This window comes from Monomorium pharaonis, chromosome 7, assembly GCF_013373865.1.
Source record: "Monomorium pharaonis isolate MP-MQ-018 chromosome 7, ASM1337386v2, whole genome shotgun sequence".
Taxonomy (NCBI): Eukaryota; Metazoa; Arthropoda; class Insecta; order Hymenoptera; family Formicidae; genus Monomorium; species Monomorium pharaonis.
Genome location: NC_050473.1, coordinates 23986276 through 24047223, shown reverse-complemented (window position 1 = coordinate 24047223; position 60948 = coordinate 23986276). Strand labels below are relative to the sequence as shown.

The 60948-nt window shown below is 40.3% G+C and overlaps 4 protein-coding genes across 6 annotated transcripts; 1 reads left to right on the top strand and 3 right to left on the bottom strand.

Moving 5' to 3' along the window:
* Positions 1-246: 246 nt before the first annotated feature.
* Positions 247-13023, bottom strand: LOC105835028. The gene is made up of 16 exons (XM_028191206.1): positions 12628-13023; positions 11779-12295; positions 10970-11268; positions 10603-10907; positions 8199-8888; positions 7629-7883; positions 7249-7567; positions 5934-6770; positions 4945-5463; positions 2992-3209; positions 2455-2593; positions 1952-2229; positions 1413-1784; positions 940-1284; positions 691-841; positions 247-587 (listed from the first exon to the last, which is right to left on the bottom strand). Exons 1-16 carry the CDS (start codon positions 12917-12919, stop codon positions 388-390), a joined length of 5736 nt encoding a protein of 1911 aa, XP_028047007.1. The 5' UTR covers positions 12920-13023; the 3' UTR covers positions 247-387.
* Positions 13024-13837: 814 nt separating this feature from the next.
* On the bottom strand, positions 13838-22172 carry LOC105835029. Of its 3 annotated transcripts, XM_012677963.3 has the most exons (4): positions 22053-22172; positions 17777-19931; positions 14995-15159; positions 13838-14928 (listed from the first exon to the last, which is right to left on the bottom strand). In XM_012677963.3, exons 1-4 carry the CDS (start codon positions 22053-22055, stop codon positions 14819-14821), a joined length of 2433 nt encoding a protein of 810 aa, XP_012533417.1. In that variant the 5' UTR covers positions 22056-22172; the 3' UTR covers positions 13838-14818. The 3 variants fall into 3 exon arrangements, with proteins under 3 accessions (XP_012533417.1, XP_012533415.1, XP_012533416.1); XM_012677961.3 differs by having other exon boundaries at positions 13838-15159; XM_012677962.3 differs by having other exon boundaries at positions 13838-15159; positions 22001-22165.
* A 25008-nt stretch (positions 22173-47180) lies between these two features.
* LOC105840007 lies at positions 47181-47732 on the top strand. The gene has a single exon (XM_012686710.1). It carries the CDS (start codon positions 47181-47183, stop codon positions 47730-47732), a length of 552 nt encoding a protein of 183 aa, XP_012542164.1.
* Positions 47733-56226: 8494 nt separating this feature from the next.
* On the bottom strand, positions 56227-60376 carry LOC118646703 (uncharacterized protein K02A2.6-like). The gene is made up of 4 exons (XM_036290154.1): positions 60187-60376; positions 59873-60093; positions 58414-59814; positions 56227-58335 (listed from the first exon to the last, which is right to left on the bottom strand). Exons 1-4 carry the CDS (start codon positions 60374-60376, stop codon positions 56227-56229), a joined length of 3921 nt encoding a protein of 1306 aa, XP_036146047.1.
* Positions 60377-60948: the final 572 nt, after the last annotated feature.

The window sequence follows — 60948 nt, the reverse complement described above, 5'->3', positions numbered from 1 at the left end:
AATATTATTTTAATAACATCAAATTATGAAATAATAAATTTCTAACAAATAATAATTATTTATTGTAGATAGTAGAAATATATGTATAATATGTTTACCAGAATAATATTTTTTTAAATATAATAATATAAATACTTTTGGCACATATATACATGTACTATATATATGTTCAATAACAATAATTATAATTGTCAATAATCGCGTGTGTGCGCGCGCGCATGACATTCGTAACATTAATCAACATTAACATAAATCAATTTATTTTAATATATAGCTACATTATTATGCTACGTGACAATCTTTAGCAACAAAATGTTTTCATATATTATACAATAAAGTATATATATATATATATATATATATTATATATTTATATTTTTGATATATTTAATGCTCATTTGTGTAACAAGAAGTCTCTAAATCTAACTTTTCACCATACATTCTTGCTTCTAAAATTGTTAAACGATTTTTGTGGATTGCAGCTAAACAATGCCTTTTTTCTAAATTATTATATTTTCTTATGTTAAAGTTGTATAATTTATCAACTTTTATTTGTATAATATTTTGATGCACGAAACCTTCGATACCTTAAAAATAAAGTAAAGTATAATAATTATATTATTTTTTGTTTACAATAAATATCCTTCTTTACTCTCTTTTATTTTTATTAATTCTATAATATAAATTTACCTTTATATTCATAAATTTGGATAATGTTATTTTCTACGATAACGAGCAATGTTTCGATAAATCCATCCAAATTTAGAACTAAAATTGATTTTGGTCGATGTGCTTTTATAGTCTGTAAGATCCTTGTTTGTGAAATATCATTTTCGCACAACTAAAGATAACATGTTTCTTTGTTATATTATTCTTTTACAATAAATAACAGTTATTATATGTATGTAATAAGACATAAATGGAAATTTTTTAACTCACATATATGTAATCTGGGCTGACTTCTTCATTATAGTAGATATACTCTTCTCTTTCATTAATACCTACTTTAAAAGTTAATAAGCTACTACAACCAAGACAATTTTTTAAGTTTGTGCCATTTAAGAATTTTTCTTGCAATTTATATGTTAAATGTTGATTAATTAATGTAATAGGATTTCTATTTGAAACTAAATTTAATTTCTCGTTTTTATAGGAGATGAGAGCATTTAATATATCCGATTGCAGATTTTCTGGTGCAATTTCAATACTCTCTTGGATCATTGTTACAAATTCATCTTGATATAAATTCTTTGGATCTGTGATATTACCAAGTTCTAATACATGCTGTGTGAAAGCAAAAGTAACAACAAAATAAAATTAAAATTTGTTTTAAGCAAAAACAATTTTTATGTCCGTTTTTAAAATCTCTTTTCAATTAAAAATAATAAAACTTTGATTTTTTGTAAACTTACCATCAATCTGTTATTTTCCAATTTCCATATATTATTAAGGCTTCTACCGCAGGTGCGTTTTGCGGTGGTAAGTATGTATAAAGCGCTTTGATTTGATTTGAAAAACATCCATTCATCGATTAATCCAAAATCAGATATTTCATCAATTATTTGAAAATCAGTTTGAATATATAATAGAAGTTTTATACGACAAATATTATAGTTTACTAATATATAATCCACATTATTCACTTCGACATTACGAATATCATGAATATCTCCTTCGAATTCCTGAATTTCTAAGTAATCAAACGTATTGAATTTATATATCTGATTTATAGCATTGTATTTAAGCATATTTAAATTCCATGTACACATGTTATTCAAATCCTCCTGTAAAAATACAATTATATTTAAAACATGAACAAGTGAGAAAGCAGCGGTTTTCTGTTCAGAGCAAATTGATTTTTAGCAAAAAAAAATGTTTTACTATAATTATAAAATAAATTAATATTTATTTATAAAGGGAAGAGAGAAGAATAATACGGTAGTTTTCTTACATATATTTTTTCGATGACATAATTTATTTCAGGATGTTCTCTTACTAAAGTCAATGACATGTCTGTGACATTAACCTTATTTAAAAATTCACTTCCATCAACATTCTCTTCAAAGTAAACATTTCCATGTACTCTCCATTTTCCAGATATAATCTGTTCTGTTTCATCTGTTGTCTTTATTGCTACTCTTTGCCAATTAGTCGGACTTATTCTGTTCAGGAAGCCCAAAATCCTAAGACTTTTATCAAGAATAATTGAAGTTTTGAACATAAAGTTTCCTAGGCAAATTGCAAAATTATTTAAATTGTTATTAGAATCTGGATGAAGGCTATAACGCATTTGTTTTGGTTGAACGTAGCATATAGAATAAAAAAGTATATATGCGCATATATAGATGCTTATGTAGCAATTAAAATTTTATTATTTATAATTTATTTTATTCATAATATTATTTATAATTTATTTTGTTTTATTTATACATATCATTTTTGTTAATTTCTTACCTGTTAGAATATTGTTTGCAGTTAAAGAAACAATTTTTGCAGAATTAAAATTATTAATTAAATGAGCGTTAAAGTTATGATATGCATAAACGTTTCCGTGTATTTTTATAGATCCTGTAATATTTTGATTATCTTGTATCTAAAAAGGAATTTAAACATTATTAAACAATTAATAATTTAAACTTAATAGTTTAAATGTAAATACAAAAAATAGATGAAGAAACTTATTACAGTTGAGACTAATTTTTGGTACCTAATATTATTTTATATGTATATCTATAAGTATTATATGTATAACTATGAAATATTAAAACTTTGAAATATTATTATATTATCATATTATAATTTTAATTAAATATTTAAAAAAATAAAATAGAAAATTGTAATATTATTACAATAGAGAACAGAACTGATGTATATTCAAATAAGTCTGTCTTATTTCCTATTAGAACATCTTCAATATCTTATATTTTTTATTGGCTAAATTTATAAACACCTAAACAATAAAAGTTTTATTTTATTTTATGTCTATTATACCATAAAAGTGTCTGCATAAATATCTTTCATATAGTAAGTATTAATAAGTCCTGATATTTGGATGTTCTTAACAATAATATCAGTACAGTTAAGTTTATCAATCATGATAAACTGTTGTTTATTTAATAAAATTAATCCAGTCAGATCCATTTGTAAACTATTGATTTGTATGATTTTTATACTTGACTGGAAAGTTACATTGTCGAATGTAATTCGGGCTAAAATATAAAATAGTCTTTATTATATGGCAAAGTTGTAATTAGTGTTTAATAATAGTGCTGTTATGTAAACATTAAAATATTAGTGAACATTTCATATTATAAACATAAACACATACACACAGTGACATATTGTTAATTATAAATGATATGTACCATAAGTTAAACATCGTTTATAACTAATAATTAGTTGTTAGAAGAAAACAAAGAAATTGTAAAATGTATATAATGAACTTTATGGAAAAAATTCTCGGGAACAAAATAAGCATCAAATGATTTTTCACATAGCATAATTCTACATAGTATATAAATTTCTTACAGAGATTGTAAATAATTTAATTTTATAAAAGTATATGTATACGTATATATTTTATTAAGGGCTATCACACAGATTTTCTGCTAAAAGTAATTGTAAGGTTCCGACTAATTATGTATTCGATTCAGCCAGTTACGGTCGACCAATCCAACGTAAAAATCTTATTGTTACGTTTTACAAAAAGTGTGTGACAGCTCTTATAGATCTTTTATAAATCTGCAATTATCATCGAATAGGTTTCAGTTGCCTACATTCCCAGTTGCCTACAGCTTCGTTTGCACACAAATTTTGTAAACCAAATTTGCCCGATTGCCTACATCTCGATTGCTTACAGCTTCGTTTGCACACACAAATATAATTAAGATACAAAAGTACGACTGCACACATGATATTATTGCGCTCATACACATTGCACACATGACATTATTTCACACATGCATATTGCACACATAATATTATTGCGTTCATATACTCTGGAGGCACGATTCCAATAATTTGGGCGCTTTGATTTGACAATGATTTCTGATATTTTTTATGCTAAACAAAAAATTGTATAGATCTTATAGGGCTAACTGCTTTAGTTTTCAAGATATACTATATTAAAAATAAAAATAAAAGTTAAAATTAAAATAAAATTAAAAATAAAAAGAAAAGTAGGTAGACTCGCTTTGCATGGAAAGTCGCAACCCATGTGGAACAGTACGAACCGTAGACACTTCTTTGCTGTAGCCACACACACACACACACACACACACGCGCGCGCGCGTGCGTGGAAGGGAGGGGGGTTTTGCCCCCCTTTTTGCACTCACCCTATCGGTAGGAGTGTCCTAGAAAGTCGCAAACTCATATGGTACAGTACAAGCGTGGACGTCGTTTCAATTAGATTACTGTTTCAGTTAATGTTAGGATAAATTTATGGAATTTGATTGGTGATGTCCATTTTATACTGCGCATCTGGGATTCACTCCCGGGATCTTGCTTACAGAGTGTATGAGTACAATGATATCATGTGCGCAATGTGTATGAGCGTAATAATATAATGTGTGCAATGTGTTAATATTGTTTCTTTAGCTTATGTATGCAATGTGTTTGTGCGCAATAATGTGTGCAATGTATTTGTGCGCAATAATGTCATGTGTGCAATCGTACTTTTGTATCTTAATTATTTTCGTGTGTGCAAACGGAGTTGTAGGCAATGTAGGCAATCGGGCACCTCCGTAAGACTTGTGTGCAAACGAAGCTGTAGGCAACTGGGAATGTAGGCAAATGAGACCCCTCCTTATCATCTCTCTGGACATAGAATATATGTATATTTTTTCTTTTATATTTTTAAAAATAAAGAAATAAAAATAAATATATATATATATATATATATACACACACACATATATATATATATATATATACATATACACATACCTGGAAAGTACTTAGCTTTATTAAGGATGATAACATTTTCCTGTAAGTTTTTTATTTCAATTTCCTTAATGGTATTTACTTGTAGCTTTGATTTGATTACAAGATCTTTTTGTAAATAAATGTCTTCTTTGAATGTAACTTCGGTGTTAATCGAGAAAGATTCATCGATATAAATAACATTTTTGCGAAATTTATGTAAATCTATATCGTTCAAGTTGCCATCGATATTAAATGTACCATAAAATGTAATTAAACTTTTAAATAATTTTAAGCCGGATATTGTAACATTTACATCATTCTTAAAGATTATTTTATCAAAAAAACTATCCAACACTGATTCCTGAATTAATCCATTTACATTTAGTTTTGTTACGAAGGCTGTTTTATTGAAGTAAAAATTACCGCGAAGAGCATAAGAATTATTTTCAAGTGTTTTAAATCTATCTATGAAATCATTTAAAAACATAGAATTTCCAATCTTGCTAGTTGTATTAAAATTTGTTAAGATCATAATCGTGCCTTAAAGAAAAAAAAAAAATTTATTACTATCAATAAAAAATTAAACAGTAAGAAGAGATTACAGAGAGGGGATGCAAGGAAAAAGGGAGAAAAAGAGGAGGGAGAGAGAGAGAGAGAGAGAGAAAAAGGGGGGCACATTTGTATTATACAGTTATAAAATAGAATATAAATAATTACTTCTAATTAATAAGCTCCAAATAAACATAAATAAATATTAATTTAATTTTGAGTCTAATATTTACTAATTATTAATTAATTATATAGTCAATAGCAATAAATAAAATATTATATATATATATATATATATATGAAACGTGAATTCAATAAATATATTTTTAATAATTAAAAAACAATATAAATATATTTTTAAATATTATTAATAATATAAAAGTAAAAAGTTAGGAAAAATTTTTACATATACATAAAGGAATTTAATAATTTTACGTAACATAGGGTAATAGGTAACATACCATTTATAACAATTGGTCCTTTGAGTATCTGCTTTTCATTTGGATCCAAGATGTCGTTTACAAAATGTCCATTTATAGTTTGCGTTTTTAAAACTTCGCACGTGATATTTTTAAATATTTTGCGATCTATAAATGTAATATTGCCATCGACTTTTTGAACAGCATCAGCAATAAACTTTGATAGATTCAAACTGTTTATAAAGTCAATTACTTTCAAATCTATGATTGATACGTTTTCATTGAAAACGACAGTTGCCATGTTATCTTCTTTGTAAATATCAATAATATCATTGTTATTAATTGAAGATGCCGTTACCATCCCTATCACTTGTAGAGAATTTATCAATGTATTTCTGTTTAAAACGTAATTATACAGTGATTTTGTATGCGTTAATAACAGATTCCATGTATTCAACGATATTCCGTTGATAACCTTAGCATTTAATACGTCTGTTTCCAAGTTGTCAATTATTAAAGCACCTGTCAGATTCTGTTGCGTATAGAGTGTTAATATACGTTTGATCAGATCAGTATAATTGACTCCATTGATTGTGTTTGGCAAAATCTCATCGGCTAATAATCTCGAGATTGTCAAATTCTCGAAATATATTTCTCGAAAAGCTTTATTTAATTTTCCCAAAAAAGTAGTCTGTGAAATAGTCTGTTTTACGGTATCAAAAGACAAATTGTCGATAACAGGTGATTTATTAAACAATAGTATTTTATTTAAGCAACCAGAAGCAATATCTTGTTCATAGTTTATGTAATTCTTTAATTTCTTCAAAGTATCAAAAGTTACATTTCCAAACATAATGTGTGCTAATATCTTTGTTAAATCTGAAATTAATAAAATGATATTGTTGAAATAAAATTGTCATGATCCAGAATAGGTCAGTGTAATTTTATAATTATTTTTAATTATTTGAAATACGTTTAATTATTTGAAATACAAATTGAAATACGTTATAAATTATAATATTAAATAATATATAACAATATTAAATATACTTTTTTATTTTTCAATTAAAAAAAAATATGTATATATTTTCAAAAAGTGTGATCTTGTTCCTTTCGTATTAAATAAAGTTTTATTATAGAAATTTATTGTACAAATTGGATTTTTTAAGCATTTCTTTTGGTAATGTACAATTAAATAAAATTATATATAAATTTTATATTATATATTACATGAATTTAATTATTATAAATTATTATCTAAGTATTATGTAAATTATTATAATTAAATAATGTTGCCTCCAATAACTGTTTTAATTCTAAAATAATTAAATAATATTTATTTAATTATTCTACTTACAAGGAAACTGTTGATTGGTATCTAATGTTACAAATTCCGACAAAATGTGATCATTAATTCGTCTGGATTTAATTGTTACGTCAGACTTAATGTTGACATTATTCCACAATTTTTTATTTCCAATAATAACCGTATTAGTTTCAGTTTTTAATAAAAAATCGTCAAAATTCGACCATATTTTAGTATTAATTGAATCTTTGAGTATAATGTTTCCCATAATTGTCAGATTTTCAAAAATAACATCTGATAAAAGACTGTCGGTTTCGTTAAGCAAATTCTCCATGTTGCTTATGTTAATACCCTTTAGATTTCCATTAATCTGAAATTGTGACAAAAAATGTGTTTATATGTAATTGCAATATACATTTAATAAATCATACCTCGAAGGTTCCACCAACTTCCAGATTTTCAAAAATAATTTTTTGATTAATGATTTCATGTTTATTGAGAATAATAAAATCGTTAATATCTATTTTGTTTATTGCATTGATCCCCAGCAAATGTTTCGTGGATAGATTGGCAAAGTGCTTTTTACTCGTAACGTTGATAGAAAATTTATCAGAACTTGTTAAAACATAATTCTTTGGATATTGCAAATGATTTAACTCCTTGATTTTAGCTTCTTCGGCGACAAGCTGTTATTTCGAAAAAAATATTCTTGTTAAAGAGAAATTTGTAAAGATATAAGTTTGGTATACAGAATGTCAAATAAAAAAGATACAATCTGCTAATTTCCATAAAGATACAAAAGAAAACAAATAAAATCTCTCTTTTATTATTTTATACGTTAAAATGTGTTTTAGTTTTATACACAATTATTTTTTCAAAAGCTGCATAAATTGTTAATATAATGTTATTTATTTTTTTCTAAAAAAAGTTGTTACGTGATGAATTTATTGGGCATTCTGTACTATTGTGATTAACACCACTGCCTTAATACACTGTCTTACCCCTTCCACAATTGTCTCTCCAGAAACAGTTATCGATTCATCTATCCAAACTATACTTTGTATCAGCTCTTTCCAATTAATGTTATTTACTTCGTAAATGTTTAAATGTCCGTTAATTTTTAATCGTCTTAATGTTGAAAAATTTACATTGTTATAACTTTTTATTGAAAAATCAAACATGATTTTTTCCAACGGTATGTCATTTAAAGAGAGAATCGTTAAGTTATTTGTGTCGATGGAAAGAAAAGATTTCTGCCCGTTAATAAGATGATTTATTATACCGTTCGCTTCGATTGAAGTTGATACGTTATTAATAAAACCAGCAATTATAGTTTTTGCGTACAAAGTACCATTCACCAACAAATCTCCAATTAATTCAATATCCGAAGGTAAGGTAATTCTTGTTGAATTAATTATGTTTCTCAAATTCGGTAAGATTTGATCGAGCTCCACTTTTAGTTTTTCTAATTTTTTAAAATGTGATGTCACGTTTATTGATATATCTTCCATTTGTAAATTGATCGATCCAACTTTGACAGCGCCATAATTTACATGTCTTTCAATTGTAGCATTCGATACATTTACTTTTGAAAGAGTCCAAAAACTTGCTAGCATAGGATTCTTGAAATAACTTTGATTAAATTGTACTTCGATTTCACCAAAGATGACCTCCTGTTTTCGATAAACTTCCTGAAAGTTATATTATATATTTTGTAAAACACATTTTATAAAATTAACTCATAATATGTACACTGCCCGACATATTATATTTTATACACTTATATAATAAATGCTCTCCTCTCCTCTTACACACACATGTATGTATGTATATGTACAGAGTGAAATATAATCGGAAGCCATCCCGTAATAGAAAGATAGAAGAGATCGAGATGAACATAAAAGTCCAATATTGTCTTGGGTTAGGTCTTGAGTTAGGTCTTAAGTTAGGTCTTGGGTTATGTCCATAATCGAGGTATTACTTTTTCAAATTATGCGAATGAGAGCGCACCAAGAGAAGAGCTCAATCCGCTCGAGCCATAACACGGAAGAAAAAATTTATCGTGAATGTATGATAAGCTTTCATTAAATTACTGTTCACAATTACGATAAAATTAATTAAATTATTTGCCGATTTTATACGTTAATATCTCGATTATTGGTGAACCTAACCTAAGACAATATTGAATTTTTATGTTCATCTCAATCTCGTCTATCTTTCTATTACGGGATAGATTTCAGTTACATTTCACCCGGTATATAAATATAATGTGTGCATTTTTAAATATTTTAAAATAAAATATATTTTAAAATATTTAATAATTTTAAAAATATATAAAATCAAACATTTTGTATTTTAGTAGACATAACGGATGCGTTGAAACAAATGTTGAATAATGTAATACAAACAGTTTTGTTTTATATATTTAAATATATTTTAAAATTTTATTACATAATGTGTACATATTGTTACGCTCGCGGTAAGGAAAGAAACTCGTACACTCGTATACTTCACTGGGAAAATTAAGAACTTTATTGAACTTTACAAGCGTGTCAAAAATACATCAGAGATATAATAATCAAACAAATTGGGGATTAACTGCAATCCTTTTATAATATTATTTGATTATTACAATATTAAAATTTGAAAAGCTTTATGTTAAAAGAAAAATCTTGAAAATTTCCGAAAAAATCAGTTTTTACAAAAACATATATTAAAAAATTTTTTATTTTAATTTTCTTAATTAAAAAAATTTTTTTATTTTAAATATTTTAAGTTAAAAATTTATATGGTGACTAATTTGACTTCAAAATTGACGCATGGATACACTGTGTCAACCATCGGTTATCACATTGGGTACAGTGTGCATCAATTTTGAAGTCAAATTAGTCACCACATAAATTTTTAACTTAAAATTTATTTAAAATTAAAAAATTAAAAAAATTAAAATAAAAAATTAAAAAATATGTTTTTGTAAAAACTGATTTTTTTGGAAATTACAATTTTTAAGATTTTTCTTTTAACATAAAGCTTTTCAAATTTTAATATTATAATAATCAAATAATACTATAAGTTTGGTTATTATATCTCTGATAGTTTTAAAATAGTGACCGTTTGAAACTTGATATGGGTACGCTATACCCAGTGTGACAACAATGTGACTGGAGATAAGTGTGACAACCATACTATAGTGACAACTGAGAGTTAATGCGAGACCGAGCTTCAAATCGTTGTTAATCTGTGTTTCAAACTCACGACAGCTGAGAGCTGACAACGCTATTCTCAAAAATCAATATATCGATCGGCCAGGACAGCTGACCGATTTAATGGGCACAACACTATTATCTTATTAGACAATGTGTATTATTGTAACATTTCACAAGAAACGAATGAGTGCGTACTTACCTCTAATAAAGCTCGGGTCTTTGAAACGCTTGCCATCTCGTCATAAACAGGATGCATTGATTCATTTAAGGTGATTTCTATATGTACAAGCATATTTGTTTGCACGAATCCGACTTTTGGAATAATAATAATTTTAGATAAATCGAAGTTATTCATAAGTTTATTAGGTAAAGACACAACTTTAAACTCTGATCCTTGCCAAGCCAGAGCAATTACTGTTAAATTTTTTAATTGAACTAGTAACAAAGATTCATCTCGATATGTGTTTAATGGTACAGTGACTATCCACAAAATTTCGGTTGTTTCTGTGAAATAAACATTCTTTTGATTGTTTTATGTTTGAGAGATTGTTATTTGATTGTCTTACCATTAAAATGCAGATTAGTTTTAGCAATTTCTTGAAGTTTATTCTCAAAAAAGTGAAACAAACGCGATTCCTGTCCATTAATTGCTAAATATTCAATATATCCACTTTCGAAGCAGACAAAATTTTTCAGTTTGTTGGATTTAATAACTTCCAATTTCTCAAATTGGCATAATTTATCCTCATTTATCAATTCGTATAAAATAACGCTATCGATTCCTTGGAAAGCCAGCACATTGCGTCCGTAAATTGAACAAATTTGGACATCAAATACTTTTGGAACAAAGTACCGTCTACAAAACCTACACGATATAAATATACTTTTATTATATAACCAAATGTTACATTTACACATTTATATTATTTTTTTGTAGACTGCCATAAAATTTAATCTATGTCTGAGATATCAGCATATCTAAAATTATTATTAAAACTGATTTTTTATAATAAAATTCTTTTAAAGAAAAAAGCTTTGAAATATCTTTTTATAAAAATTTATAAAAACCTTAAGATATTAAGATTGCAAGTACAAAGGTTGGAAAAGTTAAAAAGGCATTAACACATAACAAATGTTCTTCAATATTTTATTTATACAGTTAGCTCTTTGCTTTAGCTGTAAGTTTTCTTTGGATCTTAATATTTTTTTTACGAAAAAGTCTAAAAAACTTGCAAAATAAAGTAAGAAAATTTGCAAAATTTTATTGCATATTATAAGAAGCATCGCATAGTATGTGATAAAATATAAGTATAATAAAAAGTAAAGAAAATAATATGCATAATTGCTGATATCAAAGATATATAAATAAAATTACCATATATCGATACGATGATTATTACAATCAATTTCAAAACCGTAAATATCAATCAGTGATTGTTCTTCGAGATATGCATCATCATTGTCGAATAGCAATAATTTATGTTGATTTTCTTCTCGTACGAATTCCATATTTTGAATTTGCTTTCGTAAGGGCCAAGTTGAATATAACATATATGTATTTTCGAAAATCTTATACCAATACAGAAAATAATCGTTCTGAGATTTAACGAGTAGAATTGCCATTAAATTGTTTGCGTGATTTTCATGAAATCTTTCTTCGATATTGAAATGGAGAACTTTAAACTGTAATATGTGCCCTTCAGCCACTAAACTTATAATACGTTCCATTGATAAATTGTCCAAATTAATTTTGTAGAAAAGCAATGTCGAATTTTCGGCACAAATAAAGTAACTTATTTCAGATTGCAAAAATTGCGAATTGTTTATTGATATGTCAATATTTTTAGTTATATCAGCAAGTGTATGCAACGATATATTTGTTACAATAATTTCTGAAAATAGAGATATTTTCTTATGATTTAATCTTATGAAGTAATCAATTATAATTTTAATTGTATAATGAATCAAAACACATAATATTTTTTTGTACAAAAGTTTGATTATGGAAGCATGCATGTGTGCACACGCACGCACGCACAAACAATAATCTATAATTTTTGCTACAATAAATTTTAGTTGAAGCAAAATAATTATATTTATTACATTTTGATCAATTCTGATTTATCTAAATATTTCTCTTTTATTGTACAAAATTTCTAATAATTGTACAATATTTCTGCATTTTTAAATAATAAATTGATAAAATATTTGTTACAATAGTTACCTTCTCGATTTCCAGCTCCAGTTTCGAATTCATACTCTTGCCAAATTGCCGGTATATCTTTGTGATCTCGAGGTTTCCGAAATGCTCTAGTATTAACGAGCATTTCATCTAATGTCTTAGACAATGCTTTTAAATCTTGGCATTTTGCGTTATTTACGCAAATCCATAATATACAGAAACATACGACAAGATCTTTACTCGCTAACATTCTGAACACAGACTGAGACTTAACTGCGAAATTCTCTCGACCGATGTCTCGTAAATATTTGCTTATTGTATGTACGCTATTCATAATATTTTGATCTTCATCGAGCTGATGCTGACATCTAATTTAAGCTTTTTCAAATTATTAATCTCGTTTACAGATTTTAAAGTTTTGTTTTTAAGTTAATATTATTTGCCGTTTTTCTCTTTTTCTTATGTTGTTATATATTATATTATATTTATATTATTATTAATTTATTAATAATACTAAAATTATATTAACATTTTATATTTTCTAACTTGATATATTATAACATGGGCATAAGTACAAGATTAAATGTTAATATTATTACTTTATTGTTTTAGAATATTGATGGTTAATTATTAAAATAGTTGTAACAAATAATATTGATTATAATCTATATCATACAATATTAAGAAAAGTTCAGATTAGATTGAATAATTCACTAACATTACTAAATTGTAAATCTAATTAAGGGGATCCTAAAGCCAATTGTCAACATTTTTTTTATTAGAAAATATCTTTGATTTGATTTTACAGTAAATACAGTAAATTACAGTTACTCTAAATTTTTTCACACAATTAAAGTACGTACAAGAATGAAAAGGGAAAAGAGCGATTTCATTTTATTAACAAAAAAATTTTTTTATGTTAATTTTTTGTTGTTGTCATAAAATTATTACTTATCTTTCATTTTTATGCAAATTATGTAAAAATTTAATTGTGTAAAAAACTTTTTAACTCTGTGAAACTAATTCAAAGCTGTTTTGTAATAAAAAATTTGCTTTTAAAAGAAAATATTTTTTTAGACTACTAGATCTTATTCCAATTGCACAATATTGTTGGTATACGTTATCCTTAGAGGAGTATGGTCTTATTTTGTATATATATATTGCAGATATTGTAAATTCTGTACAGATATATTGTAGATATTTGTATTAAGCAAATATTATTGTATCATGACAGATCTACGTATTAAAAATATTTTTTTGCTTTTTATATGAACTCGATCATTGTTTCTCACATTTCTGTGTGTACTTCAATTCGATAAAAGACTTTTGTAATTCAATATATAAAGTCAATTATATAATTTATTTAAAAATGTATTAAAACATACGGTAAAACAGCTTTATAATTTTTTTAAGTTATTATGTATTTCCAAAATTATTTCATACGAAACTTCTTTCGCAACTCATATTACCTAAGTAAAACAAGTACAATAATACAATGATCAAATGACTAAAATATGACTAAAAAATAAATCGTGAATGATTGAAACATAACTTGTAATTACCATTCTGGAATTATTTTAAAGCTGTAATAATTTTTTGTTTGCTTAGGTATGTTTTCATATTTATTATGTGATAGGTTTTAGAAACATTTCTATTGTAAATTTTTAATATATAACAAGATTGTACAAATATTTCATCACTTGCAATATTTCATTATATTTTACAAAATCTTTTTAAGGCCATTCTACGTAAACGCAGACGCGAGTTTCAGGTCGTAACTTCATAAATGCACAGGCAATTTTTTCAAATAGAATTATATGATCTTTTTACATAATATGATATCTTTGATTATTCTACATAAGCACAGTACTAATCAAGATATCATCATCTTTAGGTTTTTTGGGGGCATAATTTCCATTTAAGTAAATCAAATAAATTAAACATTCTACAATAAATATTTTGTTAAATTTTATAACACTTCATATACAAAATGTATCTAATACTCAATATTTATTGTATAATGTTGAATCTATTTGACTTAAATAAAGCTTATGCTTAAAAAACCTAAAAGTTGTATACTTTTGGGCGGTACTATATAAAAATGTAGATTAAAATACAGTTATTAAAAAATAGTTTACACAATTTATTTATCAAAATATATTAGAATAAATCATAATAAACTATGTAGGTAGATTAAATTTTTTTAGAAACAATATTGTATTAAAATTGTTAACTACGGCACATTGACTGGTAGAAATCTCGTCCTATCACCAACTTTTGGCTCAAATCTCAAATTTATTTTTTTTTCATCATCTTCACCGACTTCGAGGAAAGTATTCCAATCTAAAAGAAAATACAAGCCATTTCGTCGTTGAGTTGGTAAAACGGGATCGGGTGCACTAGTAGTACCACCAAAGGATTCTTCCAATGCCATGAGATTTATGCTTGCAGATGTCGATGACTCTGGAACTGGTGTCAGCGCATTACGGAAGTTTGAACTGTCCGTTGTGGAATCTAAAGCCATCGTGGCTGTTGTCGTCGTTGTCGTCGTAGTTGAAGAAACATTTACAGATTCTGTCAACAAAATCTTAGGTGAATTGATGTTTAATTTTATTTTGTAAAAAATAGATATTACAAAAAGTTAAATTTGAATACAAATAAAAAAAAGTGAAGCAAAAGATAATAAAGATTTTCGTAAATATAAAACATCGAGAAGGTTAATAAGTTTTATTATTGAATATTAAAATAAAAGCATAAAAATGATAAAAATACTTAAGTTTTAAGAACAAAAGTAAGAAAAAAAATTAGTAATATAATAAAATCTAAAATTATATGTAACACACACACGCACGCACACACACATACACACATACAGTTAAGAAGAATGAAAATAAATATTCTAAAATCATTTTTGTAGTATAGATATCAGAATATTTTTCTTCCTTGACTCTCTCGTTCTCTATTGTGTTTTCTTTATTTAATTTATCTCGCAGCGTATTCATATATTATAGAAAAAGCAATCATCTCCAAAAAGTGAAATAGAGAAAATATTTTCTCTGCCTGTCCATTGCGTGATTGGTAGCAATAATGACATTGTGCTATGAACCGGTTTGCATGCAAGTATATACATCAAGCATTCGCGTGCAATATTACATGCAACATGCACTGCTTTAGAAACAAGTATACAGGATGAAAGTTGTGTATATCTAGTTAATAGTACGCGCGCGTAAGAAAAAGTCGGCCTACCAAAATCTTCTTTGAATAATTTATGGCTTAAATAAATTCCATGTCAAAACATATTGGAATTTATCATATTGTGTTAATTTTTAGTTTTAATTAAATTTACAAGATTTTGCAATTCTATTTCAATTATTGACGGAAGTAAAGCCGTAAATAATTTATTAAAAATCTTCTTTTATGTATAATAATTTACACTTTAATTATCAATTATTTAAATATTTTTAAAATGTAGTTTATGTCTGACAAAATTTTAGATTCTCAAGGTATTTCAACTTGACAACTAAAGCACGGATTTTGAGTTGATTTGAAATGTACATTAATAAAATTAATATCAACCATAGTTAAGTTAATGTAGGTTACATTATACATTTCAAATCAACTCAAATTAAAAAATTACTATTCAATCTCATTTTTTCTACGGCGTTTCCGATTTTATAGAAGAATATATTAAATATTTAATTAGTTAGTTAATATATTTTATTCTGATAATTATTAATTTTTTTTATACTTATTAATACCCAGATAGCACAAGGACATCCAGTGTATGTCCAGTGGATATCCGCTTCTGGACATTTGGACATCCATTAAGAGTCCAAATAAGGTCCGTCGGATATTCGATGGACGTCCATAGAATATACGTTTGGCACAACTTTGTACGTTCATAGAAAGTCCTTTAATGGACATCCATGGGATATAAGTTTGTCACAATTTCGGACATTCATAGAAAGTCCGAAATAAACCAAATTTTGGACCTATTATGGTTTGATTATTTCTTTTGGGCCTTTTTCAATTAAAGAGCTTGCTGCAATAGTGGGTTAATCCAAATTTTGTAAAAATCATCGACATAAAGCATGGACTGCTGCAAAAAGCTCTTGAAAAGTGTCCGGCAGAAAAACAAAGAGGAGACATGGTCCGGGTCAATTTCTTTCTCTGTCTAGCGCCTATTATGCTACTGGTTAGACAGAGCCCTAATTTACACCGAGCACTTGGTACGCGTATCAAGTAATGAATTTAAGCTGATCAGCCAATGATTAAACACATTCACTAGTTATTTACTATTTGATACGCGTACCAAGTGCTCGGTGTAAAGATCAGAGACAGCGCTTGACTCAGACCAATTGCTGTATCTCTCTTTTGGTCGGAAAAAGAAACGAAAAAAAACCGAAAAAAAGAAAAAAAAGAAAAAGAAACAAAAATGAAAAAGAAACAATAATATATTATAACATTTAAAAAAATACCAATAATTAATAATGTTAATAATAAATAAAAAAATAATACATATTATTTCATATTACATATTTCATATTCTATCTAAAAGTAGAACAATTAAAATAAACCTTTTAAAAATTAAAAATAATATAATTTATTATTATTTATAAATTAATGTTAATTAGAAATATTGTAAATAATACATATATATATATAATTTACAATATTTCTTTTAGATTACATAATAAAAATAATAAAGATAAATTATATAAAAGTAAGATCCAAGTGCGGACATAAATCAGATATTGAGCATAGGACGTTCTGAATAGAACATCCGTTTTAATTCCAATAATGGATATCCTATGAATGTCCATTTTATGTCCATGGACATGTGGACCTGAATTGGACTTAACATGGACGTCCTTGGAACATTCAGTGCTATTTGGGTAAAGTTGTCTTGTAATTTAGATTTTAATTTGCGGACACTTAAGGAATATAAAGCAAGTATTGTAAAAGAAGCAAAAGAAAACGTGGACCAGAGAATAATATGCTGAGAACATATACATATAGTAGAATAAGTATTTAGTAATGACATCTTTTAATAAATTAATTTAATCAAGAGATCGCATAATCTTATCTCCCATGTTAGTTAACATGCGTTTGATCCTCGCCAGACCCTGAATAATCCGTCCAACCCAAAATTCTGAGGTGTCCAAAACGGATATTATAAATCTCTTTATACCGGTAGACGTCGTCGTCGTTATGAAAGCTCGATCACCAGTCGTAATGATTTCGACGGTTTCTTTCGGATTTTGTTGTCTTTTTACTTCATTTTTTAGATCTTTATTGTAAATTTTGATTATTTCTTCTAGACTCAGCGGATCCGGCCCATCTTTTAAAGTTTTCGTAGTTTCAAGCAAATCATCGGCTGTTTTTCGCACGTCTTTTGTATTTGCTTTTCCTTCCTGAACTAATCTGATTTTGTCTAAAAGTTCGTTGATTTTCATTCTCTGATCTTCATCCTTTACATTAACTTCATGCGGCTTAAACACATGGAACTTGGTCGCCTTTGTTGGTTCTGTATTTTCCATTTTTGATGTTATTCTCGTTGTTTTGTGAGATATGAGGCCTATATTCTCTAGAATCTGTTTCATATTATCTGGAACGGCCTCGATCAATGACGGCCGTTCCGTTGACATCGGTATTGCCTTTTTTTTTCTATTGTCGTTAACACCAAGTCCGAATTTTGCTAAAAATTCCTTCATATCCTCGTTTTTTATCTTAGATATTGGCAAAGGCTTGAAATTGGTATACGAGTTCGTATTAATAGTTGACTTTGGCGTGGACATTGTGGTCGTTAATAGATTGGATGTTTGCAAACCAAATCGTTGGAAAAGTAATTGTACATCAGGTGTTAGATTGTTCATGCCTTTTCCGATTTCTGAAACAGGATTTTCGAAAGTGTTTTCAGCGATTATCGATGGTGAATCAAGCGCAATGGCTGTCAAACCGGAAGTTGTATAACTTAAACCGTTACTGTTAGGAATTTGGGATTTTATTTCCATATCTTTTTTATTCTGTTTAAATATGTCCTCTACATTAGTAACATTTTCCGGTCGAAGTCCAATCGAGGCAAGCAGTTCCATTACTTCCGGGCGCATTGTTGTCGTTGTCGTCGTTGTGATTCTGTGAAAACCTCCAGAGTGTAAATTATAAGTAGAATTATATTTTAATTTCTCGGAAGAAGAGAGGAAAGAGGGAGAAAAAGAAGAAGAAAAAGAAGAGGAGGGCATTGGTGTCACGTAGATAGGAGCTGATTCGGTGATCACGACTGGCACCTTTTTGGATGTTGTGATTGTCTTTGAAATCTCTGAATTGTATTCAATTTTGCTATTCGACGCAGTCGGCGTAATATTTTTCAGTGATATAGTAGTTGGACGAAAAAGAGAGAACGGTTCTTTATCTAAAATTTTTTTAAAGAGCATATCTGGAAGTTTCGTTGTCGGTGCATTATATCGCCATTGGTCAACGGACAAAACATGTTCGTTATATTTTAAAGGCCGAGATGTCGTTTCTGAACCCAAATTGAACATTGAAATATTCTTCTTCGTCTCTACTGTTCTGGGTGAGATGGTTGTTGCACTCGTACTATATACTACATAGACATCTTCATTTTTGGTTAATGAAGATTCTTCGAACACTGGTCGTCTAGTAGTAGTTACTGGTTTTTCAGCTAGAGTTGATTGTTTTTGCATATTTTCTAGATTAAAGCTAAATTTTATTGGCGCTGAATCAAATTTTACGGTTTTATTTAAAGGCATCTTTGAATATGCTTCTGAATACGTTTCTCTATGGTTCTTATATCGGATTTGCACTGGTGAGTTTTCCTTTGATAAGTTTTTTTCTGGAGCATATGTATGTGTCATTATAAAATTTTTAAGAGATTGTTTATATATATCGTTTTGTGTTTTCTGCATAAATGTGTGTGCGTTTGTCTGTAGATTTTTGTTTTTCGATGCTTCGAAATCTTCCGGATTGGCAGCAGGATCCGTAATTAATTGAACTATCGGTGGTTTAGTATACAAATCCTTCATGCTTTCCCTCTCTATCGTGTCTTCTGCATTGTAAGGCAGTACTACCATCAAAGCTTTTTGGTAGATATTCCTTGCTTCTTCAATTTCTTTTTTGTTTTGATATGTTTCGATATCTTTGGACGTGATATTGAAAAGAATGTCAATAATCTCACGTCTAGTAAGATGTGGTAAAGTGGAATTTTGACGAATTAATCTTTCGACTTCGTCGATTGTTCGGTTAATCGAGCTCTCTACTTCAGTACTTGATGGAAGATCATTGCAATGACATAAGCCAATGACGATCAACATACAGAATAGCACAATCTGTGAGAAAAACAATAATTATACGAATTAGACAAAAAATATCAGAGAAGAAGAGAAAGCGAGAGAGAGAGAGAGAGAGAGAGAGAGAGAGAGAGAGAGAGAGAAATATAATTTTAATAAATTGTATAGAGAGAGATTTAATTTATATAGATAGAATATTTAAATACAATACTTTTTTGCAGATATATTTAATATGCTTATTGATCTAAATTAGAGTATGTGTAATAAAAAAAATTATTTTATACATGTTATTAATTTATATACATACAATGTTTTCTTCAACAGTATATAAGTGACGCTTGCTTAATATGTTAAAAAAGAATGAGTTCAAGATAGTTATTTTTCATATTCATGAGCAATGTTGCAAAAGAATCCTTGACTAGATTACTGATGTCAAAGAGTATACTATCAGTTAATTCTCACAATCTGATCTTTTCACAACATGCACATTATACTCGTGATTTATTTCACTCTTTCATATATATGAAGCAATAAAATTTGTGCCAGTTTGATGAGAATACAAAAAGAAGAACAGAGAGACTTATAAATGTAATAAGATTTTCTTATAAAAAGAGTAATAATAACGTTAATGATGCTGATCGTAATTTATAATAAAATACGTTTTTTTCCAAAGATTCTTTTAGAAGACTAGATTGTTTATAATTTATATAAGAAATTGAGTGGAATTCTGTTTGTACACAGTTGCATGTATATATAATAAAAATTTGTAGAATCAGAATGTACACATGCATATACATGTTTAATGCCACTCCTTTCCACACATTAACAGAAAATAAATACAATGTGTATTGTATGGATTTAAATATAGGCAATAAATAAACAAATCAGATAAACATTTGAAGGAAAGTTATCTTTATGTTTTTAACTTATGGTAAAAATTTGAGAAATAAATTGTTTTATTCGATATTTTCGTAATTATAAATCATGTATAACAATTAATTTTTGCTATTTTAAATTTTAGGTTTTTTCAAATTTAAAGTATAAAATATTTATCATTCTAAAACAGTCAAAGATTTTATGATAAAAAATGAAATCTTTGTGAATTTCGACAAGAACGCTTGAGAAATGTACAAAACAATAATTATTTAGAAACAAAAAATATGTTTAATGAGTACATCAAGAACGTAGCGGGAAAGAAGCAACTTTCACAATCTGATGTTGCGCAGTATTAAAGAATGTTTACTATTCTGCCGTAAAAGATACGTAATATTTATAAACTTAATTTATTTAAAAAAAATTATAAAAATAATATGAGTATGTAATTAATGAATGATACTTTAATTTTATATATGTAAACACACACACACACACACACACACACACACACATACACACACACACGTGCATAAAAATAAAACGCGCGCACGCACGTGTGTGTAATCTTTTATTGTGGAATTATAAAACGCCTAAGTCATTTAATGATGTATTCATAATATATAGAAATAGAAATAGTTTCTAAGCATAAATATTGTATAGTAAAAGATTTGTATTATTGTAGATAACTGTTGCATTGATGGCATTGATGCAATGTTAATATTACTCAATTATTAATATTACTTTATGTAAATAAGGTTTAAAATAATTGAATAAAGTAAAACACCAGCAATATCACAATATAACTACTTCTTCATAAGAAGATAAAATTTTAATGTTAGAGTAATATTGTTTAGTGATATTATATTGTATTAATGCAATCATTATCTGTAGAAATACGTCTTTAATTGAAATTACAAGCTTTTTATTAAAAATTATAAAATATTCATCCTTGCATGTCAAAGTGTTCAAATGTGTGGCTTGAATTATATTATCATATTTAAGAAACCAACTATAGTCACAATGCAAGGTATAAAATTATTCAAAATTTAAATTTTATTAAAAAGTATTCACTTTAGTGTGTGAAAAATAGCATTTTAACTAGAAATAACTTTATAGTACAAGTTATTTTAAACTTTCCTTTTATATAACGTATTGATGCACGTAGAGAACATAATTCAAAAACACATGCAGCACTACATAAAATTTTTGTAGAAATTAGTAATATTTCATACCTTTGGAGCGACAGAAAATGCATCATTCGGTTAACAGTATTCGAAAACTCACCATTATGCCAACCAATCGTTTGGACACGTAGTCAACAACTGACTGAGCGGCTAAGGCCTACTTTCAAACTCTCTCTTTATCTTACTCGCTTGATTCTCCTTAGCTGTACTGACGCACAAATACACATTTATCTGTTCACTTTGCCAATCAAGTTGAGTATTAAAGATCTACTGGATATGAAAAAAAAAAAAGTTCATGTAAAAGTTAAAAATATAAGGTTTGATATCGGTGTATTTTAATAAAGTCAACGATATTGTAAATATTTATAATATAAAATATTTAGTGTTGCTTATGCCACTTTTATTTTAATATTGTACTGCTAATTATACATAAAAATCATTTTTGATATAATTATTTCTTAACAATAATAAAATATGAATTTATTAAATTGGCTTAAAAATATAAAAAACGGAAATATACACTGGCGCAAAAAAAAAACGAAACAAAATTTTTGACCAATTTTTAGACAATTTTCAAAGTGATGCAATTTTGCGAAAAATCATCCAAATTACATGTACTTTTATTTAAATTAAAGGGCAAAGACTCTACTTTGAGAATCCCTAGGCGAAAGTTTGATTTGTTAAGTGCGAATCTTTTGTATCGCATAAAAACTAAACATGTTTTTTTTAATTGAAAAAAGTATAGTTTGTTATCGTTTTTCACAAGTTTCTCGTTAAAATCTTGCCAATATTAATTCAGATTCTTATAGTTCATTCTTTTCTAAGCAATTTTGAAAAAAAATACATGTCAATACGATGTTTTTTGATTGCACGCGAGTTTGAAATTTGTACTGCATTTTAAGGTATTTTAGCGAATAAATACGGTATTTTTTTAATATCATGAATTTTGAGTATCAATATGATATTGCACATTGATTTTATTCGTGTTGAACTCAATCATACCACTGTCATCAAAGTGACCTGATCTGCATCACGTGAGAAATGACGATCGGATTTTGTACATCATGTGGCTCTGAAATTCATCGATGGAAATTTGTACTTACTGATCTGAATATAACGGATAGCTGACGCACCAATTTCACTGAAGTCAACAGAAGATCACATTCATCTATACTCATAAACGCACACATACACATAAACATACATATACACATACTCATACATAAAAAATAAAAGTTTAAATTTTATTTTAAAAAATCAGCCTTTTCAGGGCCACATGATGTACAAAATCTGATCGTCATTCTCCACGTAGTGCAGATCTGGTCACTTTGATGACAGCGGTATGATTGAATTTAACACGAATAAAATCAATGTGCAATATCATATTGATACTCAAAATTCATGATATTAAAAAAATACCGTATTTATTCGCTAAAATACCTTAAAATGCAGTGCAAATTTCAAACTCGCGTGCAATCAACAATAAACATCGTATCGACATGTTTTTTTTTTAAATTGCTTAGAAAAGAATGAACTTTAAGGATCTAAATTAATATTAGCAAGATTTTAACGAGAAACTTGTGCAAAATGATAACAAACTTTAACTTTTTTCAATTAAAAAACACATGTTTGGTTTTCATGCAATACAAAAGGTTCACACTTAACAAATCAAACTTTCGCGTAGGGATTCTTAAAGTAGAGTCTTTGCCCTTTAATTTAAAAAAAAGTACATGTAATTTGGATGATTTTTCGCAAAGTTGCATCACTTTGAAAACTGCCTAAAAATCGGTCAAAAATTTTGTTTCGTTTTTTTTTTGCGCCAGTGTATAACAAATTGCGTACATATATTTGTAACATTATATAATTTCAATAGTAGTTTAATATTAATATTGTTTAATATTAATAAAGTTGAGAAGGCCTAAACAGTCACAGCTAGGTGCTGATTATAATATTTTTTTTAATATATTAATTTAATAATCTCAGCTGATATAACTTCATTGATATATGTGTATCATAATATTAATAATAAATTTTTATAAATGTATAATTGTTTAAACATATGAATAAGGTTATATAAACTGAGATTATTAAATTAATATATTAAAAAAAGATTATAATCATCATGTGACTGTTTAGGCCTTCTCAACTTTATTGATATGTTTAAACAATATTAATATTAAACCACTATTAATAATATTACGAATACATGTACGCAATTTGTTATATATTTTCATTTATCATATTTTTAAGCTAATTTAATAAATTCAAACTTTGCTATTGTCAAGAAATAATTACATCAAAATAATCTTTATGTATAATTAGCAGTACAATATCAAAATGTAAGTAAAACACATTACACACACACACACACACACACACACACACACACACACACACACACACACTTTTTTTTTGTTATAATAACACATCATACAGTCTTCGACATTATTAAATTTATTATTCGTTGTACAATATATAATATAATATAAATGATTATATGAGTAAGTTAACAATATCAAGAACTAAATAATGTATTATTATAAAGAAAATAAGAAAATGCACTCATAATTAGACAACCACCCAGCAAACACGTTTACGTCACAAAGATATAAAAATTACATATCTCCGGTTCCATGTGATGTAACAATTATGTCGGATGTTATGCGAATGAAGCGGAGAATGTTCTCAAATTTGTCGTCACAGTTTGCTGTAATAGTGATGTTAATTACATGAAAAAAAATCTCATAATCGTTATGTAACAACTACATAACAGTGACAAAATATTTGCTGTAACGGTGATATATTAATTACATAAAAAAAATCTCATGATTGTTATGTAACAACTACATAACAATGACAAAATATTTATAAAACCATTGTAATATGGAACTTGGCACTGTAACTTTACAAATATGTAATTGTATATACCCAGTAAACACAGTAATATAGTAACAGTGTAACAGCAATGTAACCGAATATAACAGGTTACGTTACTCTGAAATTACACGTAACTTACATGTAAGTTACAATTTCTGACTCAGCAATATAACATGTTATAATTACATGTTATCTAACCGTCACACAACAGTTACAAAGAAAAATAAAATAAAATAAAAATTTCATTTTTTAAAAATTATTTTTATCAACAGCACATACTAAATTTAGGACAAATTTTTATTAATTAATTAAATTTAAATTATGTTATTTTTTATTTTATTTTTACTTGCCGCTGCTAGGTTTGAAATCGGGATTTTAGGATGACGAACCTTGTACTCTACCTGCTACGCCAATTTGATTCATCGATATGGGTACTTGTTATTGTCTACATATACCTATATGTTATAAACTGACGCAATTATATTATTTTTTATAAAAGCAATCAAATTTTACAAAACATATTAAAAATAAATAGCATTAATTTATTTACTTATTAATTTCATTGTTAAATTTATCTTTTTTCATAACCTTAATAATTTGATGGAAATTGCGATCTATTTAGCACTAATCTTTGAAGCGTTCAAATGATTAATTAGATGGTTAACTATATAGATCATAATTCTAAGAAAAATTGAATAGTATACATTTATTATTCTGTTTTGTTCAGTACATGATAAATTTAGATTTTGTACATTTTTTGTGCGCAGTAATTGTAGACAAACCATTATTTTTGAAAACATTATCTTTAATAATTTTTTTATAATAATTTTTTTTTATTATCAAATAGATCTGTCATTCAGGATGTTATAGTGTTGTCTGATTTCTGAGTCAACTACGACGCATCGTTCCGTAATAACATTGATACGAACGTGTTATGTTACGATTATACAATTTTTGTTGAATAACTGTAACGCCAAAACGATGTATAACAGCTATATCACTTGCGTATAACAAATATTACGTAACAGGTTATTTTCATGTCATATAGCACCTACATATCACAAGAATAACAATGTTAAATTACATGTAACTTCCATGTTATATTGCTGCTATAAAATGTGTTCACTGGGTATCGTCGGCTAAATTAGAAAACCTCATATCGTTATAATATATCATATGTACATCAATATGCACATAATCTCAATTTTGTCCAAAAATGGAGTTATGAGATTTTCTAATTTAGTCGATGATACATGATATACTTGTCCGAGAAAAAAAAACTAGTTAAAATTGCTAAAACACTATTTGCACCAATCTTAAAGAAATATATTACTGATTAATTATAATAATTTACTGAATTGTAAACAATATTTTAATAGTTTAATTTTTTTGTAAGCGTTGCAAAATATAATATTTATATTCTCGTAACTGTGGAAAATGTCTCTCAGTTAAATAAAAATAATTTTATTATATATATATTTTATATAGACCTAGAAGAATAATTTAAAACTTTACTGCATTTTTATAGTACAATATTTTGAGGTTATGTTTTTTATTATTAAATTATAGACGTTAACGAATATAATATATTCTAAAAACAAATACCTGCAGTGATGAAAGAAAGAAAAGAAAGTAAGGGTAAAGAGACAAATTATACGCGTATTGCAGTACATTATACTTATCTTATTATAACTTATTGTTTACATGTGTCCTCGATCAAGGAGACACGCGGAGTGGATCGCGTCAAGTGAGAATCTAATTGTCACGACAATTATTGTATATATGCACTAATTATTAAACATTTAATATAGTTGAAAATACTATTCATTGGCACAAAAATAATTATCCGTGAACTATATCCAGGTATTAGGTATCGAAATTTTTGTGACAAACTTTCATAACGGCTGGCGTGGAACTAAAAAGTTTGATGCGTTATTTATGTGAATTGTATTACATTTCAGTGATGTCATTTTCAAAGAACAAACAATTTTAGAGTTTTGTGATATAATCGTTACAGAAGGGAGCGTCCCAGATGCGCACAGTAATAAACGGACACAGCAAGCTGAGTAAAACGGACACAGTAACAAACGGACACAGACCAAACGGACACAGTAATAAACGGACACAGTAACAAACGGACACAGTAACAAACGGACACAGACCAAATGCGCACAGAGCGAAACGGACACAGTGCGAAACGGACACAGACCAAATGCGCACGGACCAAATGCACACGGACTAAATGCGCACACTGCACATGCGCACGCTGCACGTGCGCACGGACCAAATGCAATCCATGTACATTGCAAGCAAAGTAAAGTCCACATAGGTTAGCGCTTGGACGGGGTGGGTGCGGGAGGGGGGCCGAAGGCTTCTCTTGCACCCCCCCCCGTGTGTGTGTGTGTGTGTGTGTGCGTGCAAAGCATTCACTGCATCACATGGGTTTGCGACTTTCCGTGTATGCATTTGGTCTGTGCGCATGTGCAGTGTGCGCATTTGGTCTGTGTCCGTTTCGCTCTGTGCGCATTTGGTCTGTGTCCGTTTGTTACTGTGTCCGTTTCGCACTGTGTCCGTTTGTTACTGTGTCCGTTTCGCACTGTGTCCGTTTATTACTGTGTCCGTTTGGTCTGTGTCCGTTTCACTCAGCTGCTGTGTCCGTTTATTACTGTGCGCATTTGGGACTCACTCTTATAGAAACACGGTACACATTATATAGACGTAACAAATTCATGTAAAATTTACAGCTTTTAATAAATGGCTCTGTGATGTAACTTACATTTTGTATTTGTTACGTCTTAATCATGAAACAAAACATGGATGTGATTTAGTTACATATAATTTATAGATCTGGGTTACGTAACAAATATATAATAATAAGTTGTAACAAAAATGTCATTACTATATTAAGTTGTCACGGTTGCATCACAAAGCCATCTCGCTGTTATATAATAAAGATATTTACATAGTGACCAGAAAATGATATAACTGTGCCAAAACGTGTTTGCTGGGCATAAGATGCTGGATATAAGAAAAAAGAAATTTTATTTAAATAGCAAGTAAACCAAATTTTTGTTTTACACACACGCACACACACACACACACACACACACACACACACGCGCGCGCGCGCGCGCGCACACAAACGTTATTTTATTTAAGGAGATGCTAGAATCGTCTGTTTTACCGATTGAACACTACCCAGACAGCACCAAGTCGTCTAAAAGGATCACTAAAACTGGTCATATTTTAGTCCAAGACATCTTTTAGTCAGAGTGTATAGTCAACTAAAAGACGACTAAAAGTCGGCTTAAGACCCGTTTTAAGTCGACTTGTAAGCCTTGCCCAAAAGATAACTTTAAGGTGACTAATTTTAGACATCTTTTAGTCATTTTTAAGACAAATGAAAGATGTCTAAAATTAGTCACCTTAAGTCATCTTTTAGTAAGTATTTTTAGACAGGTTTATAATTGTAGATTAGGTTAAGTAGATTAGGTTAGATTAGGTTAGGTTAGGTTAGATTAGGTTGCGGGCTTTTCTTGGGCCGTTCGGGCCGCCGTCGCCGGCGGAGAGCGTGGCGAGCAGCCTCGACTCGCGCCGCGTTCGCTGCCGGGACGGAGAAGATGTTGGGGCGTCCACGGATGCCGGGAGGTTGTCCGACAGCAGACCCGGCCCGCGCAAAAAGCCGCGGCAGCATCGTGTGGGGCTGTCGCAAACGCAACGTCTCGCGGAGTTTAAGTACCGCGAGGACGCGGTCAGAAGGGCGGAGGAAGAGCTGGCCTCCGAGTGGTCTGAGGTAAGGATCACTCGGGCGGCCAGGGCCCTCCTTGGGAAGGATGGCCCGCCGGATGCTGTGGCCAGGGTTGGAGACCTGTCCATGGCGGATCTCGCGGGGCAGATAGAAGCGGGAATAGCTGCGGTTCGCCGAATCTCGGCATTTAAAAAAAGGGTATAAGGGCACCTCAGTGAAAACGTTGAGAGAGGTAGCGACGATCACCGAGAGTGCCCTTGCGGAGATCCGGAGGCGCTCCAGGGACGAGGAGCTCGTCAAGCTGGAGCGCATTGTGGAGAAGCAAAAGGCGGAGAACGCCTCACTGAGGGACGAGGTGCGGGCCCTCCGGGAGCAGGTGGTAATTCTGACCCGGAGGTGTCCCGCGGCCGGTTCCGAAGATGGGGCTGATCCGCCCTCCGACCGGGAGCCCCCCCCTTCGGCGAGTGCGGCTCACAGAAAGCGGTCTAGGTACACCTCCGGCCCGAGAAGAAGGCAGTTTCGGGTTGGAGGTGGTGCAGCGGGGGCTCCCACCAAAATGGGGGACCGCCGAGGCCAGGCCGGGGGCCCGTGCGACGCTGGAGCCGCATGGCCGCCGGCGATGGAGACCTTCGCCGCGAGTTTGATGGTCCGGGTGGGCGAGTTGGTGTCTGCCCGCCTGACCACCATAGAGGAGCGCCTCCCGGCTGAGGTCTTTTAGGCCTCAGTTGGGAGTGCGCTCCTGGGACGGAGGGTCGACCATCCGGGAGGGACCGGATCGTCGGCTCGGGAAGGGGGGTCCCGCGCGCCCGACGGGGTCGGCCACTGCCCCTCCGCGGTCCAGCAGGAAGGGGCGGGTGCCGCCCGGGTGCCCGAGGGTCGGCCGCCCTCGACCGCTGCGCGGGAGGAGTGATCGAGAGTGGTGGGTAGAAAGGCTGCCAAGAAGGCCAAGACGGCGGCGGCTAGGGCGCCGGCGGTCGCTCCCCCGTCCCCTTGACGGGGCGGCCCCCGTCCGGGGGGCGGTGGTGGCGCCCGAAAGGAGGGAAAAAAGAAAAAGAGGAAGAAAAAGAAAACGGAGGGTGCGGCTCCAGATGCGAGGGGAGGTGCCACTCGGCGGGGGGGGGGAGCCGCCCCTGGTCTGCCGCTGCGGCACCTCGCAGGAAAAGGGGAGGAAGGGCGGCGGTCGCTGTCCCCGGGTCTGCCGCTGTGGTTATCACTCCGGTGGACGGGGGGGGGGGGGGTAGCGACCGTGGCACGGACGCTAACCGTCGTCCAGGACCAAGTAGACCTGGCCGCCCTTGGGATCGACGCGCTTTGTCCGAGGCGTGCGATCACTGGGGCGGTGGTCTATGAGGTTACCGGGGAGGACAGCGCCAAGAAGGCGGATTCCTTGGCGTCCCTTCTGAGGGGCCTTATCCCGGAGGGTGAGGTCAGGGTCTCCAGGCCGGTTAAAACCGCGGAGTTGCGGGTGACTGGCTTGGACAATCTGACAACATGGGAGGAGGTGGCCTCTGCGATTGCGAGGGCCAGGAGGTGCGAGGTTACACAGGTAAAAGTGAGCGACCTGAGGCGCACCTCGTCCGGCCTCGGAGCGGTATGGCTCTGATGCCCGGCGTCGGCGGCCAGAAAGATCGTGGACGCCGGCGCAAGAGTGGGGGTCGGATGGGTGAGGGCCCGTGTGGAGCCGCTGGACCCAAGGCCGGTCCAGTGCTACCGCTGCCTTGGCGGGGGCGATGAGCGCTCCGCCCCGTAGAGAACCCTTAGGATCCCGATAGTGGAGGTAGTCTGCCTGAAGGAGGCAATAGACACTGCGACATAATGCCCGGATACGTCCGCCGCCTCCTCAAGGCGAATTTGAATCACTCCCCCAGGGCCCAGGACCTACTGGTCCAGGCCATGGTGGAACGTGAGGTGGAGCTGGCTATCGTCTCCGAGCCCTACCGTGTCCCCCTGGCCAGGCCGGACTGGCTGGGAGACTCGGTGAGGTCGGTGGCGGTCGTCGGCTGCCGGACTGGGGCGTTCCCCCTTCCCCTCTCGCTAGTGGAGAGGGGTAGGGGGTATGTCGCCGCCCGATGGGAAGGGGACCGTGGTCGTGGGCGTGTACGTCCCGCATAGCGTCGCCGCATCTCGTAAGCTTCGGCGACGTGCTGACCCGTGTCGGTGGTTGCCGCGGCTCTACCTGGACGGGTGGTGGTCGCCGGGGACTTCAACGCCGAAATCAAGTCGGCGAAATGGGGATCCCCGGTGACCGATGCGAGTGGCGAGGTCCTCGGCGAGTGGGCCGCCGGTCTCGATCTCCGCGTGTTGAACGTGGGGTCGAGGCCGACGTGCGTGCGGTGGAACGGGCTCTCCATAGTGGATGTCACTCTGGGGTCCCCGTCCATCGCCCGAGCCATCCGGGACTAGGAGGTCCTTGAGGGGCTGGAGACTGGCTCGGATCACAACTATATCCAAATGTCGGTCTCCGGCGCCTCGGTGGATGCCCGGTCTGGGGCCTGTCGGCGGCGGGTAGGCGCCGTGACCACCGTTGGGCGCTGAAGCGCCTCAGTGAGGACGCGGCGATGGCAGCGGCCGTCGCCAAATCCTGGGAGGCGGAGGAGCCTCCCGAGACTTTGGATGTGGAGGAGGAGGCGGCCTGGTTCCGTGGGGCGTTGACGCAGATATGCGACGCGTCGATGCCCCGGGTCCGCGTTTCTCCTCCGCGCAGGGGGGTTTACTGGTCGCCGGGGATTGCGGAGCTCCGTGCTCAGTGCGGTCTTCGGCGGCGCCGGTACCTCCGCTGCCGCTGTAGAAGGCGCCACACGGAGGCGGAGGCGGCGGCCCTGTACGGCCCCTATCGCGAGGCGAGGGGGACCCTGCAGGCTGCCATTGCTCGAGCCAAGGCCCGGGTTTGGGACAAGCTTCTAGGGACTCTCGACAGTGACCCATGGGGGCGCCCCTACAAGCTAGTCGGTAATAGGCTGAGGCTGGGGGCCCCCCCGGTCACCGAGAGCCTCTCCCCCCAACTGCTGGAGGAAGTAGTTATCGCGTCTTCCCCCCCCATTCCGGGGATGGGGTGGGCGCTTCCACGCCTCCGGCGGACTCCGAGGACCGGGAGGCGGCCTGGTCCGAGGAGTGGGGGGTAATGGAAGAGAAGCGATGTCGCCCGGCTCCGGGTCAAAAAGACGGCTCCGGGGCTGGACGGCATTCACGGCAGGGTCTGGGCTGTGGCCCTCCGCGTTCTGGGGGACCGCCTCAGGCGGCTGTTTGACGGCAGGACGGTTTTCCTTCATCTGGAAGGTCGGCCGGCTGGTGCTCCTCCCTAAGGAAGGGCGCCCCGCGGACTCCCCCTCGGCGTATCGCCCGATATGCCTGCTGGATGAGGCGGGCAAGCTTTTTGAGCGTGTCCTGGCTGCCCGCCTCCGGCGGCATCTGGCTGAGGTGGGTCCCGACTTGGATGATGCCCATTCGGGTTCCGCGGGGGCCGGTCCACGGTGGACGCGGTCCTCCATGTGCGGGCCCTTGTGGAGGAAGCTGTGTCCCGGGGCGTGGTGGCGATTGCGGTGTCCTTGGACATCAGCAATGCGTTCAAGACTCTGCCTTGGGGCCGGATCCGGGAGGCCCTCGAGTGGTTTAGGGTGCCTCCCTACCTGAGGAGAGTGGTCGGGGACTACCTCAGTCGCCGATCCATCCGGTATGTCGGGCGGGACGGTAGTACGATCTCGAGGGGGACCGGTTGCGGGGTTCCGCAGGGATCGCTGCTGGGGTCGTTGCTGTGGAGCCTGGCGTACAACTGGGTTCTGCAGGGCTACATCTCTGATGGCGCCAAGCTGATGTGTTACGCGGATGACACGCTGGTGGTCGCCACCGAGGATGATTTGGAGGGTGTCGGCCGGCTGGCGTCCAAATCGGTGGCGCTGGTGGTCGACTGGATTATGGAGTTAAGGCTAAGGATGGCCCTTCACAAGACCGAGGCGATCTGGTTCGCCGGACCTCGGGTGAGGGGCCTCCTCGGCCCCACATGACGGTAAGGGGTACCCGGATAAAATATCTGGGTCTCGTTTTCGACAGCCGCTGAGGCTTCCAAGAGCACTTCGGCAGCTTGGCCCCCTGACTGAGGGCCGTCACCTCCTCGTTGGAGAAGTTGATGCCCAATCTCGGGGAACCGGGGAATGGAACGCGCCGCCTCTACGCGGGGGTGGTGACGAGCGTGGCGTTCTACGGTGCGCCCGTGTGGTGGATGGAGCTGCGGGCCAATCGGCGCAATGCCCAGATGTAACGTCTGGGTTTAGGGATATTTTCTTTTTAAGTGTGCGTCGCGACGCCTCGGTCGTCTGACCGGGGGCTCTCCTTTTGAGTTTAGGGCAGCCCGTTTACACGGGCTCTATCCGGGTATGGCGAGAGCTTGTTGCCAATGAAAAACCTTGTTTGGTTAATGTAATTTTGATATATTTATGATTACGTACAAGAGGTCTGGTTGTATATATATATATTTTATGAATGTATATTACGGAATTAATGATTATTGTGGGTTCGGATAAGTATATGAATCATCTTGTATGTTTCTATAAAAAGAATATCATGATTTTATTATAAAAATATGTTATGATTTCTTACAACCTTAATATGTAACAAAGCAATTTGTAATACTACAAAATTTTAACAGTGAATTACGTTGTTATTAGGGTACAGATACTTCATATATTTCGTTGTTACAAGAATATATGCTTATGTAAAATTTATATAAACGCAGATAAACATGTAAATGTTCTATAATAATAAACAATACATAAACAAATACCACATGCGCGTACGTATCTATTAATAAAATCATGTATGGTATTAATAAGTGTCAACGAGGTCCCCTTAAATCTCAGGCGGAGGAAATATGATAATTTGTGAAACTGTAGCGCTATCGTAATCTACTGTAGGGTCTAATGGTTCTAATTGTGGAGAATCGTCCTCGGAATGACTGAGCGTAATGATCTCAGGGGCGTCGGTTGTTTATTGCTTATAGGTATCCAGAGGGACGGTGTCCTCTTGGAAAAGATCGACAAAGGAGATTGCTCTTCCTGGCGGAGCGTCTATGGTAGTGACAGGAGGAGGAAGGGGGGTATGTTGCAGCGGGTACCCCACGAAACTCTCGATGTCTTTGAAAACCCGCTGTAGAGCTTTTTGTTGGGCTTTAAATATCCTTTCTCTCTTCCTCTTTCCGGCGCGGTGACGTTTCTTCTTTACCATCTATAGTAAAAGAAAATGCTTCATCTAGCGGCTAAACGCTGGATTAAACATTCGGGTAAATTGGGGGTGTCAGATATTTGTGCTCGTGACTTATATCACTGGCAAGCAATTGAACGCTTGCTGGCGGAATCTATGGTAATTGACTTATTTCGCTGGCAGGCGATTGAACGCTTGCTGGCGGAATTTATGGTAATTGACTTATTTTGCTGGCAGGCGATTGAACGCTTGCTGGCGGAATTTATAGTAATTGAACACAAATATTCTGGTTATCCCAATTTTGCCGATAGCGTTTAAAAATTTTGGTTGTTGGACTTTATTCTTTAGCACGGGACGCCGGATTGACAGTGATACGGTTGGAACAAGGGGATAATTCGTAAGAATTGTTCAGTGGCTGTTTTGGATCGAGAGGCGGAATTGTCAGTAGGATTATGATGGTTCTTAGTTCTTCGGACTATTTACTATTGCTATTGCAACAAAATTAAATCGCGGAAAGGTGAAAAGTATTGAGCGGTACTCACTTTGGTTGAGTTCCGGTTCCGGCTTGATTAACAAAAAAGTCGTCGGATGTAGTCGCTGGCACAGCTTGCGGTTGACAGAAGCGGCGAATTAACAGAGGCGATCACGATACTTGAGGCCAAGAGTATAAGTAAGTGACTGCACGACCGAAAACTGACTTAAAGATTTTAAAGAGTGACGCTTGAGACTTTAAGAATGAATAATGAAAAAAAGACGTGACTGTGAACTGGTGACTGAACAAATTACTGAATAAGTATGCTGAATAAGTGCGAGTTCGGCCTCTGTGCGCGGATTTAAATAAGGCGCGGACCAAGGAATCGAGCAAAATCGGCGCTGCGCCGCTAGCGCTCCGGAATAGGGAACACGCGCAAAGTGCAAGAATCGGTAAGAGTGAGAGTAATTCGGCGGCTTGGCGGGAATCGAATTTTGGGAGCCGCTGACAAGGCGCGTGAGACCTGCACGTGTGCGGATGTTTATTAGAGATATCTCGTCTAAGATTTTGTCGATCATTTGATCCGGAATATTTTTTGGCTAGCATCGCTTTCACAACCAAATATCCCGCCGTTTTATCAATCTTATTTTCTGGGCGCGACATCTCATTGCCACGTGAAATGAATATCTTACGGACTGTTTATGTAAAATACCTAGCTATGGTTCACCTGATCTTCCGACACGCAGTCCGGATATTACTCGGATTAATTTTATATTGTATTTCTTTAGGCGCGACATCCTGTCGCCGTCGTGTTGATAGCAAATTTGTTTTAGAACCGTTCGGTTCGAGTCTTTGGGGATTCAGTTGATGAGATATCGTTTCTTTAATCATCCGACGGTGCACATGCAGGGGGCCTTTACAAATATCCGGTTCTTATTTATCTTAAAGTTAATTCTCGACGAACCCATAAGCAATACAAGAGTAAGAACTTAGAATTTTAAATGATCCGATTGCCTATGCGTTGCCTATTTGTACCAATAAGAAAGTTAAAATAATGTTAGATATAACCTAAAGTATACGTATATGTAATATCGATATATGGTTTTGATATATATATATATATATATATATATATATATATATATGTGTGTGTACATAATTTTAAAGTACAATTAAGTTGGTGCTTAATATTTTAATCATTATTATATAGTGATGACTTAAACGAAAGTAAGAAAGAGCCATAGAAACGCATTAATGAGTAAGGTAACTCAGTGCGTGTGCATCTGGACAAGTTTCGCGAGAAAAATTCTGGACAAAATTTTCCGGACGCTGGAACGTTACACCAGATAATGGGGTCTGAGCAGCGCCAATTGGCTATCCGGCTCGCACGGGCGTACCGCATTGCTCTCTGGGAGGCGGTGTGCGCGGCGTCGGGGATGTTGCCATGGGCCATCTTAGCGGAAGTGTACGCGAACCGCTACGAGTGGCGAGCGGCCCTTCGCCGGGGTGGCGTAACCCCGGCGCCGAGGGCTGTCGAGGCTTGGGACCTCCAGGTCCGGCTGCGATCCCTGGACCTCTGGTCCGAGCAACTCGCTCGGGCGAAGGGGAGTCTGGGGTTCGTCGGGGCGGTCCGCCCGGGCGATCCTCTCGGACTGGGTTGGTCGGGCTTACGGGCCCCTTACGTTTAGGATGGTGCAGATGCTCCTCGGGCACGGGTGCTTCGGGGAGTACCTGCATCGAATTGGGAGGGAGGTCGACCCCCGGTGTCACCATTGTCGAGCGGCTCGGGACACGGCGCAGTACACCCTTGAGGAATGCCCCGCGTGGGCGGGTCAGCGCCGTGTCCTGACCGGTTTAATCGAGAGTGACCTTTCGTTGCCCGCCATGGTCGCGGCCATGGTGGGCGACAAAAGGTCATGGAGGGCGGTGGCCTTTTTCTGCGAGAATGTCATGTCGCGGAAAGAGGCGGCGGAGCGGGATCAGGAAGCCGATAGGACTGCCGATCCCGCCCGTTGGGCAAGGGGGGGGCGGAGAAGAGGCGTACGGGAGAGTCCCCTAGCTGGCTCTTTCGTCCTCCCCTGGTGGGGCAGCCAAAGTGGGTCATGGGGGAACATGACCTATCCTACCTTTTGGCTGCCCCGGGACGGCGGACGGGAGACGAGTGGTTGTGTCTCTCGCCCTTGCACACATACGACGGGGAAGGGGGCGGCCGGTTTAAAACCCGGCCGTCCCACAGGGATGGGCTTCCCCCGCGATCATACTCCCACACATTTAGGGTGGCTAGAGTCCGGGGGGGGAGGCATTCGGGGCGTACGGTGAATCGCGGTTGCGTACCTCGGTGATCCCGTGGTCCGCCGGTTGCTCCAAACGGGCACAGTGAAACAGACACAGTAACAAACGGACACATGTGCAGTGTGCGCATTTGGTCTGTGTCCGTTTGTTACTGTGTCCGTTTATTACTATGTCCGTTTATTACTGTGTCCGTTTGTTACTGTGTCTGTTTTTTACTGTGTCCGTTTGGTCTGTGTCCGTTTGTTACTGTGTCCGTTTCACTCAGTCTGCTGTGTCCGTTTATTACTGTGCGCATCTGGGACTCACTCAATCAGAATGGGATAAACTAGCACAAGTATTGAGCTGCTAAAAAGACGACCTCTGCAATGTTTCCGTTGTTTTACATTGCCACACAAAACAATTGTGCCCTTCTTGAGAGGATCGCACAGGTAGATGCTTCAGATGTGGCAGCAAAGAGCATAAAATTCAAGAATGTAGAAGTAATCCGCACTGTCCACCATGTGAGGAGCGCGGTTATAGATATGACCATAAAGCGGGATCGGAGGGATGTACACTCTGGGCACCCAGGAAAGCGCCGGCCAGTAAAAAGAAACTTAGGTCTCCAAGTGGAGACGGAGATTCCTCGATAAGCCCGAAGGGTACCCCAGAAAAAGAATTAGGAAATAAAGCGGAAGAACAAAGAGAAAAAAGTAATGATATGGAGATAAAAGCAGAACCGGATACACAAATAGGAGGAGAAAACATGCAAAACACTGAAGGAAGGAACTCTAAGACAGAAGAAAATACACAGATAGGGACACCGGCGAAAGATTTCTTAAATAAAACATTAAGAGATTTAGATAACATGGAAGGAAATATAGAGGCATCTCAACTCTTAGTTAAATCAGCAATGTCAGAAAGAAATAAAAAGGTTATTGACTTAATCGAAAAAAGCAGTGAGTTAGTAGATAAAGAGATAGGACAAGCAGGAAAAGTCCCGTACCCGCGACAAAAGGAGAGATCTATAAAGAAAAGAGCGATTGAAAAAATATCTGGCATTATTATAACGGAAACAAATACAATAGGTATAACCCAACAGGGTGATAGAGTAGCTAAAGAGACGGAGGATGGGTCTAGTATTGATGGAAATGTCTAAGTTGTTACAAATCAACGTCAACAACTCGAGTTATGCCCAGGACTTGGCTATACATTATGCAAAAAGAAACAATATAGAGTTGGTAATCCTACTGAAACCACACAAGGGAAATGAGGATGGATGTTGGTCTTCAGTGAAGAACATGCCAAAAGTAACCATATATTGAAAAGGTTTGGTCCGACGATTGCCAATTAAGAAGCTAAAGCGGGGCATAGGCTTTGCAGCGATTGGGCTTGGAAATATAGTAGTAATTGGAACCTACTTCTCGCCCAACAGAAACCTAAGAGAGTTCGAGGATCTATTGGACTCACTATATAACGTTGTTAATAAATATGAGGATTCCCCAATCGTTCTAGCTGGAGACTTTAATGCAAGATCAACAGGCAGGGATACGACGACTAATTCTAGAGGTGATAGTTTGCTAAAATAGATGGACAGTTTAAACCTGAACCTGAACATACTTAACGATAACCACAGTTTTACATGCTCACACCCAAGAGGACAGTCAGCGGTCGACGTGACCATTGTAAATACAATGGCAGTCAATATAGGCATATCATGGAAGGTGGATTACAACACTGACACCATGTCGGATCATCTTTATATCAATATAAGTATAAATAACATTAGAAATAAGAACATACCCGAAAAGAAAAATACGAACAAACTTGAGGTTAAATGGAGTTTAACCACCCTGGACAAGGATGCAATGATGTCTGCAGCCCTTGTCGAGAGGTGGCTGAGCCCAACGGATAATATGTCTACTGCTGATTGGGCAAAAAAAATGGTTTATCTCATGGAAAACATCTCCAACCACTCTATGAAGAAGACATGTGGACGGAGCAGAAAACCTCTCTATTAGTGGACCAATGAAATAGTGGACCAGAGAAGAGCATGCAACAGAGTATGGAGAACGGCAACTAGGGTTCGTAAACTGGGACGAGCGGACCTAGATAGGAAACTCCGGACATGAAGAAAGAAATTGCGTAAGCTAATAAGCAAAGCTAAAACGGATGCCTGGAAAGAATTAATGAGCACGCTTGACGTGGATCCATGGGGACTTCCCTATAAATTAGTATGTAATAAGTTAAGAGAAATGGATATGTCAGTTACACAGGTATTAGATATCGATGTAACAAATAAGATTATAAACCATCTATTTCCGGATGGGAGATTGACGAATATAGAAGAGGAAGTCTCAGATTGGAACCCAAGGTGGGCTATCACAGAGGAAGAGATTATGAGAGTGGCGAAAAAAATAAGTAGTAAAAAATGCCCTAAAGTAGACCAAATCCACGGGAAAATTATCAAGGGAACGTTAATTCCTCTGATTCAGTATTGGTTGGCTTGCTTTGATAAATGCTTTGAAGAAGGGTTGTTTCCAGACGAATGGAAAGGCCAAATTGGTTCTAATTAACAAACCAGGGAAAAAAGAAGAATTAACATCCTATAGACCAATTTGCCTAATCAGTGAATTGGGTAAATTCATGGAAAGACTGATAGGTGAGAGACTAACGACATACATAGAATCGATAGAAAATTTTTCCTGCAGGCAATACAAATTTAGGGCTGGAAAATCGACCGTAGATGCTATAGAAGAGGTCAAACAAATCGTCGGCACCTATGTAGAGGATGAGAAAGCTGTCCTAATGATAAGCCTTGACATCAGTAATGTTTTTAACTCGCTTCCGTGGCGGGTTATACTGGAAGCAGCAAGAAAAAAGAACATACTAACCTATCTTTGTAAACTGCTCGGCAATTATTTGAACCACAGGCAAATTGTCTATACAATCGGGAATGGCGAAATGGCCTATAAAGAGGTTACGAGTGGAGTGCCACAGGGGTCCGCGTTAGGACCACTTCTGTGGAACATTGCATACGACGAAGTACTCTAATTGATTTTACCTGATGACGTGGACTGGGACAGATTAAAAGAAGCATGCGGAGATGATCTTAGATTAGGTCCACTATTGGAGAGAACCATAGGGAATCCTGAAAGATGAGCAGCACTATTAAATTTTGCGGAGAAGGTTATGCTACTGAAGGAAGAAGAGGAGCGCAACAGACAAAATCCAGATAAAATAAGACCACCATAATTGGTAACTTAAGTTTTACCAAAGCTTAGGCTTTAATGTATAGTCTTTATATTAGCATAATAGATTAAAATGGGGCGTTCCCAGATAACCTAAATTTAAGTGAGATTAGGATTGTTAAAAACCAATAAGCGCGCTTTTAATTATAAGGATAGGAAGATAGAAGAGGAGGGAGGGGGAAAGGGAAGGGAAGAAAAGGAGGTAGAGCGCATGTGGATGAATGAATGTAAAGGAAATGGAATGGTAGAGGTGTGCAGCGGAAGCGGAGGTCCAAGTATGAATGGGAATGGAGGTATGAATGCTCTTTCTCTCTCTCAAGCGCAATTAATCGCAGGAGAGTTAAGGCCCTTAGTATCATGAAGTCTTCAACCTGAGGCTTGGCGTGCCCCCGAATCCGAGCCAAATAAATAGGCAGAGACAGGAGTTCCTAAACTGATTAGGAATAGCCTACTTGGTAGTATTGTTTATAGAAATGTAGTATTGAGTATGTTTCTTTATTTATTTATTCCAGTAGAAGTTTAAGACCCGTACAGGTAGGGGGAATGTCCCCAAATCACGTAAGGCGACCTCTACTGAAGAAATGGCTTGAGCCAGTACCGGGGGGGTCGTCAAATGATAGCGTAGGATAAGTGCAATAGGGAGTGGGTTTTAGTGGGTAGGCTATGTGCGTAGTATCTGCCGCGATGTACGCACATAGAATCCCATACTACCCGGGTGTCTTGGGCCTCCTGATTTCCCTACCGCGTAGTGGTTGGGTCTTCTAACCATGAGCGGTTCGGTCTTCAGGATGGCCCCTTTGAAGATTTCCCACTTCCTCGCAAACAAAAAAAAGGTTAGGTTAGGTTGTGACCGGATTACCGAATGACGTGACTCACGAGTTCGGACAAGTAAAGACTCACAAACCTTTTGTTGCAGGTTTTCACAGTCGCCAGCCCCTTTATCCTTATCAAGAGGCAAGGTGTGGTGTCCCGGATTCGTCGCTCTGCTCAGGAACGCCGGAACGCACGTCGGTGTTGCTTCCGTCGGATGGACAGCTACCACTAGCTTGATTATATCCCAGAGAAAATTCACAACACACGAACTTCGAACGAACTTATGACTAATTCCTTTTCTCTTTTCTTTCAGGTGCCGCCGTCGTCTCAGGATCGTCCCCAGGATCGCCTTCGTCGTCCCACAGGAACTTCGCCAGGTAAGTATAATTTGATTTTCAGGTTTACCCGCGGTCCCGTTTTTAATAGAATTACTTTCTTTTCAGGTTGCCAGAAATATCCACGAGCTCAGGAACGGACACACAGTCAGGTAAGTGAGAGATAACACTATGTTGTTTTTTCGTAACAAATAACAAACAGTACGCTTTATTGATAAGCTTGGTGTCACATATGTCACATAAGTCCCGAACGCGTCGCTTCTTCACAATCGAGTCGACACTATCACTATTCGGGAATCGAACCTACTCGCATTCGGTCGATTTTTAATGTTCTTAATTACTTGCACACGCACGCTCGAACTCTCTTATCGAAGAGATGGTTATGCCGAAACGCGCGAGAGCTCACTCTCTTTAACGTGCATAGCACGGAACATTCGCACTCGCGATATCTCGTTTATCGTTTTTCGAGATGTTAGCTCACGGATCGTTAAAGCGCGCGAAAACTTCTTTTCGGTTGTCCGCGTTGTTAATGCTGAAAGATCCGGCGCGCGAAAGCTCACGAGAGCTCTTAACGCTCGCTTTTATAGTACCGAGAGGGACGCTACCCCCTCTCGTCGGGATCCGCCAATCGCACGCATGCCGCTGCCGGGAGCGCTCGGGCTTCCCCCTCCCGCCGGGTTCTGCCAACCGCGCGTGGCGTCGGTTTCCCCCACGGATGTCGGAGGTGTTGCCCCCACTCTCTGTTGCGCGGCGTTGCTGCGCTGCGGGCATCTCGCTGGGTTACCCCCTCCAGTCTGGCGTATCCCCTCTTCCTTATTGAAGATTGCACTTGCAAGTGCAAATATTGTGTGTGAATTGCACTTAAAGTGCAATCCACACAGATTATGTAATTTTAAATAAAAAATGCTTATTAAAGCTAAGAAACTAAAAAAATGCATCGAATATGCATATGACACTAAGAATGTCGCGTTGAGTCTAATAAAATAATATTTAACAAAAATAATGGTAGCACACTAGTTGTGCTTCTAACATGACTGTATGTAATAAAATTAAGAGAAAGTAACTTTATGAATGCTGTTACGTGAACGCAGGTAAGCATAGTACTATTATTATGATAACTATCAAGAGTATGATTACAAGGGTAAGTATAATTATAATAGGTAATTCTAACATTATGATATTTATTTAGTAAACTTAAACACAAAATGCTTGCAAATGCAAATAGACTTTTATGATATATTAAATATAAAAAATTACGAACTCGCGCCTTACATGAAAATAAACTTAAAGACAAGGTCATCGAACGGAACGAAAACAAACGCGCTTATTTCACGCGGGGTAAGGCACGATCTCCTGGTCGGGCTGGCTATTTCTCCTGGCCCTTCCTGCCGGTGTGGTCCTGGGCGCGTTCAAGGATGATGCTAACCACGCTTTTACCCTCTATCAACTTCTTCTCTGCTTTAGTTGTCACGAACAGTGGCGTTGGACCTCCCGTGTGCCCCTGGTCTGCCGAGGATGGTCCTGGTTGCTGGGCGACCTGGGCATTCGGTCGCAAGGTTAGGTTAGGTTAGGTTAGGTTAGGTTAGGTTAGATTTTCCCTCTCGTCGTGCGCCACCTTGCCGTGGTGAGAGGGCTCCCCCAAAGACCTTTGCGGCCCTGATCCCGGACGGACTTGTCCGTTCGGGAGATGGGCCGCGGGCCGTCGGGGGTCTAAGAGCGCACAGTGCGGGCTCCCCGGGTCTCTTTTGACCCGGGTAGTTTCCGCACAAGAGGAGGCCAACGACTTCTTCAGGACCTCTCGTGGGTCCATCGTTGGTAGGGGATGAGGACCCTGACTGTAAACCTCCGGTGGCACGGCACCGTTAGGGGAGGATTTCCATCTTCCCTCCGGTGGGGGGGGGTGTCCCGGGCGGGTCTCCGGGTGCCTTGTGTTCCTGAGGGGGTAGGGTGGGGGGGTCCCTTGTTAGAGTTCCTGGGAGTGGGATGCTCGGCTCGTCCGGGATACATGGCGGGCTAAAGCCTGCTCTCGCTGGGGGAGCCCTGAGCTCCCGCCGGAGGTGTTCCCCAAGTTGGGGGCCGATGGCGGGGATGGGTCCCAGCCGGTGGGGGTTGGGGTGATTCCCGCCGGGGATGTTGGTCCGTTTCGTCGATGCATTGCACGCCGGTGCTCCGGTCGCATCGGGGAAACGGCCAACGGGTCTTGTAGGGTGGGATAGGCGCGCGGTGCGGGAGCAGTGTCTCTCCCCGCGTCGTCCCTCTTCCTCTCCGCAGACCACTGGATGGGGGGCCAGAACATCACCTGGTCGGGGGCCTTGGCGCGCGGCCGTGTCTGGTCGCGTGTCGGGCCCCGGTCTGCTTCGTTCCTGAGGGGGGGCTGGTTGCGGGGCCGCTCGGACGTTTTCAGGGGGGTGACCTCCTTTTGGACACGTAACGATTGGACACCGCTCGATTGGACACGCACGATTGGACACGCACGATTGGACACGGCTCGATTGGACACCGCACGATTGGACACCACACGATTGGACACCGCACGATTGGACACCGCACGATTGGACACCGCATTATTGGACACCGCACGATTGGACACCGCATTATTGGACACCGCACGATTGGACACCGCATTATTGGACACCGCATTATTGGACACCGCACGATTGGACACAGCACGATTGGACACCGCATTATTGGACACCGCAGTCTTCTAGTGAATAACATTTATATATCATATGACAGATTATCTAAGCTTAGAAATATCTGGCAGAAAAAAGCTTCGATTTGCCAGAAAAAAAATTGAATTTTAAATATCTATATACGTATTTTTAGGAGCATCTCGTTTTGCGTGGAAAGTTTCAAACCTATGTGGTGCAGAAAATGCTCGCACGCACACACACACACGGGGGGGGGTGCAAGGGGGGCCTTCGGCCCCCCCTCCCGCACCCACTCCGTCCAAGTCGCTAACCCATGCAAACTGTATTAGAAATCTGCATACACACACGTAAATGTGTGTGTGGGTCCAATTGTACGGTGTCCAATAATGCGGTGTCCAATAATGCGGTGTCCAATAATGCGGTGTCCAATAATGCGGTGTCCAATAATGCGGTGTCTAATCGTGCGGTGTCCAATAATGCGGTGTCCAATAATGCGGTGTCCAATCGTGCGGTGTCCAATCGTGCAGTGTCCAATAATGCGGTGTCCAATCGTGCGGTGTCCAATCGTGCGGTGTCCAATCGTGCGGTGTCCAATCGTGCGTGTCCAATCGTGCGTGTCCAATCGAGCGGTGTCCAATCGTTACGTGTCCAAACGGGATACTCCCTTTTCAGGGTCCGCGGCCGGCTTCGTAGCGTAGGGGTCGCCGGGGCCGCTCGGAAGTATTTCGAGGTCGGGGCTCGGCGGCCTCTCGGGTCAAGTCTGGCCTAGTGAAATCCCGCGGGCCGCCCGGATGTATTCCGGGGTCGGGACCACGGGTGTGACCGTCGGGGCCTTCCGGACGTATTCCGGGTCGGAGCCCGACGGTCATCGTGGTATGGATAACCGCGCGTCCCCGGTGACCGCGTCCGTTCCGAAACCGGGACGCGCGGTAGGCGTTGTCCGCGTCCCGGGGGAGATTGTCCTCCCCGGGCGTGGGCGTGCCGGTCGCCGTGGCGGGAAAGGCCACGGAAGGGTCGCGACCTCTTTTTGGCCCCATCCGTCCACGGGGATGCCCGTGTGGCGGCACTTATCGCGGTACCTCAGAGGTCGGAGGCTAGGGACCCCGGAAAACCCGCGGTGCCATGGGCCTTGACGCCCCGGCCCGCGGGTAAGTAAGAGGTTGGAGTCCTGTGCCGGAGAAGTAACATTCCTCCGGCCAGCGACATATGCCGACCCCCCAGGGAAACTCGGGGCCCTGCTTCCGGGTCATGTTTTCGGGGCAGGTGAGGGCACGCCCGGTCGGCGGAGCCGCGATGGGGTAGTGGGATAAAACAAAAATGAGTACAAAATCTAAAAACTTAAGGAGAAGGGAGGATGACCCCCGTAGCGGGGGAGAGGAGACGGGCGGCACACCGGTCGACGGTGGTGCCCGCCCCACGGGGTCCGCAAACCCCGGTAGCGTTTGCGCTGGATCGCTGGCCGGCCTGCCAGCGGTCATGCTCACCAGGGTCGTGATTGGACCCGGCCACGGCGGGAGGGGAGAAAGCAGTCTCCCCACCACCCCCGAAATGTCGAGAAGGCCGGGCCCAAAAAGTTCAAAGGTGCGAATAAGCGGCACGTCGTCGAAGGACCCCGCCCAATTCGATACGGCAAGCGAGGGAGGGGACACCACTCCATCGACGTCCTGCGACCCTAAGATTAGAGCTTGGGTTGGGTCGGTCGCGCCGATCAACCCAGGACCCTCGGGGGGAACGACCCCGGCCCTCTCGGCGGTGGGTGTGCCGGGGGGCCCCGAGATGGCGGACGTCAAGCCTGGGGACTCGGTGTCCCAGGCCGGCGACCGCGGTCCGTCCCTGCCTGGGGGGATTGGACTGGTAGAGGCGGTAGGCGATGCGTCGCTGCTCACCGTCGATATGGGCTCGGACTCGGCCTCGTTAAAGAGGAAGCGTGATCGCTCCGAGACCACTGGCTCGTATCGGCGCAAATGTGCGCAAGAGGCGCAGGAGAAGCTCAGGGTTGAGGAGAGAAGGAACGCGGAAATTACGGACCCCTCCGTACCCCCCCTGAGCTGAGCAGAAACGCCAGGAAGGAGCAAGCGAGGGCCCGCGAGGAATGCCGCTTGACCTCGACGGTTGAGTTTGGGGGACGCGTTCAGGAGCACCTCGATGTCCTGCTCAAGGCTCTGGGGTGCTCCCAGAACATCAAAGGTACTGTCCGCGGGGTCGTCCGTGACAGTATCGAAGGCATAAGGGAAGCGGCCAGGGCCCTTACCACTAGGGCCCAGGAGGTGATAGAGGGTTCCGGGGGAAGAGAGGCGGACGACCTCCGGGGCCAGGTCGTCGAACTAAAGGCGGAGATTGCCGCGCTGAAGGAGCGGCTGAAGAAGGAGCGCGACGCGCGAGGACCCGCCCTTACCGCGCGGGGTTCGGCCGGAAAAAGCTCGCGCGACGGCCCCAGTGAGAAGAAGAAAAGGGGGAGGATAAGGAGCGCATGACGGACTTGGTTCACCTCTTCGTCGTCAGAGTCGGGAGCTCCTCCCGTTACCTCCCCTGCGGTCGGGGACAAAGTTGGGCCGCGGCAGCCGCGTGGTCCCCTCCGACGGGACAACCGACAACGAGCAGAGTGATCAGGGAACCGGGGCGGGTGTCACCCCAGCGTCCCACCGACGAGGTTAGGCGGCCGCCGATCCGTGGAGTATCGGCGGTATTGGACAGCCGACCACGGGACGAACCGAGCAACCCCGAGAAGGGCTTAGCGTATAGACGCATGACGGCCCTGATCGGGGAGCTCATTGATGCAAGGGAGCGTCTCGGTCGAGGCGAGGACCTCGATTTCGAGGGCATCGCCGAAAAAGTGATGTGCCACGCTGATTTGGGCGAGCCAACTCGCGGCCCTTGGCGCGGACACCCGCCCGACCTCCCCCAGTACACGGGCCTGAGGACCCGACCCTGGGAAAGGGGGAGGGGGGTGCCTTCGGCGACCGGGCGGCTGGCCGGACCGCTAAAAGGAGAGAGAGGAGGATGAGGGCGGCGGCCAATGCCGTCGCGGCCGGGTCTTCGAAAGTGGCCGGTGGCGCCGCGCCACCGCGACCTCCTCTACCCGCCTCCGCGACGAGTGGAAAGCGACCAGCTCCGCTGGCTGCCGCGCCGACGGCCCAGCGACGACCGGCATCGAGGTCGAGACCGCGGTGTCCGCCTTCGTTGCCGCCGGAGAGCCTGCCCCTCTGGACGGAGGTGGTTGGGTCGGCGGATGAGGCGCGAGGGGGGAAAAGGGGTGTCGGGGCCGGGAGTATCGTCCCGCCTCCTCCTCTTCCTACCCCCCCGACCGGGGGACCGGGACGACAGCCGCCTCGGCCGGGGGCCGGAGCGGCGTCCGGGGGACCGAAGGTGCCTTCCCCAAAGATAAAGAGGAGGAGGGTCCCCAGGTCAGCGGCGGTGACGATAACCTGCCGCGAGGGCGGCTACACCGACGCCATGGTGAGAGCAAAGAAGGCCGTCAACCTTGCCGACCTGGGGATCCGGGGCCTTGGTCCTAAAGGTCCCGGGAGAGGGCGGCCGGGATAAAGCCAAGGAACTGGCCGCCCGACTGAAAAAGGCGTTGACCGACAGGAGCGACGTGGAGGGTCGCCCTGCCGGTCAAGATGGCGGAGCTCCGGGTCAGAGACCTGGATGACTCCGCCACGAAGGCAGAGAGCGCTGTGGCGATTAGCGACGCGGGGGAATGTGCTGAGGAGCAGGTCAAGGTCGGTGCCGTCAGGGGGTCTTACGACGGGCTGAGCACCTCCTGGGTCCGGTGCCCGGTGGGCGCGGCCAACAAGGTTGCCGCGGCGGCCCGCATTACGATCGGCTGGGCGATCTGCCGCGTACAGCTGCTGGCGGCGCGGCCCCTTCAATGCTTTAAGTGCATGAAGAGGGGGCACGTGGGGTCGCGCTGCCCCAACGGGGGAGTCGGTCGTACCGAACTATGTTACCGGTGCGGTCGGCCCGGACATAGGGCGGCGGCATGCAAGGAGCGCGTGAGGTGCCCGACCGCGGGCAGAAGGCGGACCACCGGGTGGGCGGACCGGCTTGTAGGGCCCCCCCAACCAGGGGCAAAAGTAGAGGAAGAAGAGAACAGAGGGGCGGATCACAAGGGTCCCCGGCCGCAGCACCGGCGGCTGGGACTGCCCTTGATCCGTCCGCAGCGGGCGTGACTGCCCACGTCGTAGAGGGCGACGTGGCGGCGGAAGCGCCCTGTGAGAAGAGGCCCCGTTTGGAAGGGCCTTGATCCGCCTCTCCGGGGAATAAATGCCCCAATGGAAGTGGAGGGAGTGGGGGCTGCCAAAGGTGAGTCCCCCGCGCCGTGATCTTCCCGCGACGCGGACGCGTGATACAGGCCAACCTGAACCACGCTCGCCGTGCGCAGGATCTATTCGAGCACACGATGGCGGAGCGTGGCTTCGGGTTGGGCCTGGCCGCCGAGCCGTATTCGGTGCTGGCCGGCAACCCCAGTTGGGTTGCCGATGCCGGCAACTCGGTGGCCGTGGTGCGCGGAGACGCGACCGAGTCCCCCCCCCCTCTTACGTTTGGGAGGAGGAGGGGGGTTCGTGGTCGCTGCTTGGGGTCCAGTGCTGGTGGTGGCAGTGTACTTGCCGCCCAGCCTGGACCCGGGCGCGTTTGAGGACCGGCTCGCGGAGATTGGAGATCATCTCCTCCGACACTTCCGCGAGTTGGTCCTGGTCGTGGGGGATTTCAATACCAAATCTAGGACTTGGAATCCCTTGCGGCCAAACGTACGGGGCGAGATTCTGGAGAATTGGGCCGCCTCCATGGGTCTTGTCCTCGCCAATCGGGGCGGGGCTAGTAGTTCATTGTGGACCTTTTATGGGTGTCCCCCGCGGCCGCCCGAAGAATGACGGGCTGGAGGGTGATGGCCGAGGTGGAGACCCTCTCGGATCACCTATACATCGAGATGAGTCTCCCGGCTGCCCCCTCCCGGATCGGCCCCGACTCCGCCGCCGACCAACGACGTCGCCCCGCCCCCCCCCCGCTCAGGAAAAAGCGGCGGTGCGGGACCGGGGCTTTCCTAGGTGGGCGCTCTCCCGGTTGGACGCGAACGCCCTAGCGGCCGCGATCGTCGCCTCCGCGTGGGCATACGGGGCGAGGACGGGGGTTACGACAAAGACCCCCCGAGTCCCCTTACCCACAAGTGGGTCGATGAGGAGGCGCGATCCCTGCGGGAAGATCTCCAGCGAGTGTGCGATTGTGCGATGCCTCGTGCGCTGGGGTCCCCCGTCAATCGCGGGCGCCGCGCTGCGTACTGGTGGTCCCGGGAGATCGCCCGGTTGCGGGCGGCCGCGGTCGCCGCACGCCGCGTGCTGCAGAGGATCCGCCGCCGTCGCCGCGGACCCTTTGCAGTCTTAGGCTTAGAGGAGGCCGTCGCGCAGGCGGAGTACCGCTGCGCGCGCGCCGTCCTCGGGGTGGCCATCCGGACGGCAAAGGTCAGGACATAGGAGGAGATGCTGGCCTCCCTAGAGGCGGACCCGTGGGGGCGCTCATATCGAGCGGCCATGAGGAAGCTCAGACCGCGGGCCCCTCCGTTGACAGAATCCCTGGAGTCAGGCTTCGTGGGCTGGGTGGTGGGCTCCCTCTTCCCGGACGGGGAAGGGGAGCCCCCACCAGCCGGCTCCCCTCCGACGCGCCCTGGTAACCGCAAGAATGGTGCCGGGGGCGAAGAGGTCGGGGACGTCGACGCCGGGGAACTCCTCCGGGCATTAAGAAAGATGGGCGCCGGTCGGAAGGCGCCCGGCCCGGACGGGTCCTAGCCCTGGCCTTGCGGTTCGGGTGGGACCGCCGTGTGGCGCGGCTGTACACCGCCTGCTTGCGGATCGGCCGCTTCCCTCCAGTCTGGAAGGAGGCCAAGTTGGTCCTCCTGCCCAAACAGGGCAAGGAGGGCGGGACGCCCTCCGCCTATAGACCAATATGCCTGCTTGATGAGGCCGGCAAGCTCTTCGAGCGCGTGGTTGCCGGCCGAGTCAACCGCCATTTGGGCGGAGATGGTCCGCAGCTCCATCGAGAGCAGTACGGCTTCCGCGAGGGCAGATCGACGATCGACGCGATTCTGCGCGTTCATGCCCTCGCGGGAGAGACGGTGGAGCGGGGCGGGGTGGCGATGGGAGTCGCGTTGGATATTTCCAATGCGTTCAACACTCTGCCCTACGACCGGATACGCGGGGCACTCGTACGTCACAAGGTGCCCGCGTATCTCAGGGAGGTCGTAGCGGACTATCTGCGGGGCAGGCGGCTGGCCTACCAGGACAAGGACGGAGTCCTGGTGCGAAGGGCCGTGTGCCGGGGTGTCCCGCAGAGGTCGGTCTTGGGACCCCTGCTGTGGAACCTCGGCTACGACGCGGTCCCGCAGATTGCCCTCCCCCCTGGATGCGGCATCGTTTGCTACGCGGACAACACGATTGTTGTGGGGGGTCAGACTGGGGGAAAGTGAGGAGGACGGCCGAACAGGCCGCGCAGCGAACCGTGCGTGCCATCGAGGGCCTGGGCCTCGAAGTGGCGCGGCGCAAGACGGAGGCCCTGTACTTCCACAGGGCTTCCGCCAGGGGTGGTCCCCCGCCACACCAGAGGCCCTGGGTTCTCGTTGGCGACACCCCCGTCCGGATCGGGCCGTACGTGAAGTACCTGGGCCTGATCCTGGACGGTACCTGGAGCGGTACCTTTGGCGAGCACTTCCGCCGGCTGGCCCCGCGTCTGGGGAAAGCGGCGACTGCGCTAGGTCGCCTGCTCCCCAACGTCGGGGGCCCCGGGGCGGGAGTGCGCCGCCTGTACGGGGAGGTAGTGCAAGCTACGGCACTGTATGGTGCGCCCATCTAGGCCGACGCCCTGTCGGCCAGTAGGGTTAGCGTGTCGCTGCTGCACGGGGTGCAGCGGCACATGGCAATAAGGGCGTCAAGGGCGTACCGTACGACCTCCCACGCGGCGGCAACGGCCCTGTCGGGCATGCCCCCCTGGATCTGGTCGCAAGGGCGCAAGCCAGCGTTTCCGCGAGGACGCGACGGATCTGGGAGGCGGGTGGTGCCGTTACAGACAGGGCCCGTTACCTGCTAAAGCTCCAGGCCCGGCGGTCACTGGTCGAGGAGTGGAGAGCGCGCCTAGAAAGTCCGGGCTGCGCGGGCCGGTGGACCGTCCGGGCCCTGGCCCCAGTATTATCGGATTGGCTGGACCGGGGTTGGGGCAGGGTGTCCTTCCGGATGGCACCGGGCACGGTTGCTTCGGTGATTTCCTGTGCCGAATCCGGAAGGAGGACACGGCTCGCTGCTGGCACTGCGAGAACGAGGAGGTGGACACTGCGCTACACACGCTGGACACGTGCCCGGCGTGGGAGAGAGAGCGCGGTGTCCTGAGGGCCAATCTACGGCCCGGCGAGGACTTGTCCCTTGGCACGCTGGTACGAGCGATGCTGAGGGACGAGTCCACGTGGGAGATGGCCTTCTCCTTCTGCGAGACAGTAATGTCGCGGAAGGAGGAGGCCGAGAGGGTGAAGAAAGGGGAGGGCGGTTTCCGCGGATCCCCCCCTCCGGACCTGGGAGATGCCGGCGCGAGGGACGCACCCTCTCGCCGCCGGCGACGCGGTCGCCCGCCAGACGCAATGGGCGGGGACCGCGACCGGGCATTAATGCCCCCGCCCCCCCGGCCGCCGCCAAGACGACCCCACTCGGGTATCCGGCGGACCGCGGGGGGCAATTGTAGACGTCCCCCGAACGACGGGAACGGGGGAGGAGTGGCGGGCGCGTCGGCCTCGAGTTAAACGCGAGGTCGGCAGGCGAACGGAGAGGACGGTCCAGGGGGGACCGGGAGGGTGGGCTAATAAACACGGCTCTTTCCCTTCCCCCCTCCCCGGACCGCTGTAATAACAACATATACTCGCTGGGAGGGACACGGCCCAACCAAATTGGGCGCGGAGTCTCCCCCCCTTACTAAAATGTCGCGGGCCGCTGGGGGAGTCGACTGCCTGGGGCGATGTTCGCCCCCCGCCCTTGACTCTCCCAGCGCGAGAGAAAAGGGGGGGACCGAACACCCGTTCCCCCCGTCTCTACTCCCCCTACACGCATTGTGGACGGGGGGGGGAGAGAGGAGAAGTGGCGACCGGGGAAGACCTGAGATAACAGTCTCCCCTTGCCGTCCTCCAGTTGATGGCCAGATCCATAATGGACCAGTCGGGGAGCGGGGCATCACATTCGTCCTGCTCGCCTGACAAGACGCGCGCGCCATTGGCGCGTCGGCGTGGGGGGCCCACCGGCAGTAATGCTGGAAGCGATCCCCGGTGGGTTCCCGATATCGCGCGGCCAAGGCCATCCGAGGTGGGTTTAGTGGGTAGTACGGGTATTGCACGCGGTCGGGAAGGATTAGCCTTCCCGATCGTAAACCCGTGAGTCCCACATAATCCCCGCCCGAATAACACCCGTGGCGGAGGTATGCGTAAATGCATTCCCACCTCGTAAAAAAAAAAAAAGGTTCGGTTAGATTTTAATAAACATCCCAGATAGCACAGAAAGTTCAAAAAGAACTCAATTGTATGTCATCAATTACGAATTCTTTTTGAGATGCAAAAAGAATTATTTTTATAAAAATAATTCTTTTTGCATCTCACAAAGAATTCATAATTGGTGGCATACAATTGAGTTCTTTTCAAACTCTCTGTGCTATCTGGGCTGACATATTAAATATAATAATTAATAATATTTATTTTTACATTAATCACATAATATTTATAATACAATACAATATATGTAATCAATTTTTATATATATTTACAAAACGCAGTAAAAAAGTACAACAATAATTTAATGTCTACCTCATTACGTTCTCTTGTTCCTTAACTTAGTAAGATCTTCACACGTGATATGACGGAATTGTACAGCTATTCGCTCAGAAATCTCCCAATCTTAAAGAAATATTGCACCAAACTTTGTCTCAAAATCGAGCAGATGTTCCTTAATCCACGTCCTTTGATCCATCTTATCCAACCAGGCAAAATTCTGATTCTCATCGAACAAATGTGCGTATTCTTCCAATTGGATTTTTACAAACCAAACAAGCAGATCTTTCCTATAAAAGAAAGAGATGTTTCAATTATTATTGTACGTTTGTTGTTGTTTATACTAAATGTACAAATATTTCTATGATGTACATACTTTACTTTAGGATGTAATTTTGATAACACTAAACATCCCTCTGTTAACTGGCTGAAATGCTTTGACCTAAAAAGGCCTGTTTGAAATCCGCTGTAATCTGCTAGGCCAACTTATGCTGAATCTAATGAACCCTTTGTTCAAACAAAGATAAAATACTTAATCAAAGAAACAATTCTATTAATTATTAGCTCTTATAATATAATGTGAAAAAAGCACTTCATCCATACAAACAATTGTGACGCAGTGAGTTGTGTGTCTGCTCTCTGCCCGAGACTTGGATTCAAAACTGTGTAATCAGAGAGCAAACACACAAGTCACTGTGCCACAATCACTATCTTTATTTAAAAAAAAAGTAATGTAACTAAATTATTTTTGAAATTTTCTTCGAAATCAATCTGACATAAAATGTTTGTAGGGCACGAGTTACCTCCATGGCGGAAGTTAAATAGACGTCCATTAATGATCCAGTAAATTTCCATGGCTCCATTGGAGGTTTACCACCATGGCGGAAGTTAAATAAACGTCCATTAGGGATCTAATAAACTTCTATGGCTCCATTGAAGGTTTACCTCCATAGCGGAAGTTAGATAGACGTTCATTAAAAATCCAGTAAACGTCCATGGCTCCATTGGAGGTTTACCTCCATGGTGGAAGTTAGATAGACATCCATTAGGGATCCATTAAACATCCATAGCTCCATTGGATGTTTTCTTCCATGATGGAAGTTAGACAGACGTCCATTAGGTATCCATTAAACTTCCATAGCTGTATGGAACATTTATTTTCATGGTAGAAGTTACCCAGACAACACGCTTGTCAGAATGAAAACTTTAAGAGAACTTTTTTAAGAAGACATTTAGATATCTTGGAAATGATGTCCAAATGGTAACATTTATCAGAGACGTTTACTAAGAGAGGTCTTTGAGATATCTCATGGAAGAGTTTCATTTAAGTTTCTTGAAAATGTTATCCTTATGATATCACAGCTAAATAATATCAGCTTAATATCTCATAAAAGATATCATAATACTGTCCGATTTTTGAGCCGTCCATGCGCGTCGTAATTGATTCAAAAATTAGACAACACTATAACATCCTGAATGAGAGATCTATTTAATATTTAAAAAAATTATCATAAAGATAATGTTTCCAAAAATAACGGTTTGTCTACAATTACTGCGCACAAAAAAATGCACAAAATCTAAATTTATCATGTACTAAACAAAAACAGAATAATAAATGTACTATTCAATTTTTCTTAGAATATATGATCTATATAGTTAAAACCATCTAATTAACAATTTGAACGCTTCAAAGTATTAATGTTAATAGATCGCAATTTCCATCAAATTATTAAGGTTATGGAAAAAGATAAATTTAACAATAAAATTAATAAGTAAATAAATTAATGCTATTTATTTTTAATATGTTTTGCAAAATTTAATTGCTTTTATAAAAAATAATATAATTGCGTCAGTTTATAACATATAGGTATATGTAGACAATAACAAGTACCCATATCGATGAGTCAAATTGGCATAGCAGATAGAGTACAAAGTTTGTAATCCTAAGGTCCCAGGTTCAAAACCTACCAAAGACAAATAAGACTAAAATAAAATAATATAATTTAAATTTAATTAATTAATAAAAATGTGTCCTAAATTTAGTATGTACTGTTGATAAAAATAATTTAAAAGAAATAAAATTTTTATTTTAAATTTTTATTTTGTCAATCATCTATCGAGGCTCCATGAAGCCTCTTATACTAATGATCCACGAAACGTCTGTCAGTCATCCATCGAGGCTCCGTGAAGCCTCTATTAATGATCCACACAACGTCTAATAGACTTTTTTGACGACCTCTAATGGAGGTCTAATGGAGGTCTAATGGACGTCCACAATGCGGAACTGTGGATTTCTAATGGCTCTATATTGGACGTCTAATGGACGTCCACTGGAAGTTTAAACTTCCATGGCAAACGTCCATTAGACGTCTACTGGAGGTTTTATTTCTATGTGGGTTTATATAGTCCAGCACATCAAGGAAACTGTAAAACAAGATCATGGACATAATCGACTTGATTGACAATCAATTATTGAAATAGATAAGAAGGCTTGATCCAATATTAAGAAAGTAAACAAAGTGGATTAGCATATTCAGAAAAAAACGTACCTGTCATTTGAAGGTTGTTTCCCATGGTAGAGTGAATGGAGTCACACAGCGACGCAAAATCCGGAGTAACTTATGTATCAATTATCACAAAAATACGTTTAAAAATTTGGTCGGTGAAATATGTTCATAAGTACTCGCGCGCCCGAAAAAGACTTAAATTAATCACGCACTAGACAAGGGCTTAACTCCACCATAGATCACCATAGATAGAACTGGATAGAACTAATCTTTGCTTTCTCCTCAGATCGTCAGGCACAAACACAGAGGAATAAGAAGGAGATTAAATTCAGACGGTTTTCCCCGGAAAAACTGGGCTCGATTTCGGGCCGCGAAATTCGTGGTCGGCTAAAATCGCTTTACTAATGTTGCGATCTGAGCGCACTTGTCGGAGGAAACAAGGAACTAGAGGTTATTTTAACAACTGATAATAACTCCCCAGTAAACACAAAAACATTGCTGCAATGACACAGTATACACAGTAGCGACAGTGAACGGTTTTGATGAAACACATTTCTAGTGCGCATGCGTCAGCTTGTTCTACCGAGAAGATGGCTGCGTCCTGTGGCTGCATTTAACCTATGATATAGTATTATATAGTATTATAGTATAAAAAAACGTGTTACGCAGAAATAAATTTCGTTATAGTGTAATCTGTGATAAAAATATTTTATTGAAAATCTCTCTCAATTGACCCATTTCATTGAAATTCATTAAATTCATTAAAATCAATTACAGTTTATTAAAGTTTATTTAATTCATTAAAATTTATTAAAATTCAATAAATTCATTAAATTTATTTTATTGTTATTTAACAAAAAAAATAAATTTTATAAATTTTAATAAATCTTAAAAAATAAATTTTAATTAATTTTAATTAAATTTAATGAATATTAATGAATCTTCGTGAAAAGAGGTCAATTGAGAAAGATTTTCAATAAAATATCACAGTGACATATTTCCATCAGGGTATATATACATATAACATATAATATAAAAGTGAAAAAAGGTGGATTAATTCTCTTGTGTAATGGAAAATTGTAAAAATATATTCGGACAAATGCTTGGGCTTAGTTTCTTCAGATTTCTACGCGATTCAGAAAGGTAAAAGTAATGATAAATTACATATTAACTGTTGTGTAACTTAATTAAATACAACAGCCTTAAGAATAATACGTGATTTATTGCTACACACGAGACTCAACAGGGACCGCTTATCGTCCCTCCTTTTACATGGCGTCCCTCAGTCCCGTACATAGTATTATCATCATAGGGATACAAAGTACCAACATAACATTTCTCCCCCTTCTTACATACTGTCACAGAGTACACTTATAAAGTTAATCTTGCCGGCGGTTTTACAATTCTGCCCGAGCGAGTGGAGTAAGTTTTGGAAGTACTACTTTCCAGACTAGGATAATTATTGCTCTTACTGATCGATCTTTGCGAACTAGCCTGCTCTTCCACGATTTCTTTCTTACAGGCCGGAACTTCCTCCTCCCCCTGTTCATCCTTCGCCGAAACATTTCCCTTATTATAATCCACAGCCATAGGTTGCTCCGTAATACTAGGTTGTGTTTCGCCATCGGCTCCGCCGGCCATATATGGATTCACGCGAATATCATTGGCATGTACAAATCTAATTTTATCCGCTATTTGAACGAGATAAGTAGAGTGACTTAGCACTTTTATAATTTTACCTTTTTCCCACATCTTCAACGGAATATTTTTTACATATACCGGTTCATTTAACGTATACAATCGAATCTCTTTTGCGTCCCCCTTGTGGCCCATAGTTATTTCTTTAGAAAAGGGTTTAATCAAGTCAAATCGAGTTCCGGGTCTCATTTTAAAAATATTTTCCGCGGGAGATTTCCCCGTTACCGTTGATGGAATGTTTCGATACGTAAAAAGGAAGTTTATCAAACGAGTCAATAATACGTTTTTGCCGATATCTCTCCCTTTTTCCGTAAACAATGCTCTTTCCAATCCTTTTTTAACTGTTTGAATGCTCCTCTCTGCGCTACCATTACTCTGGGGGTGATACGGTGGAGACTTGACTGGTTTAATTCCGTTTGCCTGACAAAATGCGCTGAACTCCGATGAATTGAATGGCGGACCATTATCTGAGACCAATTCCACTGGTAAACCATACACTGCAAACACTTCTTTTAATTTTAAAATGGTTTCGCTTGCTGTTGATCCATGGTCCATTAGCTTAACCTCAATCCACTTTGACTTACTGTCGCTCACCATTAAGAATGTGTGATTGTATTTATGAAAAAAGTCAATATTGACTCTATAGAAGACATTTGGCGCTGTAGGCCACGAAAGCAAGGTGCTACTGTTCGAAAAGTTTTGTGTTTGTTGACAAACTTCACACGATGATATGAATTTTTCGACGTCGTCATTTATACCTGGCCACCAACAATAGGCCCTTAAAAGCATCTTCGAGCGGACGATACCCACATGTTGCTCATGGAAAAGATTTAGTACTTCTGTTCTCAACGACTCAGGAATGATCACCTTGTTTCCCAGTAATAAACAATTATTCTCGACTGACAGTTCATGCCTCTTGGTAAAATATGGTTTTAACGCCTCATCTTCCACGTCTCTTGCCCATCCCGATAGTGTGAATTCGATAACCTTAGTTAACACTCTATCCTTTTGGGTGGCTCTTGCCACATCTCCTGCATGTAGTGGTACTGTATTCAACAAGCTAAACGAATTCAAGTAGCCTGGGATTTCCGTACTTGCCGACATCGGTAAACGTGATAGTCCATCTGCATTAGCAATAAGCTTGCCCTTTTTATACCGAATTTCATAATCATACGCTGACAATGTTAAAGCCCATCGCGTGATGCGTGCCGCTGCTGTTACCGGAATTCCTTTGTTTTTCCCAAAAATAAACTGAAGTGGTTGGTGATCTGTTAACAAAATAAATCTTCGGCCGTAGATGTATTTGTGGAACTTCTTTAGACTAAATATCAGCGCAAGGCTTTCCCTTTCCAAATTGGAATATTTTTGTTTTGCTGGCGACAACGTGCTTGAGGCAAACAAAACAGCCTTGTCTTTTCCCTCGATTATATGACTTAGTACGGCGCTTACTCCGTAACCACTCGAGTCGCACGTGACCACGATTGGTAGCGTTGGATCAAAGTGCGTAAGCACCTCGTCCGATGTGAGCAGCTTTTTACTTGATTGAAATGTTTTCTCACACTCGTCATTCCAACGGAATTCACTTCCTGTATTACATAACTCATATAATGGTTTAAGCTTCGCCGACAACATAGGGATGAATTTCCTGTAATAACTTAACAATCCCAAGTACGACTTTAACTGAGTCACATTAGTTGGTGCCGGTGCCTTCTGGATACATTCTATTTTTTCCCCGGTCGGATGAATTCCATTGGCATCCACTATGTGTCCTAAGAACTCAACCTTTGTTTAAAAAAATTTACATTTCTCCGCGTTGACTTTGACATTATATTCCGCTAGACGTTTGAAAACCTCACAAACTCGGCGATAACATTGTTCCACTGTAGCTCCATGAACCAGGATATCATCTAGATAACATTGAGTATTCTTCAAGCCAGCAAGAATGCTTTCCATAATTGACTGAAATATTCCCGGGGCCGACCTTACACCAAACGTTAATCGATTATATTTGAACAGCCCCAAATGAGTATTGATAGTAAACAACTCTTTAGAACTGTCCCCTATTGCGAGTTGCTGATATGCTCCTTTAAGATCGATGACTGTGAAACATCGACTTCCACTAAGGTTAGCGTAAATATCTTCCGGTAGGGGTAGTACACAATGTTCGGTATCAATGACAGTGTTCAACGTTTTTTTAAAATCGACACAAATCCTAACGTCTTTCCCATTCTTCTTGGGTATGACAACAATGGGGCTTGCCCATCGACTGTGAGTTACCTTACTTAATATTCCTTCTTCCACCATCCTGGATAGTTCTTCTTCGACTTTAGGCTTGAGCGCAAATGGCATTTGGTACGCACGGTGGAATATTGGATTTGCCTTTTTTTTTAGCTTTACATCGACCTTGAAATTTTTGATGCTGGTGTTTGATTCCTCCTTAAAAACCGCTCCAAACTGTGACCTGATAGATAATACCAACCGCTTTCGACTATTCGCAGCTTCCCCAAAATGATCAACTTGACTTGATTCAACCTTACATTGACTGACTGACTTAATAATTAAAGGCATGTTAATTACTTCTCTCCACTTTGGATTTAATACATTCAACCAATTGCGACCTAATAAAGGAATAAATTTAGTTTTTCCATTCAACACAATCAATGGTAGCTTAAATGTTTCGGTCGTATACCTGACTCTGACTAAGACTTGACCGACAATTTCTACCTTTTCGCCTGTTACGACTCTTAACTTAAAACTTACAGATCTTAAGGCTAAATGCGACAACCATTTGTTATAATCGTTGACGTGAATGACCGACTTGCATGCACCCGAATCAACTTCCATAGTCATTAACTTATTTTCGATATGTAACGCGACTTTCAGACTTTCGTTTTCTCTCGACTTTGTAACGGAATGTACATGATACAGTTCACCCTCCGTAGACTCCTGTATTAAGCCCAATTCCAATGATTCTTCATCTTCGACTGCGCTGCTAACACCGATTTCAGATTCCTCCGATTGCAGACTGTGAACTCTATTTTTGCATAATGGTGACTTTGCAGTATGACCCGTCTGCTGGCAAGAATAACAGGTCCAGTTGATAGCTGGACACTTGTTGCCCTCGAAGTGCACGCGAAGACATCGTTTGCATTTGACTCGACTCGCTAGTTGACTATGACTTGGCTTAGTTGCCCGCTGTTTTTTGCCCTTGATTTTGGCCCTTGACTCTACTACCTTGACTGGATGCACCTTTTGACTGACCTTCTCGTTGATACCTTAATTTATTGATCGAAATTGTCTCTGGCCCCATAATTTTAACTTGACTTTCCGCTAATTCTATGCCCACTGCCAATTCATACGCCCTATTAAAAGTAAGGTTATCTTCCGTTAACAATTTTCGTTTGACTCCCTCTGAACGTATTCCACATACAAATTTATCGCGAAGTGCTTCTTCGAGAAAAGTAGCGAACTCGCAATACTTAGCTAAGTTCTTCAATCTGACGGCATATGCTTTCACATCCTCCTCTGTCTCCTGCTTGGCTGATTAAAACTTATAACGTTCAGCTATAGTTAACCGTTTTGGACTGTAATGACTCGACAATGACTTCTTAAGCTGCTCGTACGTTTTCATACTAGGTAATGACGGTGCTAATAAATCTTTTAATACTCCATACGCATCTCCTCCGATTAAGGTTAGGAAAACTGACACTTTTTTTGCTTCGTTTATATCATTACAGACAAATAATTGTTCGATACGCTCTAAGTATGTTGTGATATCCGATTCTTTCGAATTGAATGGTTCGATTGACCCAATGAGTGCCATTTTCTATAAGAACACGATCTTGCTTTTCCACTTAAATTTTCGATTAGCTTTTCGACGTGGTCTCTGATAGGTTTGACTATTCGATTCCCATACACTATGTAGGTTCTTTATTCGTCGCCAAAATACTGTTGTGTAACTTAATTAAATACAACAGCCTTAAGAATAATACGTGATTTATTGCCACACACGAGACTCAACAGGGACCGCTTATCGTCCCTCCTTTTACATGGCGTCCCTCAGTCCCGTACATAGTATTATCATCATAGGGATACAAAGTACCAACATAACATTAACATTTTTGTATTATAAAATTTTTAAGTAACTCCGATTTTTATATATTTGGATATTTATATATTTGGATTTATATATTTGGATATTTTTTAGGGCTCAATTATGGTTAAGAAATTGTGGACGTACTATTGACAAGTCAACAGAAAATTTATATAACAACCCACACAGCACACTTTATCCTGAGGATATCCCAAATTATCCCAGACAGACGAAGGCAATCCCACGGATATCTCAATGAGTAGCTCCCGGGATATCCTATAAAAATATCTTAAAATATCGTA

Bases quoted from the DNA above. Each gene is read 5' to 3' on its own strand.
- LOC105835028 (XM_028191206.1), bottom strand. From the start codon at position 12,919: ATGAATAGCGTACATACAATAAGCAAATATTTACGAGACATCGGTCGA. The intron at 7,568-7,628 runs GTATGATTTATT...TCACAATTTCAG, and splicing joins AAGTTGGTGGAACCTTCGAG to ATTAATGGAAATCTAAAGGG. The intron at 3,210-4,944 runs GTATGTGTATAT...TTTATATTTTAG, and splicing joins TAAAGCTAAGTACTTTCCAG to CCCGAATTACATTCGACAAT.
- LOC105835029 (XM_012677961.3), bottom strand. The intron at 15,160-17,776 runs GTATAAAGAGAT...TTTTGTTGACAG, and splicing joins AACGACGACGACGTCTACCG to AATCTGTAAATGTTTCTTCA.
- LOC105840007 (XM_012686710.1), top strand. From the start codon at position 47,181: ATGGCGGAGCTCCGGGTCAGAGACCTGGATGACTCCGCCACGAAGGCA.
- LOC118646703 (XM_036290154.1), bottom strand. From the start codon at position 60,376: ATGGCACTCATTGGGTCAATCGAACCATTCAATTCGAAAGAATCGGAT. The intron at 59,815-59,872 runs GTTAAAATTATG...ATCAACGAGAAG, and splicing joins TAGAATTAGCGGAAAGTCAA to GTCAGTCAAAAGGTGCATCC. The intron at 58,336-58,413 runs GTTTGTGAGGTT...TTTTAAACAAAG, and splicing joins TGGAACAATGTTATCGCCGA to GTTGAGTTCTTAGGACACAT.